The sequence below is a fragment of the Tasmannia lanceolata genome, unplaced genomic scaffold, assembly GCF_043159265.1.
Source record: "Tasmannia lanceolata isolate RefF3 unplaced genomic scaffold, GAP_Taslan_0.1 ptg000019l, whole genome shotgun sequence".
Classification (NCBI taxonomy): domain Eukaryota; kingdom Viridiplantae; phylum Streptophyta; class Magnoliopsida; order Canellales; family Winteraceae; genus Tasmannia; species Tasmannia lanceolata.
Genome location: NW_027518696.1, coordinates 2,585,408 through 2,641,061, shown reverse-complemented (window position 1 = coordinate 2,641,061; position 55,654 = coordinate 2,585,408). Strand labels below are relative to the sequence as shown.

Here is a 55,654-nt window from a genome sequence, read left to right as displayed (position 1 = left end):
CCCAAATAATAATAATAATAATCACTTAATTAGAAAAAATGATTAAAAGAGTAAGTGGTGTCATTATAAAAAAGAATTATACGGGAATGATATGATTTTGGCCAAGTGGAGCCGTTAATCGTAACGGCTAGTGATTCTCTCACGTGCAAACTCCAACCCCTTTGTTAACGTAAACACCCCTTTCTCTTCCACCTGGTTTTTTGTCCTTCTTCTCTCATCAAAACCAATCGTTTTCTCCACGTCATGTACACACATACACCGTTTTATTCTTCATCACCTTCAGCTGTAAAGCGCAAACCACTACGAAGAAAAATACGCCATACAAAATCATTTGCTTTTTCTTCATTAAAACTTCACCAAAACACTCTTCCCATTAAAGTACATATATATTTAGGCCAAAATCGTGACTCAAAGTTGAAAGGCAAAAACTAACTCAAAAGAGAGAAGGATTTGAAAGCAACCCCATATTGAAAATCTTTCCCTTTTTTGTTCATTCTCTTGTTATATAAATTGAGTGAGGGTGGTGTTTGTTCACAAGCTCTTTGTGGTTTCAAAACTTAAAAAGAGCTTCACACCTCCTTTCATCATCAAAACAATGACTATCATTGCCATTCACCATCCATGGACCTTTGCATTTGGCATTCTAGGTATTAATAATTCAACACCCATTTTTGTTTTCTTTCCCTCTTGTTGATTTTCATTTGATTTTGTTGGTTTTCATGCATCTACAGGAAATATTGTGTCTTTCATGGTGTATTTGGCCCCACTGTAAGCATTTATTGAAATTCAGTAAATTTAGAATGTTGAGTTTGATGGTGATCACACTGAGATCTATTGATTTATAATTTTTCTATCTTTGTTTTGTTTTAATTATTATTTTTTCTTTTCTTTTTGTCCTTTCAGTCCAACCTTTCTTAGGGTTTACAGGAGGAAATCAACAGAAGGGTTTCAATCAATACCTTATGTGGTAGCATTGTTCAGTGCCATGTTGTGGTTGTATTATGGGTTCCTCAAGAGTAGTGGCATCTTGCTCATCACAATCAACGTTGCAGGATGTGTTATAGAAACGACATATATAGTTATTTACTTGGTATATGCACCTAGGAGTGCCAAGGTGGTCTCTCTCAATAAAGTTCTCTTTCAGATATGATATTTATATAATATTTTTAGTGCATTTTAATTTGAACATAAAAATCACAAGTTATTAAGGAAGACACCATTTGATATGAAGCCATAAAAAGACTTCTTAGCATTGGGTTGGGATGAAAAGAACTTGTGGCTGTACAAAAAATTCAAGGAAACTTTCTGAATTCTCTAGAAGAGGAATGAAATACTTAAAAAAAAAAAAACCCTACATTTTCATAATATTGTTCACAGGGATTTGAAATTCTCACAGTTAAATTTTTTTAACATGCATCATGAGCACATTGGCCAACTTAATAAGGGCTACCTGACCTAAGGTGAAGAATAAAATTGCCTACAGTGGTCGGTTTCTTCTTATTCTCTTACAGTTATTTAATCTGGCGAAATTAAAGATCACTAGCTTTTGTCTTATATTTTGTTAACAAACTATTCGAAATGATATTAAAAAAAGAAAAACGAAAATTGATTCAATTCGAGTTTGATTTTATGAATTTTTGTCGACAAGTTTATTTATTTTTTCCTTCAAACATCCTTCACTCCCATCATCATCTTCTTCTTCTTCTTCTCATCATCATTATTGTTATGAGAAAAGAGTTTCTACTCTGTAAAGTAGAAACATATCTACTCCATCGGCCTAAAATACAGGGGGAGGGGGGCACATTTTTTGGATGATCCAAACCATTCATTTGATAGGCCCTGACATTGATAAGGTGTGCCTAAAAATCAGCTCCATAGGATCATCCTAGCCCTTTTATTTGTGGAGGTTAAAAAGGGACAGATTTGTGGAGGTTTATACCTGTCCATTTTAACCTCCGCAAATCGAAGGGTTGGAATGATCCTATAGAGCTAATTTTCTGGTCACACCCTCTCTATGTCAAGGGCAATGAAATGAATGGTTGGCATCACCCAAAATATATGGGGCCCCACTATATATATTTGGGGCCGGCGGGGGTAGATAACTTATCTACTTAGACACTCTTTTCTCTATAATTATTATTATTTAGACGTTTGGGTATTTGTCATGATGGCAGTATTGTATTCTATGGTGGTAATTGGATGAAGTACTGGTTTTCTTGCAGATTTTTACGGTGAAGATGGTGTTTTTATTGAATGTGGTGGTGTACGGGTTGATATTGTCATGCACAGTCTTATTTGCAAAGGGACCTAAGCGTGTTGTAATTCTTGGATGGATCTGTTCTGCATTTGCGGTCAGTGTGTTTGCCGCTCCTTTAAGCATCATGGTAAGCTTAGAGCGTGGTTGGGAATAATTTTGATGAAAATTATGGTAATTTTAATGGAAAAATTCCATGTCAACACAGAGATTATTGACTACTATGTTGGTGTACCGCAGAAACTAGTGATAAGGACAAAAAGTGTAGAATTCATGCCTTTCTCGTTGTCCTTCTTCCTCACTCTAACCGCCGTGATGTGGTTCTCTTATGGCCTACTACTGAAAGACTTCTTCATAGCTGTAAGTTGCTAAAATATTAACACTAAATCATTAATCAATTTCCTTCAATCTTTTTTATAACATTGCTGATTATCTCTCTCTAAATCTGTTTTTCCACTGAATTAGATACCAAATGTACTGGGATTCGTGTTTGGAATTGTTCAAATGATCCTGTACATCATTTACAAGGATGTGAAGATGATCATATCAGAAAAACAACCACCTGACCAGGTCCTAGACGTAAACTTGAGCACAATGATGGATTCAGAGATGCAACCCATCGAAAAACAAGCAGATTATGTAGAAAAGGATTTCATGCCGAGTGAAAACAATGTGTAATGTACCAAATCAGGAACCCAACTTATGTCAGCTCCCAGAACAAAGGCTTCATGCACCAGTTCTAGGGCATTTCTCTCCACATAAATAGTTGTATGTTAGAGAACATGTAGCATCTATATATTTATACGTCGAGTATAATTGGTACAAATAAACAGAAGTAAAATTAAATTGCAATGTTTAGGCTTTCTTCCTCGAATCCCATCATTGCATCCAAACTAATATGTTTCTACTCAACCAAGCTCAGTATTGCTTGATTTTGATTTGATAGTTTCAAAAATGAGGTACTAATCTAATGAACATATCAATCCAATATGTGTGTACCTGTGTTTCAGTGCAACTATCAGCATATCCTAGAGTACAAACTTGATATCTTGTTGTTTAGGGAGTAATTTTCCATGTATGGGACTCTTTGAGTAGTTAATTATGTATGTATTGGGCCTACAACCTATTATTTAAAGTTAAAAAGTAAATGTCCTGGGTTCAAAACCCAACAACTCCTTGATCCACACGTTAGAGGGAGTGCTCAAGTATGATTAAATAACACCAACTTTAACCGCTTATGCCCTGTTCTTTTTAGATTTTGACAACCGATTGAGAGTCCAAAACATATTATAGACTCAAAATCATGTTTAGGCCCTGTTCCGTGTTTGCTCAAAATTACATTTAATTTTCAGCAGCCAATAATCAATGGGAGGCTCACAATCGGCTGTCACAATCTGAAATGAACATGGCATTAATTTTGAGTCCAATAATCGGTTTAGGACTTACAATAGGCTGTCAAAATCGAAAACGAATAGGGCCTCAAGCTTTTGGAGTAATTGGTTGTTGCAGAATTGATGAGTTAATTTTTAATCAATATATATTTAATCTATGAAAATACATTTAATTTAGGTATTTTAGTAGAAAAATCAAACTAGAGACTTTTCAAATACCATGTAACTCAGGCAAGTCGACTCATTCTGCTCACTTTCAGACATAGTTGACTTGGCAAGATTTTAAACAATGGCCAAAAGTTTAGCTGAACTCCCAATATTATTAAGCACAAGCTTAAATTGGACATCATCATCTTCTTTATTCTAATTTTAGTACAATTATACAAAGGTGGGCACATTGTTGAACCTCTCTACTAAGAAAAACTAAAAGTACCTACAATCATCGGGCCCAAAATAAATCCTACCGGTGCTACCACCAAGGAGATCATACCCCACAATGTAACTCTGCTGTGCAAAATTTCCCAGAATTGAAATACCCCTATTTCGCACCATCGCAACACAGACAACTCCATCCCCCACCATTAAAAACATACTCGAAGCAGACAATGTTAGCTCTGCCCCACCAGAAAAATGAAATGTAATGGGAGGAATTTGGTTCAAATCCCCCAAAGTTCCTTCATAACACAATTCCACTTGGTGCCGCGGGTCTCTGATCTCTTTCAACTTGATCAACTTCCTCAGTGGTTGAATCACGGCATCGAAAATGGGCGAATCAAGTATAGTCAGAGAAGTACCCGAGTCTATCATTGGCTTAAAGCCTCCTGAAGGGAATGAAAGCATTTGAGAGCCTAGAGTCATGGAATCGACACCGACGTGGTAACGATTTTCCCTTCCCTTTATTTAAATTATCGGGGTCCCTTTTCCCGCCATCGCTGGATACTCACCGAATTGTAGATGGCTTACAATGGTGGTATTCCCTCTACGACCCAAGCAGTAAGAAAACCTTTGTATGTTTAGCTGAGAGATAAATGATAGAGGGCCTTTGCTAAAGCCCACAACTCCTGCTTGATCGCCGACGCCCCCAAAATTGAAATTGTTATCATGGCCACACCCAAACACAAGGTTGATCAAAGATATGTTTCGGCGATCCGCGGTGTCAAATGTAATGGTATCGAATGCGAGGAATCCGCTTGAGTAGGTCCCATCTCTATAGTGTGCTCGGTAATTGCAGGTCCTATCACGGCAGAGAGTAGAATGGTACCTCTCGCAAGGTGGAGCCACGCAGCCTAAGTTATGATGAGTAGAAGATTTGGATGCGTCGAAAATGGGTTTAGTTTGTTGGAAACAATGCTGGCAAGGGAGGCAATGAAACCAAGTGAAGTCTCCACCAGTGTCGAGAATTCCGGTGACGTCAACAGGAGGAGTACCGACAGAAAATTATATCACATACTCACTATCTACTGATGTAAGCCGCGGCGTGATTAGAGTGTTTGGAGAAGCAATGGAGGCTTGGAGGTGGCGGAGGCGAGATTTGGAGCGGGTGATTAGACCCATAGAGCGCTCGTAAGGGGTGAGGTTGGGATCATAGAAGGGAGATTGTGGAGAATCTCGATCGAAGAGTGGGACCCGAAAATTTAATTTAGTTTTTTATTTCTAAGGAAGAAGATCCAATGCATGAAACGTAGATGATGGAGGAGAGGATTAAGGTGATATGGATTAAAAGTGATGATGCCATTGTCAAAATATGTGGAAGGAAGAGGGAATGAGAATGAATTGGAGAAGGGTTTTTTTTTTATTATTATGAGAATAATACAGTTATATAGATATAATTAGCTATAGATTGCCTAGTTAGAAAAAAAAAGGAAGATTTGTTGTAGATTACCTTTCTAACTAGGAAATCCATTCTAAAAAAAGATTACCTAGTTAGAAAGTAAGAAATGAAAATTCGTTGTAGATACTTGAATAGATTCAATTTGGTAACATAATCTCAATAGCATTTTTTTTTATAAACTTAGCTTCCTTTGCTTACAGCTTTCTATTTAGAAACGTAAATGTCGAGAGGGAGATTGCACCTCAACCCATTCTCAATAAAGGTCTCCAAAGATTAGCTCTAGATTACATACTAAAACAACAAGAAAAAAAGATCAGCTATGGATACATGAATGAATTCAAGTTTCCAACTTTGTTCTCAATAAATTATTTTTTCTAAAATTACCTTCTTTGTACAGAGCTTTCTAGTCAAGGCATGTTTGGATCTAGGGAAAAGAAAACTATAGAAGATAAAATTTTCCTAGAAACTTTTTTATTGGGTTTTTATTTTTTGGATTTTTATTCTTCTTGATGAATGGTTCAACTTCATTAATGAGGAAAAAAAAAACCCCATGACCGAGACAGACATGGGAAACAAACTCCACAATACAGAAGAGGGGGAGAGGATAGAAGGACAAAACATTTGGTCCACTTCTGGCCAGAGAGACATCGATAGGACCGTTCACCCCTGCACACTAAGGCTCTGTTCGTTTCAGATTGTGACAGCCGATGGTGAGGGCCCCAACCAATTATTGGCCCAAAATTTGACTGTTCGTTTGAGATTATGACAACTGATGGTGAGCCCTCAAATTACATTGAGTTTGAGTCCAATAATCGGTCTTGGGGCTCACAATCGGTTATTATAATCTGAAACAAACAGGGCCAAAGCAATAAGATCACCAATTATCCTTCCGTATGCATTTAATGGGCCTTGTAGGGCTGCAAATGGGCCAGGTTCCAGCCAAGGCAAGGTTAGTACTTGGAAACAAATTTCTAAATTCTATTAGACCACAAGAGAACAATTCATGACCCGAAACAAATCGGGCCCGCACCCAACCCGTTATATCCAAGAGGAGCATATTGGTCAGTATGAAAATTGGTTTTCAAGTCATAAAAAAATATAAGAGGGTGTCCCAATGAAAAATGATTCACGAACATTTGCTCCTTGAAATGGTAGTTAATTTTCAAATAGACAGCATAAAATAGTGATAAGAATGATTAATTGATGGGGATATTTTGAAGAGAGTTTAGTATACATTCGCATTCTCCGTGAATCACACGCTTGGCAACTGTGAAAAAAAAAAAATTCGGTGGAAGAGCGTCGCCCGAAAATTTGATGGGCTGTTATACAGTTCAGTGACCCAATAAAAAATTTCGCACGGGCCGTGCATTGTAAAATTCATGGTATAAAGATTTCTCAGGCATGGCCCATGATCTAGTTTAGAGATTTTTTTATATATTTTTTTTGAATGGTATGATCCAGTTATCATTGAATGGACCCTTATTTTTAACCCTGAATTTGAATGCAAAGCTGGCGGACCTGACCTCAAAATACTATGGATAAAAGCCTAGACAAACTTGCAAAACGCTCAATCATTCTATATCATTGAATGTGCCCTTGTGTAGTTTTTGGGCCATACCTAATACATTGTGTAGTGAATTTAATTGGATAGAACTCATCCCTAAAAGCTAGCTGTTAGAGGGAGGGTGCCCATTCCCTTATAACCCAGCCCCATCCCCATCACTTTTCCGATGTGGGACTATTTGCTTTTGCGTGGAACCTCAATACATTGCTTGGTGACAGATTTTGTCTATTCACCTAAGAATGTTTTTCTTAGCAATCCATTCTTTAATTCTTCTCATTACCCTTCGTGGGAAAATGATCCCACAAACAAAGGAATTGTAAAGTATGAAATCACATAAAAACAAACAGACTCGTACTAAAAAAGGTGTCGACCTTCCGCTCAAATTGTCCCTTTTGGGCAGGGTGAATTGGGTCGATATTTTGATCGTACTAGACTCATTTGATACAGATACGTATTAGCCAATATTTCCAACTAGGCTTCTTGCTTCTTCTTTTTTATATGTGATCTAGACACTCTTAAACATGACTATTTGCCATGGAAATGTTATATCTATTATCGGATCATAATATATATATATATATTAGTTGTTTCTTTTATTTATTTATTTATTTTTATTTGTACTTTTAGAAAAAGAAGCAAAATAGCAAATTTAGAGTTAATCATAAGGAAACTCCTAAAAATCACCCATAAAAAAAAAACTCCTAAAAATCTCTCTCACTCTAGATGAGATAGCTCTCCCAATATCCTTGCTTATTTGCAAGTTGTGTGGACCGTCCATCTATTCCCATGAGAGTCTCATTCTATTGGGGAGCTCTTTCCCATATGAAATCATTTTCAAGAAAAGAGAAACAAAAAGGGGTGCAAATGGAGACATTTTGTTTTAGAAAGGGCATACAAGTGGGGGTTGAAAAAGCTGAAAAGAGGGTGAAAAAATCATTTCCCTTTGCTCTCTCCCATTTTGTTGCATTTTATTTTTTCTATAGTTGTGTAACATTAAGGGAAGTGATATATCCACCTTTTTTTCACTTTGGGACTGCCCTCTCTAGTGTAAAAGTAATGACCCCCTACCTTGATCCTTCTCTCTCTAACACACACAAAACACAAATGAAAAAGTACAAGAAAGACAAACAACAACAACAATGAAGAAATGAACAAATATAAGCGGAAACGGTCATTCCTCATTACATTTTATTATATCATAATCCTATTTCAATGGTCAGCAAGGAAAGGTTAATGGACAAAAACAGTGCTACTGCTTGTCCACAACCACCATTTACATGTCCAAAAAGTACTTAGGGATACTGGAGTTCTCCGCCAGGCTAACAACAACGAAAGCATAGAAATCCAATGAAGCATGTGCAGCACTTGCCCACATCACATGCTTTACTGCAGTCTGAAAACAACAAATCCAATCGTAAGTCCTCCATATCCTTTCACACAATATACAAAATAAGTATAAAAACCAATACTAAAAATAGAAAATGAAATTGGAATAGGATGTTTACAATCGTTAGGGATAGGTGTGATGCCGTGGAGCTCGTCGACTAATGGATGACGATTAGTTGCTTCAGCAACCTCTTTTGTTGCAGTGGCTGCCACAAGGAGTGCTAGAAAGAAGAATTTCAAAGAACCCATTTCTCCTAAGATTGTGCCTTGCAATGTCTCTGTATGCCATATATATAAGCCTATGAAAAATATTCTTCCTGAAAATTTTGGATATCTATGTCAAGTTTATCCATCTTTTTTTTTCCCATATTTTACACATGAAGTTTGTGATGGCTGTATTTTGTTAAAAAAATCTGCAAGTTTATCTTCTTGCTTCTAAATTAGGGATGGTAATTAATGTTGACCTGATTAGATAAATTTAGAGACATGCATAGAATCTTGCATTTTTTGGAATAGTTTTAATTTGAGGAAATCTATGGAAAGTTAAAAAGGAAAGTTTAAAAATCACTAAAATATCGACCCATAAAATTGGCAAGCTGTCAAGGGACAAGTGGACGTGGCACCCCTTACTATTTGACGTAGGTGGTTCTTGTCCATGCAAGGGTAGGTGGTTCTTGTCCATGCAAGGGCTACTACGACCATATTAGGAACATTCTAACGGATAGTTGCAATTCTCAGCCAAACAACCAGTGCAATGAACCATGTTTTGATTGTAAATAGAAGGTGGCTCCTTTGTTCTGCCCATTAATTTCATTACAATTTCTCTTAATCTCTCTCTCTCTCTCTCTCTTCTCTCTCTCTCTCCTTACGCACACACTAGAGGGTTAACCCGTGCGATGAGCGGGTTGGAACAAGAGAGTAATATAAAAAGAAGGAAAAATTGCCAATGGGGTACATCAAAATACGAGAATTGCCAATAGGGGACACACTTTTGAAAAATTGTTAATTGATGGGGATAATTTGAAGAGAGTTTAGTATACATACTTTCGCATTCTCCATGAATCACATGCTTGGCAACTATGAAGAAAAACAAATCGGTGGAAGAGCGGCACCCAAAAATTTGATGCAGTTGTTGCTTCTGAGGAAGAAGATCCAATGCAAGAAATGTAGATGTAGAACAAGATGAAGGTAATATGGGTTGAAAGTGATAGTGCCATTATCAATATATGCGGAAGGAAGAAGGAACGAGATGTTTGGAGAAGGGTTTTTGGATTGTTATGAGATTACACTGTTTTACTGATAATATTAACTCTAGATTACCTACGAAAAAAGAAAGGAAGATTAGCTGTAGATACTTGAACAAGTTCAATTTGCTAAGATAATGTCAATAATTAGGTTCCTTTGGTAATAGCTTTCTTTTTTAAAACGTAAACGTACATCTAGCCCTCCCCAGACCCCGCAATGGCAGGAACCTCATGCACTGGGCCGCCCTTTTTTTTAAATAGCTTTCTAGTTTAAAATGTAAACGTCCAGAGATACATAAATATGAGCGTGCACCCTAGTAGGGCTCCAAACGGGCCAATCCTGACCCAACTCGGACCTTCAGGATCCAGCCAAACCCAACTGAATCTTATTTCAAAGAGGAGTAATTTGATCAGTATGATGGGCTCTTATACATTTCACTGATCCAATAAAAAACTCCATTTTGCATGGGCCGTGCATTGTAAAATTCACGGTATAAAGATTTCTCGGGCATGGCCCATGATCTAGTTTAGTGATTTTTTTTTATTTTTTTTTTGAATGGTATGATCCAGTTATCATTGAATGGACCCTTATTTTTAACCCGGAATTTGAATGCAAAGCTGGCAGACATGACCTCAAAATACTATGGATAAAAGCCTAGACAAACTTGCAAAACGCTCAATCTATATCATTGAATGTGCCCTTGTGTAGTTTTTGGGCCATACCTAATACATTGCTTGGCGATAGATTTTGTCTAGTCACCAAAGAATGTGTTTCTTATAGTGAACTGGGTCGATTTCTTAATCTTACCAGACTCATTTGATACAGATACGTATTAGCCAATATTTCCAACCAGGCTTCTTGCTTCTTTTATACGTGATCTAGACCCTCTTAAACGTGACATGTTGTCATGGAAATGTTATATCTATTTTTGGGTCATCAGATCTATAGTCCATCTTAACTGTAGCTTTTTGTTTTGATCGGGTCCATTGATCTAGTGGGCCACCAGTAGTTTGGTACATTACATTTGGTTTCATCATGTGATGGTTATAAGCAATTTTTTATAATGAAATTGTTGACCAAAGAGAATGGCTAATATCACCAAAATAATGAATGTAGTCACCACAGAAGTGGCACATTTAAGGTGTGTCAAATTGTGTTTCCCAAGAAATTTATAGCTAGATCTTGTCCATGGAAAATTTTAGCTTAATTCGAAAAGGTCACATTTAATTCAAAGAATGCTGGATTTTTTAAATTATTCATGATATTTTGAAGTTTAGGAAGGGCATTGATTTTTTTTACGTTTTCAATAATTTACCAATGCGCTCCACTTGTTTGTCGTGTAGTATATATATATATATATATATATATATATATATATATATATAGTTCCTACACATATGTGTAGAGAGTTCTCTACACACTAGCTTAAAATACAGTGGGGGCCCACATTGTTTGGGTGATCCAAGCCATCCATTTTAAAGGCCCTCACATAGATAGGGTGTCTACGAAAAATCAGATCCATAGGATCATCCCAACCCTACGATTTGTGGAGGTAAAATGGATGTCTTTAAACCTTCACAAATTAGTCCATTTTTTGCCTCCACAGTTCGAATGGTTAGGATGATCCTATGGATCTGATTTTTTGTGGACACCCTATCTACGTGAGGGCCTTAAAAATGAAAGGTTTGGATCACCCAAATAATGTGGCCCCCACTGTATTTTAAGCTAGTGTGTAGATAACTTATCTACACATATGTGTAGGAACCGTTCTCTCATATATATATATATTTGGAGAACATTTCCTACACACTTGTGTAGGTAAGTTACCTACGCACTATCTTAAAATACAGTGGGGGCTCACATTGTTTGGGTGATCCAAACAATTCATTTAAATGGTCCTCACATAGATAGGGTGTCCACAAAAAATCAGATCCATAGGATCATCCCAACCCTACGATTTGTGGAGGTAAAATGGACGTGTATAAACCTTCACAAATTAGTCCATTTTTTGCCTCCATAGTTTGAATGGTTAGGATGATCCTATGGATCTGATTTTTTGTGGACACCCTATCTATGAGATGACCATTCAAATGAATTGTTTGGATCACCCAAACAATGTGGGCCCCCACTGTATTTTAAGGTAGTGCGTAGGTAACTTACCTACACAAGTGTGTAGGAAATGCTCTCTCTCTCTCTCTCTCTCTCTCTATATATATATATATATATATATATATATATATATATATATATATATATATATATATATATGAGAAAACGGTTCCTACACATATGTGTAGGAACCGTTCTCTACACACTAGCTTAAAATACAGTGGGGGCTCACATTGTTTGGGTGATCCAAGCCATCCATTTTAAAGGCCCTCACATAGATAGGGTGTCTACAAAAAATCAGATCCATAGGATCATCCCAACCCTATGATTTGTGGAGGTAAAATGGATGTCTTTAAACCTTCACAAATTAGTCCATTTTTTGCCTCAACAGTTCGAATGGTTAGGATGATCCTATGAATCTAATTTTTTGTGGACACACTATCTATGAGAGGGCCTTAAAAATGAAGGGTTTGGATCACCCAAATAATGTGGCCCCCACTGTATTTTAAGCTAGTGTGTAGATAACTTATCTACACATGTGTGTAGGAACCATTTTTCTCTCTCTCTCTCTCTCTGTCTCTCTCTCTCTCTCTCTCTATATATATATATATATATATATATATATATATATATATATATATATATATACAAGTAAAGCGGAATCCTCTATGCCGTGGTGCTGCCACGTGTCAGTCCCTCTTCTATCCCGCAATTTTAAAAAGCCCTCTTTATTTGGCAAATCTTCTATTATAGGGAAGAAAGCTATTAAATCTCCTATTATATCTCTTTCTCTCTAACGCAATTGAATCTCCTATAATATCTCTCTCTCTCCTTCTCCTCTTGAATCTATGTGGCGTTTTTTATTTTTTTCACACGTGGAATTTCATAAATTCTAATTTTCTTCCCTATTTCATTCACCAATTGATACAAACCCTTTCAATTTCTGGCAATAAATCTGCACTTTCCATCCCATTAAATAGTACAAAAAGAAATGATGTTTCTTCCTTATTCTTTGTACCAATCAATGCATCCTTTCCATTTCTGGCAATAGCTCTATACTTTCCTTCCCGTTAAATACCAAAAATCAATTTTTCTTCCATATTCCCTTCACCAATCAATACATTCCTTTTCATTTCTGGCAATAAGTACACACTTTACATCCCATTAAATACCAAATTCGTTTAGTTTTCCGGTCCAAATACACCAAATTCATTTCAGGAAACGAAAATACTTCTTTAACCCACCCATTACAAGAAATTCCCACTAGTTACTTTTTGTAAGTTAATGCAAGCATCTTGCCTTAGGCTTTTATGGCAATGGAAGTTCCTTTTCACCTTTCTCAAACCATTGTTTCGTCTCCTCTTTCCTCCAACAAGAGATACTCATCACTTAATTTTTACATGCTGGTTTGAAGGGATGTCATGATATTTTGAAGTTTAGACAGGGCATTGATTTTTTTTACTTTTTCAATAATTTACCAATAATTATGAGAGGGAAATGATATCTGCGCCAAGTGTTTTTGATAAACATGCGCTCCACTTGTTTGTCGTGTAGTATGTAAAGGGATGTAGTATCAATACCATATCTACTATTGTATACTATGTTGGCTTTTCAACATTTTGTAATCCAATTGTAATGTAAGGCTACTTTGACATTTTAAGTAATGAGCACCCTTTGCATTTCATCTAGTTATCTTAGATTTTGTGTACATAGAGAACTCAAATCATCTGTTATTCTGAAACCAAACTGTTTCTTACAACAAAACAGGCCGAGCAATGCTGAAGAAAATAAGAAACAAAAAGAGAGAGAAACTTAGAATGTTGCACAGTCGGCTGGAGCAAAGGAAACCACTTTGTTCTTAAGATCATACCCAACCATGAGATTCTGCTGAGCAAAGTTTCCGAAGATCGAAACGCCACTAGTAGGCACCACAGCAAGGCACCATATACCCTTCTCTGCTTCCAAGTAAGTGCTCAGTTTTGTCAAGACGACATCCACACCGTTGAAATGGAATGTAACATCTGGTGCAGCCGCTAATTCCTGAAAACCAGCCTTGTAACACAAGGAAAATTCGACTCCTGGATCATCAACTCGCTCAAGACCTTTGGTCTGAGTAGCCAATGCTTCCACCAAAGCATCGTGTCCCACCTTCTTAAGGTATGTTGTTATTGTACCAGAATCGATCATGAAGCCTCCTTCCCCATCTTCTGTTGCACGAAAAGTATCTGCCGGTATGGAAAGCATATCCTTTCCAACACTAATTCCATTGAGGCCGAGATAGTACAAATCTTCCTGACCCTTTACATTCAGAATTGGAGTTTTTCCCCCGGAAATTGGAGCATCATAACCCACATACATTTCGCTTCCTGATTTCTCGTCATTCTGAGGGACCAAACAATAAGAAAAAGCCGTTGTATAGAGCTGAGAAACGAGCGATAATGAACCCCGGCTGAGACCCACAACCCCAGCTCCATCCTTGTTGAAAACTCCAGTATTATCTCTTCCACAGCCAAAGTTAATACCCTTTACAGTATAATTTCCGAGATCTGTGTCTCCAAATGTGAAGCTCTCCGAAGAAAGATCACCCAGCGTTTTAGACCCATCCATATACCCCTCTCCGTAACTACATATATTTGTGGTTCTATTGCATCGACTTGTTTTGAATTTTGTGCAGATGGGATTATCACAGTTGATTGTTTTGTAGGTGGAAGATTTTGCGGGTTCAAAAATGGGTTGGGTCTGGGTGTAACAAGTCTGGCAAGGAAGGCACTGGACCCAAACTAGTGTGCTTCCAGTGTCGGCGCTGGCGAAGATGGGTATAGGAGGGGTGCCCATAAAAAAGCCCATGATGTATTCACCTTCAGCTGGGCTTACTGGGGCTTTAATGGCATCTGGAGTGGCCAAAGATTTGAGAGACTGAAAGTAGCGAACACGGGCATGGGCACGACGAAGAGCTGCCTTAGTGCGGTCTAGTTTGGTGGCATTTGGGTTGTAGAAAGGAGAGAGGGGAGAGTCACGGTGGATGAGACGAACGCTGAAACTATGAAGACTGTTGCAATGAGAAATGGAGAAGGAGATGAAGAGTATGATAGTGAGAGTGGTGGCTGCAGCCATGGCCTAAACTGAAATATGAAAATAAAAATAAAAATGCAGGACTAAGGAACATGTCTGAATGCTCTACTTCTATAGGAAGAAGAACATAGATTGTGTATAAAATTTGGAAAGCTTTTATGATGAAATTAAATCAGTTTCTTTTCATAATTAACATGCGGATTTTTGGTATGAATCGGATATTATGTGCAGAATATTTTATAATAAATCTATTGAATGTATGGTAAGTTTGAATTATTGTTCATATTTTCTAACATATCCATTCTAATTCTAATAAATGGATCTTGGTCATCACTAAATCACCTCTCCCTCATTAACTTGAATTATAATCTACCTTTTATTAGGGCTGCAACTCGGGTCGGGCGGGTCGGGTCTGGTTTTTTTTTGGAAAACCCACGATTCCCAAACCCGGCCCTACCCATGATAAATCTCGGGTCGGGTCGGGTCGGGTTGGGTTTTTTCACGTTGACGCAATTTTTTAAGGAAAATTCTTGTTTGGCAAGGCAACTCAAATCATAGAAGCAGAAATTACACTCACATTACACTTGAATCAAAGAATGATGTAATTACACTCACATCACTCTTGAATCAAACAATGTTGTAATTACAATCAAACAATGCTGAATCAAACACTTGAATCAACTCAACTCATAGAAGCAGAAATTACACTCACATACAGTAACAATGGGTGCGTGGGTTTTCACTTTTAACTTTTAACTAATAATAGAAAAAAATGTACATACTATAACTTATGTAACTCGGGTCGGGCCCCTTCAAACCCGGCTCGATCCGAGATTCATGCGGGCTTTTGAATGCTCAACCCGAAACCCATGAAACCTGAACCTAACCCAGGCTATTTTCGGGTCAGGTCGGGTCGATGCGGGTCGGGTAAAACCCGGCTCGAGTTGCAGCCCTACCTTTTATACACTTCAAAAGATAGAAGTTACTTATTTCTTTCTATAAAGACCAAAATTCAAGATGAAAAGAAACATACGAGGCTCTTAGCACTTACTTTGTGACAGGGTGTGATACTTGAATATAATTAGATATAATCAGATCTGTTGATGTGACTGGCAGCCACAAATCTGGACAGTTTTGGTGAGATCACCTTGAGCGGATGATCATAGGCCATTGATCCATGGTTTGGAGTTCCGCCCAAAAGAGCCATAAACCATTGGTTTTGTAGTATTTTATCTTATGATTGGATATATGTTTGGTGTGCGACCAAGATGTTAAGAGTATATCAGATCTAGTAAGGTCGATAGTTGGATTATCAAGGTATTAGATTAGGCAACTAAGCTAGATTTAGTAGTCAGGTTGGATTAGGATTTATATTCTGTCTTAATCACTTGAGTATTCTATATAAACACTCATTAGGGTTTATTAATTAATTTTAAAAGATTACTGGAATATTTTAGTTATCTTACGCAAGAAATGGCAAGAAAAAGTGGCTACTCAGAAGAAACAATTAACTACATCATTTGTAGCACTATTATAACTAATATTTGCAAATAATCATATTCAACATCAAAACTATTTCAGTATAAAATTACATACATATCATTTTTTAAGGGAAGCCTAACAAATGGTCCAAATCCCTCTTGACTAATAATGTTGATCAATTAAGGGCCCGTTTGGATACCTCATATATTGTATTTGGATTTGGAATTGAGTTTTGAATACAAAATGAATAGATCCAGCAGCTCATGTTGAGGGAGAGAGAGGGGGAAGGGGGGTACTTCCTATTGGAAGGGAGAGGTTGAGGAGCAAAGAGGGTGAAGGAAACTGTCAGATCTGTGGATTTTCAATTTCTTATTTGCACAGCTTATTTGGAAATCAAATTTTTTTCACTGTCAGCTGCTGAATTGGAAATCCAAGAATTTGACCGGATCCAAATTACAATGCAAAAAGGGCTGCAAATGTGAGAAATCCAAATCAAAATCTTCTCTGCATCCAAACGGGCCCTAAAAGAAATTTCAAAATCTGGATAATTATTGAAAGTGGATAGCTAGTTGCAAACATGGTTTTTAGATGTGGCCCAAAAACAAAGTGAACCCATTTTGACTAGCACCTCCTCTTATTAAAACCATTGGTAATTACAGTCGTCAACGAATTGGATTCAGATCGAATCGACCTATGTCTTGGCCATGGTCCGGTCAAATCCCTTATCTGTTGGATCTATTTGGAGTATTCTTTGGATCTTAGTTTTAGTGTCAAGATGACCATCCATTTCGAATCTGACCATCGATGGAAGTGTCCTACATAGTTCTGACTTATATTGTACATAATTTATTAGAGAATGAAATCAAATCAAGATCAAATATTCTGAGATTAGAATATTTGATTTGATTAGGCTATATGGGTTGGTTGGGTTAGATTAGGCAAGTGAATTAGATTAGGATAGTGTCTTTCCATAATTACCTTATTCTCTTGCTATATTTATCATTTGAGTGTTCTATCAAAACACTCATTGTGCTTAATGTAAATCATCCAAGATTAATATAATTCTCTCAAATTTTATATTGAGAAAATAAGATTTATAGAAGATTTGGGATGGGATGGTCGAACCAGTATAGGATGATTAAAGAGCAGCAAGCCAGAGAACAAAGTTTGATGAGATAAAACCAAACAAGGACGAAGAACTAACGATTTACTTACTATGGCCAGGTAGAATTGAAGAAGATGATGAAAAGGTTGTGTTTACAATGGCAATCGATTGGGGCCCGGCGGACGGCCGATCTGTGAGGTTGTGATCAGCGCAGGGGCGGATCGACCCGCTCTGATACCATGATAAATTCTAGAGATTTCACTAAACTTGGATGATTACAAAGAGAATCAATCGGTGCTTTATAGAGCACTTACACGATAAACATAGAAGGGAGATCAAGATAATTATAGAAGAAAATAATCCTAAACAAATCTACTTTCCTAATCTCTTTTGGTTGCCTCTTCTAATCCACATGCCTAATTTATCCACACGCCTCATTGAGCTAACTTACCCAATCTACCTCCAAGACGATCCAACGGTGAGATCTTAATCCAATACACCCGTTGGATCTCACATATTCTAACATGCCCCCTCAAACGTATATGGATTGCAAATCGATATACGTTTGACAACAACAAAAATTCCCAATACAATAGAATTCCCCAAATTACAAATGTAATCAAAATCAATCGATTTGATGCACACTTCCAAAAGTCTATGATGAAGATCCTCTGATGAAGACTGATGTTGCCGCCAATGATCATTGATGATGGTTGCGAAGAAGATGCTGCTTATTGATGTGTCACGAAGAGGGCTTAAAAGCCAATAGATCATAGCCTCAATGGGGCTAGATGATACTCAAGCCTCGATGCTCAAGCCTCGATGGGCGAGTAGAAATGGTGTGATTAGGCAAGTGAATTAGATTAGGATAGTGTCTTTCCATAATTACATTATTCTCTTGCTGTATTTATCATTTGAGTGTTCTATAAAAACACTCCTTGTGCTTAATGTAAATCATTCAATTTTAGTAGAAAATCCTAAATTCGTCACTAAAAAAAAAAAAAAAAGGGAGGGGGGGGGGGGGGGGGCATATTAGAGAATGAAATCAAATCAAGATCAATTGATTTGATTTCATTCTCTAATATAATTAGAATTTAAAAAAAAAAAAGGGTTTGTGTCCGTTAGTAATGTTTGTCTAAACAGTTTATTCAGTGAAATCAATACTTTATAAATAATTAAATAAACTGATACTTATAAGCAAATGAATTAATCTAAATTGTGTACAAGCATTTAACCTCTTGGATTAGAGCAATTAATAATTGATTAGGGCTTAAGATTAGAAGAAAAACAGGGAAGGAAGAAACACAGAGAGAGAGAGAGAGAGAGAGAGAGAGAGAGAGAGAGAGATGAGATTTCATTCGAAATGAGGTAATTAACTTCTGTCAATTAAGTTCAGTCCATGATCCATCGGACCTTGCCATGTGGCAATTTGTAGTGATTCTATTATGATCAGATGGGGCCCACTCGATCAGATGATTCTTCTTGATCAATAGCTTATTATCTTTTATTATTCAATTATTTTGTCATTATTTTGTGAAAGAATCGTCTAAGTAACTCGCCTGAGTCAAAATTCTTAGTCCATGATGAGTCGCCGAAGACCTATTTTATGATATCTGCACCCCCTTTGTTTGTCTTTCCCTAAAAATTGCAGTCATTTAAACCCTCTCACTCTTTGTTATCCTATCCTATCCTATCCTATCCTATCCCCCACCTTCTCTAGATTTTGTATCGATAGAGCAGCTCACCACCACCACAAAAGAAAATTAAAACAAAATGAAAATCGCACTGATAAATTCGCACCCATCCAAAGGATAATTCACACCCACTTTAACGTGAATTATCCTCCAGCGGTGCGAATTATCCTCCAGCGGGTGCGAATTTATCATTACCAAATAAAAAAAACCTCTTTCTAATACCTTCCCCTATCCCCTCATTTTGAATGCATAAAACACACGCCACACTGAAAAAATGGTATTCTGTTGCACCCACATCACATTCTCTCCCCTTCACTATCCAAACCCACAATCTCTACTCCCTCCAAATCCTAACATTCTCCCTCTAAATCTCCCTTTTCCCCTAATTTTATACAAACCCTCTAAATTTAGAACAAAAAGGTCTATATTTTGCTCTATTAAATCTCCCACTATACAAAACACTCCATCAAGCTCCTTCCGAACCAAAAAATCCTCAGACATAAACATTCTCGTAGTGGGTTCAACAGGCTACATAGGAAAATTCGTTGTAAAAGAATTACTAAAAAGGGGTTTCAATGTAATTGCAACTGCAAGAGAAAAAAGTGGAATCAGAGGCAAAAACAGCAAGGAAGAAACCCTAGAAACCCTAAAAGGATCAACCGTATGTTTCTCAGATGTAACCGATTTAGAGACTCTTGAGAAATCATTGGACGGTCTAGATTATCCGATCGATGTTGTTGTATCCTGTCTTGCTAGTCGTACTGGTGGGGTTAAGGATTCTTGGAAAATCGATTATGAGGCGACTAAGAACAGTCTTGTAGCTGGTAGGAAATTTGGGGCTCAGCATTTTGTCTTATTATCGGCTATTTGTGTTCAGAAGCCTCTGCTTGAATTTCAGAGGGCTAAGCTGAAATTTGAAGATGAGCTGATTAAGGAAGCTGAAGGAGGGGATTTTAGTTATAGTATTGTTCGTCCAACTGCATTTTTCAAGAGCTTGGGTGGACAGGTATAAATCATTAGAATATATAAGATTGGAAGAAAGAGTTAGTTTCTAGTTATGTGTTTTTGAATTTTAAATTTGGGTTTTGCATTTTGCTAGACTTAAGGGCACTCGTTAAGCGTCATTTTAAATGTGGGTTTTGCATTTTGACAGGTGTATATCATTAGAATATATCAGATGGAAGAAACAATTATATTTTAGTTATTTGTTTTTGAATTTTAAATGTGGGTTTTGCATTTTGCAGGGCTTAAGGGCACTCGTTAAGTGTCATTTTAAATGTGGGTTTTGCATTTGGACAGGTGTATATCATTAGAATATATCAGATTGGAAGAAACAGTTAGATTTTAGTTATTTGTTTTTGAATTTTAAATGTGGGTTTTGCATTTTGCTAGGCTTAAGGGCACTCGTTAAGCATCATTTTAAATGTGGGTTTTGCATTTTGATAGGTATGTATCATTAGAATATATCAGAAACTGTTAGTTTTTAGTTATGTGTTTTTGAATTTTAAATGTGGGTTTTGTATTTTGCTAGCCCTAGGGGCACTTGTTAAGCATCATTTTAAATGTGGGTTTTGCATTTTGACAGGTATATATCATTAGAATATATCAGATTGGAAGAAATAGTTAGATTTTAGTTACGTATTTTTTAATTTTAAATGTGGGTTTTGCATGTTGCTAGCCCTAAGGGCACTCGTTAAGCATCATTTTAAATGTGGGTTTTGCATTTTGACAGGTATTTATCATTAGAATATATCAGATTGGAAGAAACAGTTAGTTTTCAGTTATTTGTTTTTGAATTTTATATGTGGGTTTTGCTAGCTCTAAGGGCACTCCTTAAGCCTCATTTGATTGTTCTTGGGAACATGAATTTACACATACTTTTAGAGGCCGTTTGGATACAACGATTTAATAATCAAGGATGGATTTTACAAGCTAAAACCTGGATTTTATAAGCTAAAACTTGAATTTTATAAGCTAAAACCTGGATTGTACATTCTTAGGATTGCAAAATCTTTTAGCTTATAAAATTCGTGTTTTAACTTATAAAATCCAGGTTTTAGCTTGTAAAATCCAGGATTTTACAATCCTCGATTATAAAATCCTTGTATCCAATAGAATTTTACACATGTTTTGAGATGTTCCGCAAAGTATGTGTAAATTCATGATCCCAAGGTCAATTAAGTAATGCTTAACGAGTGGCACCCATTAGCAAAACCCTATATAAGTAGCTTAGGTAGTTAAGAACATGTTTTTCATGTGTTTGTAAACTACCTGTAATGGTCTCTATAGCAAGACACCCAAGATATTATTGGGGTTTTCTCTGATTTTTTTCTCCATATTTTTTTCATAATCTTTCGAGGTCGAGCTCGTGAAAGAAGGGAAGCCTTATGTAATGTTTGGGGATGGGAAATTGTGCGCATGTAAGCCGATCAGCGAGGAGGATTTGGCGTCGTTCATCGCAGATTGTGTGTTGAGTGAAGATAAGGTTTGCAAAATTCTGCCATTGGGAGGACCCGGTAAGGCACTGACACCATTGGAACAAGGAGAGATTCTGTTTAGATTACTTGGGCGGGAACCCAAATTCTTGAAGGTGCCAATTGGTATAATGGACTTTGCTATTGGTGTTCTTGATTTTCTGGTCAAGATCTTTCCTTCAATGGAGGATGCGGCGGAGTTTGGGAAAATTGGAAGGTATTATGCAGTGGAGAGTATGTTGGCTTTGGACCCGGAGACGGGGGAGTATAGCGCAGAGAAAACTCCAAGTTACGGGAATGATACATTGGAAGAATTCTTTGAAAAGGGAATCAGGGAAGGTATGGCTGGTCAAGAGTTAGGGGAGCAGACCTTTATCTAGATTCAGGAAGATTTTTCTAAGGTTCATATGGGATGGTTGGTTTGGGGCATATGGGATGGTTGGTTTGGGCATTCCTTCTCTCAGAGGCTGGTTGGTTTCGATTAAAATGGCCCAAGATGCTTAATTGGATCAAAAGTTTTGTAGCATGATTTGCTTTGTGGTATGTGGTCCTTCTCTCTCAGAATTGATTGCTATATGGTGATATTTTCAATCTGATGCCTTGTAAAAGTTCAGTCTGTATATTGTTAGTCAAGTTCTGTGCTAACTGAGAGCTTACTCGTTATCAGTTTCTTCTCCATTCTTTATTGATAGAATTCGAATGCAATTTTGTATTTGCATTTGTTCTGGTAGATCATCTTTATGAACCATTAAAATGTAATGTGTTTGCTTCAATGTGTATATTGTGAGTGAAAATTGTTTTGATATATTGTCGTAGTTACAAAATCAGGTTGGAGTTAATGGATGCCATGTTTCTGAAGGTGGCCATAACGTTGGTTCCCTTATCTTAAGTTACTTTCTCAGCTTGTGAGTCTTCCTTGAGCTGCCAGAGTTCTGTGTTTTGTAAAGTTGTTGCAATCGAGTGAAAGGGATGAGTCTATATGAATTCTCACTTTCTTTGCTAGTCCATAGTTAATCTTGTGTAGTAGGATTATATCTCCATTCTCAAGAGAGCACCACGATTTTTTCATCCTTTTTTCTGTTCTTTTTATTGGCTGTGATTCTATGAAAACCATAAATTCTCTCGTAATGCATGGTTTTTATTTATTTTGAATTGATTGAGAAAATCTGATTCCCTGCTTTGTAGGTATTTTACATTTTCAGTATTCTAGCCATTTGGTTTATGTTTTATAATTTAGATTCCCAGCGCTGCTCCTTCAAGCTTAACTTTGATAGTGGTAGGACAGAAATCTGTTCCTTAATGATTTTCGTTTTTAGTTTTCTTAGAATGGCCTGTGACTGATTTCTTTCCTTTCATGGATCACATCAGTATTTCTTGAACAAGAGCAGAACCTGAGTCTCTTAGAGACCATAGTATCTCAATCTAGTTCTCTATTCTGTTCTTTGCGGGTGGGCCTTGACTTCAGTAGTTAGTTTCCTTGTGAGACACAAAGCCATGTAAACTGGTTCAAATATCAACTAGTTGTTTTATATTATATAGGTATTACTTCTGCTAGGTTTTTCCATATCTTCCAGTGAGCTAATCATAGAGCTGGTAATTAGGTGGTTGGTTGGTCTTTAATATGGGTATGGACGGCTTTCAGCCTTCCAATCTCTGGCTGGGAAGTGTTCTTTGCTGTCTAGTAAGTTTTTTCTTCTTTGCCACATCCGAAAAGAGAATAATTAAGAGGACATTGTGTTATTTTCGGGAACTACTGAAAAAGTAAGTCGGGCATAAAAGTTATTCATCTCTACAGTTCACATGTCTTTGCAGTATTTCCTTTGTAGATGAGAATGGTTGAGCTTCAGGTCTTTCTAAACTAGTTCTGATTTGAGCAATGCAACTCTCAGATGGGGGCAACATTCTTCAAGAATCAAACACAAGTGTTAGAATCGTAGCTGTTTCATAGCAGAATTCTGCTATTAGGTTTCCTGAGAACTGTAATCTTTAAGGTCTGTTGTTAAAATTCAAAGAACACAGGGATCTTTGGAAAATTTGATTCCAAAGTGATATGAAAATGAAACTTCAGCATCAGGTTTAGAGTATTCTGAACCTGAACTCTGGATTAATCGGTTGTAGAGGAAAGACAATCCATTCATAACTTCACAAGTTCTCCAACCATCCAGCAGCTCTTGCTCGAACCAGTTATTGGACACAAAATCAGCTTCAAAACCTTGAGAGTTTCTCAAGGAAATTAGTAGAACTTCACAAGGAGATGCGAAGCTTCAATTTCTGTGATGAAAACCTTGATCTTCGAGACAAGAAAAGATAAGATTCCAGGTGAGAAGCTAGATCCACAAGCTCTATTCTCCCCTTGGATGAAAATACACAAGCAAAACCTCTTTGCAAGAAAAAGGGGAAAACTCCCTCCATATTCTCTAATTTCTGAGCTCGCTTAGTTTCAAATTACAATTCAAAGTTCTGAGAATGAAAAAGAGATGTAAGTTGGCTTTTATAGCCATTTACAAGGAAAAATATTTCCTAAACTACCCCAGGATATTAGTGCAGGACTAATAAGGACAAAAGAGCAAAAATAACACTAATGCCATTTACACTAAACTGACACCCCTCAGTCGCTCATGACACTACTTCATCCCCTCTCGTCTTGACTGCTCCTACTTAATCTGTAATAGGAGTTTGTACTTTGTATTGATGCCAATGGCATCTTGCTATCATAGATGTGCACTCCATGGGAACTTATGTAGATGTTTTAGACCTTTAAATCCACTGGGCTCATACATTCACATCCAAAAACTTTCACAACTGAAGAAAATATTCTCCTTTACTAGTATGAGAAGATAACATTATGTTTTACACACACCTGCTTAATAGTAGGACAGTTTTTTCAGACAAGAGAAAACATGGAAACTGGTAGAACATTAGAGATCACATGAAGTACAAAAGCAGTATAAAAGTCAACAGAGACAGCCAGTGAGGGAAGGAAACTAAAACTAAGGTATAAACTTGCCACTGTACTTCTTTGCAGCTTCTTTGGCATCTATGACTCCTGATGCAACCTCCTTCTTGGGCGCTGAGACGCCACCATACCTCCTTGCAGCCTCTCTGCTGTCTATCACTTCAATGTTCTCTTTCTCTTTCACTGGCAATGTAGGAACTGATGCGAAGAACCGGACCTGCTGTGGGCCCGGAGGCCTTATTGATTCCTTCACAAATTCGACAGCAGAACCTATGTCATTTGTTGGTTTGCTAATCGGGTTTTCATAGCTGGGTTGTGCAGCCCAACCAAAGCGGCTGGGCCTACTCCACCCATCAGTGGTAGGCATTGTTGTTGTGCGTTTCCCATCGGGTGCTGATTCATTTTGTCCAAAAGTGCCCTCATAGTTCGGCTGTCGTATGTTAGTGCCACTCGGCCTATTCCATCCATTGGTGCCAATATCATTTCTACCACCACCTGGCTTACTCCATCCTTCCCCGCCGAAGTCGCTACCGCCATCAGTTGGCTTACTCCATCTGGTGGTTCCAATGTCATTAGTACCACCAGTTGGCCTACTCCATCCATCGGTGCCAATATCATTCCTACCACCACCTGGCTTACTCCATCCTTCTCCAAAGTCACTACTGCCATCAGTTGGCGTACTCCATCTAGTGGTGCCAACGTCATTGGTACGAGCAGTTGGCCTACTCCATCCATTGGTGCCAATGTCACCACTCGGCCTACTCCCTCCAGTGGTGCCAATGTCACCACTTGGCCTAGTCCATGCGTTGGTGCCACTATTGTTGGTGCCATCGTAGCCAGTAACGTCAGGTTTCCAATGCTGAAACATGCCACCCCGGAAACCAGACCCACGCATTCCACTCGCTGCTGTTTGGGTGCTGCTGATGAATTCGTTGATTGTGGATGATTGATCAGAAAACTGGGTCTTGGGCTTACCCCATCCACTGTCCCCAACCGTGTATTCCTTCGTGGCTTCCACCCTGGTAGTAGAACCATTTCCGTATGCAGTTACTGGAGCTGCATACACACGTTCCACTACGGTTTCGATCTTTCTAACAAATCCTTCTTCTTTTTCGTGGGCAGGCAATATGACAACGGCAGGCCTAGTTCTACCATCGGCATCAACGATAACAGGCCTACATACATGGTCTTTTGTAACAAAGCCTGGTGTACTCCATTCCTCTTCGACTACGCTTTGGGTGGTATCCCATCCCTGGTTCCCAATGCCTTGCCTGAGCTTCCCATTGGTAATGCTCCCTCTGTTCATGTAACCGTAGTCGGCCATTAATTGATTTGGCTTTGAACTCCAAAGAAAGATCTCTCAAACTTCTGGCCGATACAGCAAAGATGATCTTTGCGTCTTCTTATATAGAAGACCTTTGTATCTATCAATATTCTATCAAGTGCCCCCACAAGAAATGGTTAAGGATCAGATTCTGCTCCACCAAGGGTGTTGCTAATTGTGGGGAACAGCCATGTATATGCCATATTCTGCATAACTAACGTCAATTTAGTTTTTTTTGGAACCTATTCTATTGAAGATTGCAAAGAATTTACATGGCCCTGCCCAAGAGAATAAAGAGAAAAGTAAATGGGAATTTCTTTTGCGTCTCAAATAGTCACAGAATGTTCTGGAAAGATTCTTACATACAGTGACCCTTGCCCAGCCAAAAATTTCCTGTGATTTGATCGAAACTATGATATTTTGTAGATTACAAATGAGAAATTGTAATCATATATTTACCTTTCAAAAAAAATTGTCGTCATATTCAATCTCATTGGGATGCCTCTGGCTCTGATGTCTCTTTGGAGTGGAAGAAGGTGAGCATGAATGTTGGGATCACTGTCATGTTTCAGGCAAGTCTGACTTGTTTCCTAATGGGATTTGGAGAGAGAAAATGCCATGGAAAAACTTAATCTATATAAGGTGCTACGTCTTATGAAATGTGGTCTTGGGAGTAAGAATGATCTCTTATAGGAGTAACAAGGGAGTAAGAGGGTTTAGAGAGATCATTGATCTTGTTTTATATCACATAAAAACTATGATTTGTGGACACGAACACGAGTGTCGCGTGTCGACACGGACACGGAGTGATGGACACGGCAAACCCCCAAACTTTAGAAACGGGGACACGGCTAAAATAGAAAGTATATGTAATCATGATTTGTGGATATTGATTCGTGTGTCCAGTTTCGACATGGATATGAGTTGTCTAAATGTGAGTTTAGAGAGATCATTGATCTTGTTTTATATCACAGAAAAACTATGATTTGTGGACACGAACACGGAGTGTCGGACACGGCAAACTGCCAAACTTTAGAAACGGGGACACGGCTAAAATAGAAAGTATATGTAATCATGATTTGTGGATATGGATTTGTGTGTCCAGTTTCGACATGGATACGAGTTGTCTAAATGAGGTAAACACAATATTCAATAAAAAGAACAAAATGTTACACTTGACACGGAACAAAAACATGTCCACACACCCACATTAAGTCTAACACTTCCAGCAACACAAGTGTCCAAAGGAGTGTCGACACGTGTGGACACGCGTGTCGTGTCGGACACGTGAGTCGGCAATAAATTCGAAGTGTCGGCGAAATCATAGCAGAAAAACCATTGTAATGTTTTGTTCTTGCTTAGTGAATTTGACATCGGCTCGTCCATAAACATACTATCACCCAATCACGTAAAACACTCGTTTTATCTTGTGGCTTGTTATTTTCTTGTTTCTTTTACGCATGATCGGACCAGATTAGGCCCGTCAATTTTTACTAAGTGTTATCAGAGCCCAAGGTTAGTGAGTTGGGCTTGTTAATTTCTTGTTTCTCATCAACTTGACTGCGGTGGGTGTAGGCATTAAACGCTATTATCTTGTGGCTTGTTGCTTTCTTGTTTCTTTTTCCCTGTCAAATTTTCTAACCATTCCAAGAACCATTTTACCTTCAGATCCCTTTCTTTGCTGCCTTCCACCTTATGATATTTTCCAAGGCAAGCTACCTTAAAATCCTTTCAAGCTTCAAAGCCTGATATGCTTCTTAGTCTCATGACACTTTATTCTTCATAGCAGGGATGCTTTTCTTCATTACCCAAAAGACTTCTACTCTAGCCAATGCAACACAACAATTTTTATAAATATAAGAAAGAACCACAACTTTTTCTTATTATCCGATTCCATAAGGTTCAAGATCAAAAGGGAGTAACTTTGTTCCCGGCATTTATTCTTGGAAAGTGGCATTGGTCCTTCATCAAAGATAACCCTGATTGTGGAGATCTTCACATCTCCACTGTACACGTGGCACATGTATATAGTTTGTTAGTGATTTTGCATTTTCAAAATCATGTATTTTACATGTTTTAGTGTTTTGGAAAATGTTTTATCAAAAGCGTTTGGGAAAAAGAAAATGTTTTCTTGGAAATATTTGCTTTTACAAAAGGATGTAGAAGTGTAGTTGAAAAGATAGTTCCACATCGGATGAGAGAAAAGAAAGAGAAGGGCTTATAAAGCACTACCTTTTCTAACTCTTGTTGATTGCACATTGGGTTGAACCCATGGTTGGACCCGCGGGACGGTGCAACGCACTGTTCGCACACGCGCGCGCGCGCGGCGTGGGCAATGGGCTATAGGGTGCATAGTGGCGCTTTATTGGCGCTTTTTTAGGCGCACTTTGCACTTCGCACGTACGCAACGTCGCGAGGAGCGATTGGAGCCTTTAATTTTTCCAGATTTGATCTGCACCGTTGAATCAAGATGAAGGTGGACCGGTCGGATGGGTGGGTCAAATGGTTCGCAGGCCCATCAAGCCGAATGGTTCAGTTGGGTTGCGTTTCGGTTCGGGCCTAACGGTCGGCCCAACGGGCCCATGACTCCAACGGTCAAAGGGTGTGATCAAATGGGTTGTGTCCCTTTCCCCAACGGTCATGTGCCAAGGGGGTGCGATCCACACCATAGATGGTTGATCTAACGATGACTGGGTTGGAGAGAGGTTTTACTCAAGCCAACAGTCACATCTAGGATCGATCAGGACCGTTCAATATCAATGGGTGCGATCTAACGGTCAGATTTCAAACATTCTGGAAAGGTGCCCTGTAGAGGTGTTTTTCACACTGAAAAGACACCAGATGGTCTATAAAAAAAAAAAAATGTGCAAACTTCAATCATTTTCAGATAGAAATCGAATTGGCAATTCTGACTGACTTTACACTCTCTTCTACACTCCTACAAAAATCCCCAAGTATTTCTACATACTGTTTTTCTTTTATTTACTGTTCTAGATACTGTTTTTCTGCAGAAACAGAATCTAGAGATTTCTCTAAGGCTTGAAATTTCGGAAGGGCATTTCGGGTTTGATTCCGCTAGTGCTACGCGTCATCAAACATTAGTAGGGCTTCCCTACTAGGCTTCATTGTATCTTGGAGGCAATTCGCGGATCCCCTTTGCACACTACTAGTGGGGGCGAATCTTGTCTTAAGGAAAGTGATATCACGCCTTGAAGCAACAAGTTTCTGTTTTCTATCATCAACAGTACCCTCAACATATTTTCTAACAATCTTAAGACAAGATCTTTCTACTGTTGTTTCAATGGCACTATATTCAGTTCGTCAAATGACCCAAGACTTTGTCAAACTCGAACGTTTCGACAAAGGAAATTTCAAGCGCTGGCAGAAGAAGTTGCACTTCATTTTGACATCACTCAAAGTGGTCCATGTTCTCACTACTCTAAAGCCGTCAGCAAATGAAAATGAAACTTTGGCGGAGGCTCGTGCAAGGATGAAGTGGGAACAGGATGACTACATTTGCAAAGGGCACATCCTAAATGCTATGTCAGATACACTATTTGACATATATCAAGGCATGGGATCAGCAAGTGAAATCTGGAATGCACTTGAAGCCAAATACTTGGCGGAAGATGCCAGTAGCAAGAAATTCACTGTGAGTCAATTTTTAAATTTTAAAATGGTAGATGATAAGTCTGTTATTGATCAATTACATGAAATACAACATGTAATTAATCAAATTCATTTGCAAGGCATCCTTCTTGATGATTCCTTCATTGTCCCGTCAATTATTGACAAACTTCCACCAAATTGGAAAGACTTTAGAAAAAGTCTAAAACACAAGAAAGAGGAAATGTCTATTGAAGACTTGGCTCAATGCCTCAGGATTGAGGAAGAGTCAAGAATCAGAGACAAGAAAGAAAATGAAACTGTATCCTCTAAGATCCATTTGGTGGAAAATGTCAAGAATTCGAACCAACAAAGAAAAGGCAATTGGAAGAGAAACAAACACCCTGAAAAGAATACTAATAAGAATAAGAAAAGAAAGGGTGCTTGTTTCAACTGTGGCAAACCAGGCCATTACAAGAGTGAGTGCCGACTTCTTAAGGATAAGAAGTCGGGTGCACCAACAGACAAAGAAAAGTTTGTCGCCATGATTTCAGAGGCAAATATGCTTGAAGATGGCAATGATTGGTGGATTGACTCTGGTGCGACGATGCATGTCTGTAAAGACAGGAACCTGTTTTCAACTTATGAAACAGTTGAAGATGGAAGCGTGTTATACATGGGAAATTCGTCGACAGCAGAAGTCAAAGGGAAGGGCAAGGTGGAACTTGAGTTCACATCCGGCAAGCGACTCACTCTAACCGGTGTCTACCATGTACCAGAAGTTAGAAAGAACTTAGTGTCTGGAAGCATTCTCAATAAGAATGGCTTCAAACTTGTATTTGAATCTGACAAGTTCATTCTTTCTAAGGGGGGTACTTTTGTTGGGAAGGGATATATGTATGAAGGGATGTTCAAACTTAATATCAATAAAGTGAATGTCTTTGCTTATGTTTTGGATTCTTCTTTATCTTTATGGCATAATCGTTTAGGACATGTAAATACTAGGAAAATGAATGATATGGTTAAGTTAACCTTAATTCCTAAATATGAAAATGACTTAGTAGATAGATGTAAAACATGCATGCAAACCAAGATAATCACTAAGTTATTTCCTAAAGTAGATAGAACTTCTAACTTGTTAGATTTAATTCATAGTGATGTATGTGACATACATAGTGTTCCCACAAAGGGAGGTAAAAAGTATTTTGTTACATTTATTGATGATTATTCTAAGTACTGTTATGTTTATCTACTTAGTCATAAAGATGAGGTTTTAGAAAAATTTAAGATTTATAAAACTGAAGTAGAAAACCAATGTATAACAAGCATTAAATGTCTCAGATCAGATAGAGGTGGTGAATATCACTTTCCTCATTTCTATGAATCAGTAGGCATAGTCCATGAAACTTCTGCCCCTTATACACCACAACAAAATGGTGTAGCAGAAAGGAAGAATAGGACACTTACTGAAATGATTAATGCTATGCTTGTTAATTCTGGTTTAAATAAAAGTTTTTGGGGTGAAGCCTTACTTACAGCTTGTCACATTTTGAATAGGGTACCAAGTAAGAAATCTAATATAACCCCTTATGAATTGTGGAAGAAAAGGAAACCAAACTTAAGTTACCTTAAAGTTTGGGGTTGTAGATCTATAGTTAAAGTCCCTAAACCTAAGTTAAGGAAATTAGGTGAAAAGGGTATTGAGTGTATTTTTTTGGGATATGCTAGTCACAGTAAGGCCTATAGGTTCTTAGTTATAGAACCCAATGATTTTATAGATGTCAATACCATAATTGAATCTAGAGATGCATTTTTCTATGAAAATAGGTTCACTTCAATTCCTAAAGAAATTGAACCTACAACTTCTGTAGATCATCCTTTAGAATCACAAACAGAAGTTGGTGAACCTAGTGTACAACCTAGTAAAATAAGAAGAAGTTCAAGAGATAGAAGGGATAGGAGTTTTGGCCCTGACTTTGTAACCTACCTGGTAGAAGGGACAAGGGAAAAACTCCAAGGTTCTGTCTTGTTAAACTTTAGCATAGAAAGTGACCCTCAAACCTATGGAGAAGCCATAAAGTCACAAGATGCTGCTTTTTGGAAAGAAGCAATTAATGACGAAATGGATTCTATCATGGGTAATAAAACTTGGATTTTGGTTGATCTTCCACCTGGGTCTAAACCTATAGGATGTAAATGGATCTTCAAGAAGAAGATCAAAGTAGATGGGACCATAGAAAAGTTTAAGGCAAGGTTAGTTGCCAAAGGGTTTACTCAAAAACCCGGTATTGATTACTTTGATACATATGCACCTGTTGCTAGGATTTCTACCATTAGAGTGTTGATTGCCCTTGCTTCCATATACAAACTTCACATTCACCAGATGGATGTTAAAACCGCATTCTTAAATGGTGAACTTGATGAAGAAGTGTATATGGAACAACCTGAGGGATTTATTCTGCCAGGCCAAGAGCATAAAGTATGTAAGCTTATCAAATCTTTGTATGGGCTTAAGCAAGCCCCTAAACAATGGCATGAAAGATTTGATAAAGTCTTAGTGTCAAATGGTTATAAGATACATGAGTCAGATAAATGTATATACAGTAAATTCAAGGGTGGCAAAGGTGTTGTTATTTGTTTATATGTTGATGACATGTTAATTTTTGGTACTGATATTGCAAGCATTCAAAGTACTAAATCATATCTTTCTCAAAACTTTGATATGAAAGATATGGATGAAGCTGATGTGATTTTGGGTATTAGAATCATAAGACAGGACTATGGTCTTATTCTAACACAATCACATTATATTGAGAAAGTTCTCAAAAAGTTTAACCATTTTGAATGTTCACCCATTTCAACACCTTTTGACCCAAATATAAAATTGTATCTTAATACTGGTAGGACTATCTCTCAACTAGGGTATGCTAGTGTAATTGGTAGTCTTATGTATGCTATGACTTGTACTAGGCCAGACATAGCATATGCTGTAGGTAAACTTAGTAGGTTTACCAGTAATCCTAGTTTTTCTCATTGGAATGCAGTCTATAGAGTTTTAAAATATTTAAAGAAAATTATAGACTATGGTTTATGTTATAGTGGGTATCCAACTGTAATAGAAGGATACTCTGATGCTAGTTGGATAACTGAGCGTATATACCATTTATCAACCAGTGGGTGGATTTTCACCCTTGGTGGGGGAGCAGTCTCCTGGGCCTCTAAGAAACAGACATGCATAACAACTTCAACTATGGAAGCAGAGTTTATAGCTCTGGCAGCATGCTGTAAAGAGGCGGAATGGCTTCGAAATTTGTTATTGGAAATTCCGTTATGGTCTAAACCAATGCCATCGATTTATGTCCATTGTGATAGTCAGGCCACACTATCAAGGGCATATAATCATGTTTATAATGGTAAGTCCAGACATATAGGACTTAGACATAGTGCTATAAGAGAGTTACTTACTAATGGAGTAGTAACTATTGATTTTGTGAGATCGAGCCAAAACTTGGCCGATCCATTCACTAAAGCTCTTTCAAGATATCTGGTGTGTAAAACATCATTAGGGATGGGGTTAAAGCCATTAACCAATAGTCACCAATGATGGAACATCAACTCAACACTTGAATAAACATCAAGTCTTGAGTTCAATGAGTCCAAGTACATCATATGGAGTGATTGCAAGCACTATAATCTGTATTATTTGCCATCCCAAGGTAAAGTGCTTGGTACCTGTAATGTTTAAAAGGAGAAGGCTGAGTATTTAAACTCTTAATAGGCTTATAACATAGTGTTGGAGTGTTTTAGTTACAGGGACACTCTTGATAAGCCTACCTATGTGAGTGTGGAAGTGGTGCCGCTTCCTATGAGACCTGGCTAGTCTCTAGAGCGCTCATGAAACCAAGATATAGACACAAGGCCAGTACATGTGTCGGTTTTAGAAATTGCCCAAAGAGGTGAAATCTTGTGTGTGAGACGTATCCGGTTAACCAAATAGAATAGCTAGTTCAAAGATACGTCTACTATGCAATTCTGGTTAACTTTGATATGTCCTCACTAAGTGAAGGTTCAAATCGAGAGATACCTTCATCTATGCATAAGATTTCCAAGCCTGATGAGAAAATTTTCTTTGATTTTGAAAATGGTGGGGGATTGTTAGTGATTTTGCATTTTCAAAATCATGTATTTTACATGTTTTAGTGTTTTGGAAAATATTTTATCAAAAGCGTTTGGGAAAAAGAAAATGTTTTCTTGAAAATATTTGCTTTTACAAAAGGATGTAGAAGTGTAGTTGAAAAGATAGTTCCACATCGGATGAGAGAAAAGAAAGAGAAGGGCTTATAAAGCACTACCTTTTCTAACTCTTGTTGATTGCACATTGGGTTGAACCCATGGTTGGACCCGCGGGACGGTGCAACGCACCGTTCGCACACGCGCGCGCGCGGCGTGGGCAATGGGCTATAGGGCGCTTTATTGGCGCTTTTTTAGGCGCACTTTGCACTTCGCACGTACGCAACGTCGCGAGGAGCGATTGGAGCCTTTAATTTTTCCAGATTTGATCAGCACCGTTGGATCAAGATGAAGGTGGACCGGTCGGATGGGTGGGTCAAATGGTTCGCAGGCCCATCAAGCTGAATGGTTCAGTTGGGTTGCGTTTCGGTTCGGGCCTAACGGTCGGCCCAACGGGCCCATGACTCCAACGGTCAAAGGGTGTGATCAAATGGGTTGTGTCCCTTTCCCCAACGGTCATGTGCCAAGGGGGTGCGATCCACACCATAGATGGTTGATCTAACGATGACTGGGTTGGAGAGAGGTTTTACTCAAGCCAACAGTCACATCTAGGATCGATCAGGACTGTTCAATATCAATGGGTGCGATCTAACGGTCAGATTTCAAACATTCTGGAAAGGTGCCCTGTAGAGGTGTTTTTCACACTGAAAAGACACCAGATGGTCTATAAAAAAAAAATGTGCAAACTTCAATCATTTTCAGATAGAAATCGAATTGGCAATTCTGACTGACTTTACACTCTCTTCTACACTCCTACAAAAATCCCCAAGTATTTCTACATACTGTTTTTCTTTTATTTACTGTTCTAGATACTGTTTTTCTGCAGAAACAGAATCTAGAGATTTCTCTAAGGCTTGAAATTTCGGAAGGGCATTTCGGATTTGATTCCGCTAGTGCTACGCGTCATCAAACATTAGTAGGGCTTCCCTACTAGGCTTCATTGTATCTTGGAGGCAATTCGCGGATCCCCTTTGCACACTACTAGTGGGGGCGAATCTTGTCTTAAGGAAAGTGATATCACGCCTTGAAGCAACAAGTTTCTGTTTTCTATCATCAACAGTACCCTCAACATATTTTCCAACAGTCGGCACCGTCAATCTGCAAATAACCAACAGGTTGTACAGTGGGTCCCAAATGGAAACCCCAATTGTTCAATCAAGCCCTGCAAATATCAACGGTCCAAGGCCCACATGTTTTCATATTTTTAAAGACTGGGCAAAATAACGGTCAAACAATCAGGCCTGTAGCTGCGCGTATTTTTTTCATTGTATAACAACTCCAGTATTTATATGTCCTCTATGTGTATTTAAAACAATACACTGGGGCCATCCAAACCATTAATTTGTTGGGACCCAAATGAAAATAGGTGGCATAGAGGGACCATTTAGGAACCTCTACTAATTAGAGGGTTGGGATCATCCTATATTGTTAAGGCCCAACAAATGAGGACCCACTAAAAAATTAGAAACCAATTAATATTTAATCTAAGAAAATTAATCCAAATTGGCTATAGCTTGTTAATAATATACGGCTTTTGATTAGGTAATTCCAGTAAGTTTGTAAAATTTGCCGATTCATACTATTTTTTCCGATTTAAGCTGATTTTTTATCGATTTAACCCTGTTCGTTTGAGATTTTGAGTCCAAAACTGATTATTTGAGTCAAAGTTAAATGCAGTTTTGACGCGAATAATCAGTTGTGGTCTGAAAATAGGGTTTTATGAAGTGAAGGTGAAGAACTGATTTTTGTAGGTAGGGGTGTAAACGAGCCGAGCCGAGCCGAGCTTGGCCAGGCTCGGCTCGGCTCGTTAAGCTCACAAGTGAGGCTTGGGCTCGGGCTCGAACCAGGCTCGGCTCTATCAGGCTCGGCCAGGCTCGCGAGCCTTACCGAGCTCGGGTTATATTATGTTCACACCCCTCATCTTCCCTGGACAGCCCTACCAGTGTAATTTGACCACTTTTTTTACACTATTGGGGGTGGTCTAGTAACAAATGGGATTCCAAAAATGAAGTGACATATTTTGCCCCCACCCCTTTCACTCCATGGACAACCCTTTTAATGTATATATTAATATAATATATATACATATGAGAAACCGGTTCCTACACATATGTGTAGAGAGTTCTCTACACACTAGCTTAAAATACAGTGGGGGCCCACATTGTTTGGGTGATCCAAGCCATCAATTTTAAGGGCCCTCACATAGATAGGGTGTCTACAAAAAATCAGATCCATAGGATTATCCCAACCCTACGATTTGTGGAGGTAAAATGGATGTCTTTAAACCTTCACAAATTAGTCCATTTTTTGCCTCCACAGTTCGAATGGTTAGGATGATCCTACGGATCTGATTTTTTGTGGACACCCTATCTATGTGAGGGCCTTAAAAATGAATGGTTTGGATCACCCAAATAATATGGCCCCTACTGTATTTTAAGCTAGTGTGTAGATAACTTATCTACACATGTGTGTAGGAACCGTTTTCTCTCTCTCTCTCTCTCTCTCTCTCTCTCTCTCTCTCTCTCTCTCTATATATATATATATATATATATATATATATATATATATATATATATATATAGGGGAAAGTGATTGTGAGCGGCCCCTCATATAAGCTTATATGAGGTGACCGCTAAAAACATGATGGGCCCACATTTTTGGGGTGATCCGAACCGGTCATTTGATAGGCCCTGGTATAGATACGAAGTGCCCAAAAAATCAGCTCCATAGGATCATCCCAACCCTTCGTACTGTGGAGGTGAAAGAGGGGAAAATAGACGGATAAGTGGGCAAATTTATACCCGCGCATTTTCCCCTCTTTCACCTCCACAGTTTGAAGGGTTGGGATGATCCTATGGAGCTGATTTTTTGGGCACCCCCTATCTATGTCAGGGCCTATCAAATGACCGGTTCGGATCACCCAAAAAATGTGGGCCCACCATGTTTTTAGCGGTCACCTCATATAAGCTTATATGAGGGGCCGCTCACAATCACTTTCCCCATATATATAGCCGCTCACAATCACTTTCCCCATATATATATATATATATATATATATATTAAATTCTTAACGAGCTTTAACGAGCCGAGCCGAGCCGAGCCTGGCCTAACTTGGACTCGGCTCGGCTCGTTAAGGATTAGAGCCGAGCTTTTTTCGAGCCGAGCTGGAGCGAACTTCTGAGCCCGAGCCAAAATTGACACCCTTATTTGTAGGCCTTAATCTTACTTATCAAAGACGACTACGAGTAGGCACACAATAAGCATTGGGGACATGTATGTGTAATCAAGACCATTGATCTCGTATAACATTATGAGTGAGCATTCATAGCCTTAATAGTTAATCCCATGCTGAACAGACATGCGGGCTTATGACAAAAGAATATAGTGGCAAAAGACCCTAAACAAGGTATTCTCAATCTCAATGACCGTTTTTATATGAATTCCCCCAAAAAAAGTCCTGTATATCTTTAAACCATAGGATGATCCAAACCGTCCATCTGATTGGCCACCCAAAAATCATTTACATTTCATAGGATGATCCCAACTCTCTCATTCACAGAGGTTTTGATAATATGCAGTTCCTCTAGTGCGTGGCCCATCAATGAGCATCTACGGAGGTTTCCATAAAAAGAATGAAAGGCTGATCTCGAACAGGGAGAGTGTCTCGCCCATGAATCAGCCTTTCACTGTTCTGCAAAGGGCTGAGATTAATCTCACTAAAAATCATGCTTTTTAATATCCGCACTCTAATATGCAAATTAGCTGTTATAATATTCATGAAAAAGAAAAAGATTTCCAAAGGGGAAATGTTATCAGCACTACTGTATTTTGATGAGGGCAATCCTCACTTTATTAAAAGTAAGGCATTGCCCGCACCATATGATGATCCAAACCGTCCATTGACCTAAAAATTATTTCCATAGGTTGATAATACCTTACTTTTAATAAAGTGAGGAGTGTCCTCATCAAAATATAGTAGTGCTGATAATATCATAACCTACCATTTGCAGATAAGGGTTGACTAACCCCTTTTTCTTCGTGCTCCCTCTCCTTCTTGAACCATCTTTTTCTTTGTGCTCCCTCTCCTTCTTCTCCTCTCCTTCTTCAATCATCCTACCGTTCTTGATAATGGCAGGAGAACTTGTTTCGATGTTGCTGGGAAATTTGAGCTCAATGTTGCAGCAAGAGGTAGGCTTGTTGTTAGGCGTCAAGGATGAAATCAAGAAGGTTTTCAGCATGTTCAGAGCCATTCGAGCTGTGCTTCATGATGCAGAGAATCGTCAAATAAAAGAAGAGTTCATCAGAGAATGGTTAGAAAAGCTCAGAAATGTAGCTTACGATATGGATGATGTACTAGATGAGTGGCATGCTGAAACTCTTAGATCACAAATTGAAGGAAGAAGCTTTGATAACGAAAATCATATTAGCAAGAAGGTACGCACCCAATTCTCCTCATCTCTTTCTTGTTTTAAGGAAGTTGGGTTTCGTGACAGAATAGCACATAGGATAAAGGAGATTAGGGAAAATTTAGAAGAGATTAAAGATGAGAAGGATACTTTCTATTTTAAAGAAGACGAGGGAAGAAGGGATGGAGGAAAAGAGATGAGCACAAGTTCGTTGATAGATGAATCAAAGATTTTTGGTAGGATTCCAGATAAAGAGAGAATAATAAGGTGGTTACTCACTCGTAGTTCGGCGAATGATTTAACTGTCATTTCCATAGTTGGAATGGCAGGAATTGGAAAGACGGCTCTTGCTCAGCTAGTCTACAATGATTCTAGAGTGAAGATACGCTTCCAAAAATCAATTTGGGTGAGTGTGTCTCCTACATTTGATGCAGGGGGAATTTGTAAGGCAATCATTGAAAGTAATGAGGGATATCCATATACTGATTTCAAAGAATTACATTCATGGAATTTCTTACATACACTTGCCAAGAAAACACTAGAAGGAAAGCGTTTTCTAATTGTGTTGGATGATGTGTGGAACGAAGATGAATCAAAGTGGGAGAAAATAAAGCTGGCTCTAAACGGCGGTCTGCGAGGAAGTAGGATTATTGTCACTACTCGTAACGAGAATGTTGCGAAAATAATGTCCTCAGCTCATATTCTGACTCATATTCATAATTTGGAGAGATTACCTGAAGATCACGGTTGGTCTTTGTTTAATTCAAGAGCTTTCTTAGAAATGAGACCGAGGGACGATCAATTGTATTTGGAGACAATCGGTAAAGAAATTGTAAGAAAATGTCAAGGGGTGCCTCTTGCCATAGAGGTTATAGGAAGAGCAATGCGTTCCAAGACTACAGAATCGGAATGGAAGCTTGTTGTGGAAAGTGAAATATGGGACTTACCTGAATTTGCAAATAGCATCTCACCCGCTCTTGTATTGAGCTATTACAATATGCCTTCACATTTGAAGCAATGCTTTGCATTTTGCTCTGTATTCCCCAAGAATCATCTAATTGAGAAAGATACATTAATCAAGTTATGGATGGCTCAAGGCTTCCTTCTTTTTGAAGGTAAAGAAGGGATTGAGAAGGTAGGGGAGAGATATTTTGATGATTTAGTGGGGAGATCGTTGTTTGATGATATTGTAACAGATGTTAATGGATTTGTAACCCATTGTCAAATGCGTGGAATTTTCCATGACTTGTGCCAATCTGTTGCAAGAGAGTGTTATACTGAACAGTGTCTGCCATTTGTTGGGAATTTGCAGAACTCAAGCGTTTGTGTCCGTCATTGTTCAATGAAAGAAACAATTCCCTTTCAATTACTAGAGGCCAAGAATTTGCGCACTCTCCTATATCTTGGATGGTCATTGGGTAATCAAGTTCCTGATGTTTTTTTCCACAATTTGAGTTGCCTAAGAGCATTAGATTTGAGTGGAAATGAAATCGAAAGATTACCAGATTCTTTGGGAAGTTTAAAGCATCTAAGATATCTCAACTTGTCTGCAACTGCATTACATGAGCTACCTGAAACCGTAAGTAATTTATGTCTTTTACAGACATTGAAACTTAACGAGTGTCATAGACTAGAAAAACTTCCACAAGGAATTGGGAAAATGATTAGTGTAAGACATCTTGAGATTGAAGGCACTATTAATCTGCACTTTTTACCACATGGAATAGGAAAACTAAGTTCTCTTAGAACAATCTCCAAGTTTATTGTGGGAAATGAAAGTGGCTGTAAGATTGAAGAACTAAAGGACCTTAACCTCATCCAGGGAAAGCTAAACATAACAAACTTGAGAAGCGTATTGAGTGCGGACGAGTCGAGTAAGGCAGAACTTGAAAAGAAGCAACACCTTCATGTTTTGATTTTAAATTGTATAGATGATAGGCGTAGGAATCTTGTGATGGGAAGAGATGAGATGGGGAGGATGGAGAGCGTGTTTGAAGCCCTTCGACCTCCACATACAAATTTAAAAGAATTGCAAATACTCGATTTCCCTGGCTCCAAGTTTCCGGTTTGGATAGGGGATCCTGTGTTCTCCAATCTAGTTGAGGTGGTCCTATTTCATTTCAAAGAGTGTTTACAAGTGCCATCACTTGGGAAACTACCATCACTCAAAATCCTCACTGTAGGCTATATGCAAGAGGTGAAATCCATAGATTGTGGTGGTGTGAATGGAGCATTCCCAAAGTTGGAAAAGCTCAGATTTCAGAGCATGACTGAATGGGCAGAGTGGAAGTTGAATGTGGAAGAGGGAGAGATGGCATGTCTATTAGACTTGAAGATTATTTTTTGTCCAGTACTGAAGGTGCTTCCTTACCCCCTGCCCTATACACTTAGGAAGCTGGAAATAGATTTTTGTGCTCAATTGATCTGTCCACCGTATCTTCCCCCACATCTTGAGGAGCTGAACGCATCTCACAGTATCAACTTCTTCATAGAATTATCACCAAACCTCTCCAATGTCAAGCATTTGAAGATTCAAGATTTTCCCAATGGGTTGGGACAACTCAAAGAACTGAAGACTCTGGAAATCTTATCCCATTGTGATCTGACTAGTTCGTTTGACGGGTTTCAGCACCTCACCAAGCTTCTAGAATTGAGGATCCATTCATCATCAGATTTTAAAGCGAGGTTGGTAAAATATACCTTACAAGATTGGCACAAGATAGCACACATCCCCAATATCTATATCAACAACGAGAAGATACAGTGAGAGCTACAAGCCCAGATATGTTGGACAGGCGTGCAGGTATATATATATATAAAGAGAGAGAGAGAGAGAGAGAGAGAGAGAGAGAGAGAGAGAAGGATTGCTGCGCTCAAGCACAGAAACAGGGGCGTGGGGCCATTGGGGGGGTGGGTGTCCATTTGTGGGGCCAAAAATGGACAGATACTGTTTGTCCACAAATCTGTCCATTTTTGGCCCCACAAATGGACACCCTAAGGTGATCCAATGGAGCTGATTTTTGGTGGACACCCTACCTAGGGCTGCAACTCGAGCCGGGTTTTACCCGACCCGCATCGACCCGACCCGAAAATAGCCTGGGTTGGGTTCAGGTTTCATGGGTTTCGGGTCGAGCCGGGTTCAGCATTCAAAAGCCCGCATGAATCTCGGGTCGAGCCGGGTTTGAAGGAGACCGACCCGACCCGACCCGACCCGAGTTACATAAGTTATAGTATGTACATTTTTTTCTATTGTTAGTTAAAAGTTAAAAGTGAAAACCCACGCACCCACTGTTATTGTATGTGAGTGTAATTTCTGCTTCTATGAGTTGAGTTGATTCAAGTGTTTGATTTAGCATTGTTTGATTGTAATTACAACATTGTTTGATTACAGCATTGTTTGATTCAAGTGTAATGTGAGTGTAATTACATCATTGTTTGATTCAAGTGTAATGTGAGTGTAATTTCTGCTTCTATGAGTTGAGTTGCCTTGCCAAACAAGAATTTTCCTTAAAAAATTGCGTCAACGTGAAAAAACCCGACCCGACCCGAACCGACCCGAGATTTATCATGGGTAGGGCCGGGTTTGGGAATTGTGGGTTTTCCGAAAAAAAACTCGACCCGACCCGACCCGAGATATTTCTCGGGTAGGGTTGGGTTCTCCAAAACCCGACCCGCCCGACCCGAGTTGCAGCCCTAACCCTACCCATGAAAGGGCCCATCAAATGAATGCTTTGGATCCCACCCAAAATGTGGCCCCACCTTGTTTCTGTGCTCGAGCGCAGCTAAGCTTAGCTGCACTCGAGTGCATCAAATGCATGCTCATATATATATATATATATATATATATATATATATATATATATATATATATAGTTTTTATATGGTGCCCGACGGTCGAGTACTATCAAAATAGTACCACCCTTGATATTTGATCCAACAGCAGCCCACTTTTTAAGAGGCTGCTATCATTGCTTAGAAGACAGCTTTAACTTTTTGTTGATTATGACCACAAATCCACACACTATTTTGTTCTATTTGTTTACTTCTATTTTCCCAAAAAAAATTTAAAGGGACAAAGGTGGTAAAACAAAATTTTATGCCCAAAGAAACACCTTCCGTATTTGGATGGGGCATAAATATTTGTTCTGAGTGGGCTTTGATGTTAAGAATACTATTTAGTATTTACCAATCTTGTTTGCAGAGCCCTCTGTTTTTCACTAGAGAATTACTGAAAAAATCTTCCATGAGGTGGGGAATTATTGTTTAGCTATTGGATGATATCTATTTTGCTCTTTAATCATACGATATTAACCCAAGAACTAAAAAAGAAAAACGGTCAGTTGAGGAAGCAGAGTGAAAGCTTCCCAAGTGACTGCGAATGTGCATACCTTTCTCCCCATAATCAAAGCTTATAAAATTGGCACTAGCTTTCCTTGTTTACATATTTATAATTTTTGCCATCATTTATTGTTTTCTCAGTCTGTATTACCTCCATATACTTCTTGAGAAATTCAGTTTCAAAACTCCTTCAAATTATGTGACAGGAGGATGGCAATGAAATTGGAAAAAATGGTCCAAATATGAAGAAGAATATTTTTCAGTCTTGAGGGAAGAGTACGAGAAGAGGCATGAGGAAGAAACAATGGTGAGAGAGAGAGAGAGAGGAAGAAGAAGAAGAAGAAGAAGAATCGATCGGTCAGCCTGTCATGAAATATTGAACTGAGCATCTTCTATAAAGTATTTAAGGTTGTATCTATTAGATGTCATGCATGCAGTTTCGTTTACTGTAAGAACTAAGAACACATTGCTTTACTCATTTTAATTACTGATATGTTTTCTTTTTCTACCAACTGTTGAGCTTTTCTTTTATTATTCTCGGTTTGCCTACAGTGATAAAAATCCAAAAATTTTAAAATGAAAAATGAAAGTGAGGTATGAGATGATTCAGGGGGCGTTTGGATGTGCTGCTTTTGTTTTCAATAGAAGTTTCAAATTTACTGAAGCTTTAAAACATTGAGAAGTTTTCTTTTGAATAAGGTTTTACATTGTTGGGATGAAATTCTACATTTTCTAAGGATGCATATTTACCCCGATTGGATGACATCCCATATTTTCTAGGAAATAGAATTTGCAATGTTTGGCTTATGATTTCATGAACATTATCACTTTCCTTGCAACTATGCATCTTAGATTGCCTATGAGAACCATGAAAACTGTGATAATAACAATATGATCAATGGATGTTCCAAATAAGACTAGTTAGCCTCTTTGGATGCCACCAAAATCAGCCCTTATTTGCATATAAGGTAGGGTGACGGCACACCATTTAGGAACCTCTACAAATTGGAGGGTTGGGTTGAGCTTTTGCCCAAAAAAATGAATAGGAATCAACCCGACCCGATTTTAAGGTAAAAGCTCAACCCAAATTCCTAAAATCGACCCGAATTGCACCGCTAGTTAAATTTTCAATTATTACTGATGGGCCATCTTAGATCCAAAATCTACTTAGGCCACAACCGATTATTGGACTCAAAATTAATGTGATTTTGAGTCCAATAATCGGTTTGGAGGCTCAGTCATCATAATCTCAAACTAACAGTGCCTTAGATACTAGATTAGTTTCTCCTCACAGCTGCCAGACCATCTTTGGGCTGTTAGACTCTCCTCGGACACGCTGTATTAGCTAGGCTCGCATCTAAACGTTGGTAAAGACATTACTTGTGATGCTGTGTGTGTAATAATTTGACCCTTGAATAAAGGTGTTGTTGTCCTTTTCACGGAAACAGGATCCCATTAAGCTCTGTTTCATTTGACATAAAATGGGCACAAAACAAGGTTTAGGAGCATTTCTCAACTTAAAAATGAGGGTTAAAATCGTTCTACACCCATTTTAACATTGAAAGTAACGAACTCGATATAAAAAAATCTAACAACTCACTGAACTAATACAGGGCTTTTGATCAGGTAATTATACTGTGAGTCGGTAAAATGATATGATAATGGCAATTTCAAACAATATGTACTTATTAGTGGTTCCGGTCGGTTCAAAGACAAAATTTCTCTTATTCTATCTCCAACTCTATATTTTTCTCCTATGCCTTTTGCAATCATGGCATTCGATGATTGTCATCGCTATCATAGATGAGCACTCTATGGGAACTTATTTAGGTGCATATGTTTTAGACCTTTGGATCCACTGGGCTATAAGTTCATGTTCAAAAGCCAACACAAGTGCAGAAAATATTCTTCTTTACTAGTATGAGAAGATAAAATTATGTCTTACACAAACCTAATTAATAGTATAACAGTTTTTCAGACAAAAAGAAAACATGGAAACTAGTAGAACACGAGAGATCTCATGAAGCACACAAGCCGTATAGAAGTCGACATATATACGCAAGGGAGGGAAGGAAACTGAGATATAAACTTAGGTCTTGTTGGGGGCCCATGGTATCAGACATAGGCCTTGTTGCTTCCTTCACAAATTCAACAACAGCACCTATGTCATATGTTGGTTTGGTAGCTGGGTGGTGCAGCCCAACCAAAGCGGTTGGGCCTAATCCGCCCATCAGTGGTAGGCATTGTAGCTGAGCGTCTCCCATCTGGTGCAAATTCATTTTGTCCAAGGGTACCCTCAAAGTTGGGTTGCCTTATGTAAGTACCACTTGGCCTATTCCATCCATTGGTGCCAATATCATTCCTACCACCCCCTGGCCTATTCCATCCTTCTCCTCCGTAGTCGCTCCTACCATCAGCTGGGTTACTCCATCTGGTGTTGCCAAAATCATTGGTACCACCACTTGGCCTATTCCATCCATTGGTACCAATATCATTCCTACCACCCCCTGGCCTACTCCATCCTTCTCCGCCGAAGTTGCTACTACCATCAGTTGGGTTACTCCATCTGGTGTTGCCAATATCATTGGCACCACCAGTTGGCCTATTCCATCCATTGGTGCCAATATCATTCCTACCAATACCTGGCTTACTCCATCCTTCTCTGCCAAAGTTGCTACTACCATCAGTTGGGTTACTCCATCTGGTAGTGCCAATATCATTGGTACCACCATCTGGCCTACTCCATCCATTGGCGCCACCATTGTTGTTGCCCTCATAGACATTGAAGTCGGATTTCTGACGCTGAAACATGCCGCCTGGGAAACCAGACCCACGCATTCCACTCGGGACTGTTTGGGCGCCACTAATGACTTCCTTGATTGTGGATGATTGATCAGAAAACTGTGTTTTGGGCTTACCCTTTCCACTGTCCCCAACCATGTATTCCTTCATGGCTGCAACCCCGTATTCCTTCATTGCTGTGACCCCGTAATCCTTCATGGTGTCTACCATGGTAGTAGAACCAGTTCCATGTTGAGTTACTGGAGCTGCTTGCATAAGTTCCACTACCGTTTCGATCTTTGTAATGAGTCCGTCTTCCTTTTCGCCTTTCCTGCTCTTCCCATTGGTAATATTGCTCCCTCTGTTCATGTAATTGTAGTCGGCCATTAATCAATTTGGCTTTAAAGTCTAAAGGAAGATCTCAAACTTCTGGCCGATATAAATAAAGATAATCCTTGAGTCTTCTTATATAGAAGAGCTTGTATCTATCAATATTCTGTTGAGTGCCTTCACAAGATCAGATTCTGCTCCACTAAGGGTGTTGATAATAGTGTGGGACAGCCCTGTATATGCCATATTCTGCTTTAACTATGGGCAATTTGGTTTTTATTGGAATCTAGTCTATTGAAGATTGCAATGAACTTACATGAGCCTCCCCGTGAAAATAAAGTGAAAAGTAATGGGAATTTCTTTTTCAGTGATTTGATCGAAATTATGATATTTTGTAGATTCGAAACTATGATATTTTGGAGTGAAAGAAGGTGAGCATGAATGTTGGGATTGCTGTCATATTTCAGGCAAGTGGGACTCTTGTTTCCTAATGTGATTAGGAGAGAGAAAGAGTGTCTCATAGAATGTTACGAACCTAGATCGGTTCGCAACGAATTGATCTTCTCAAAGGGAAGATCAGCCTCTTGACCCGCTTCGAGGGAAGGGTCGGTCCTCCTTTGTGCACAAATACACACTTTTCTTGGATAAAGATTCTACTACTGTTATATTTTTCATTCATTAAGTTAAATACAAATTACATAAATCGTTCAACACCACAAAAGTAGGACAAGTCTCTCATCTAATATAGAATCCTATGTTATAAAGACTCCACAGACCAATGAAATAAAAGACAAATAAAATTGATCATTTTAATCTAACTAATAGATAGAAAGATAATCCTAATCATAATCCTACCAATGGCTAAAATCTAGATAATTTATTCCGGCCAAGTGAAACCCATGTACCCACGTAACATCCCTCCCCCCCTTGAAATCAACCTTGTCCCTAAGGTTGGATTAATTGGAAAAAATAATGTATTCCACCGGGATCCTAAATCGTATTGGACATGATTTTGTTGAGCCACATAAGTAACGTTGGACGAACGATCATGGCATCCCACCGTAGAGATATTAGCTTATTGTCTCGGCAAAGTGGGATGCCATGATCCTGTGACCGATTGAGGAAGCTCTTCATCCATGGCTCCATCGAAGCTTTATTAGAATTTTGAAGCACGGATGGTCATGAATGATGATCTTTTCGGTGGCATTGGATATGTTGAGACGAACGATGGATTTTCCGACGACGACCCTGTCGGAATTGACAACGCTGATAAATGCCTTTCCTTCGTGACTTTTTCTCTTTTTCTTTTTGAGCTTGGGAATATAAGAATTCATTGAACCAAAAACACCTTTCACATAAAGGCCATATGCTCTACCTCCATCATTGCGGTTCTGGTTGTTGGAGCTTTCCTCCTGGTCGCGCATACGTGTAGCCGCCATCTCATCAAACCGAGCATTCATAGAAGAAAACACCACCTCCATCTCCTTGATCATTCTCTCTTGTCCCACCACAAGAAAATGCACCACAGCTTCCAACCATCTGATCCTTGGATCATCCATAACCTAGCTTTGATACCACTTTGTTACGAACCTAGATCGGTTCGCAACGGATTGATCTTCTCAGTGGGAAAATCAGCCTCTTGACCCGCTTCGAGGGAAGGGTCGGTCCTCCTTTGTGCGCAAATACACACTTTTCTTGAATAAAGTTTCTACTACTGTTAACTTTTTCATCCATTACGTTAAATACAAATTACATAAATCGTGCAACACCACAAAAGTAGGACAAGTCTCTCATCGATCCAATATAGAATCATATGCTATAAAGACTCCACAGACCAATGAAATAAAAGACAAATAAAATTGATAATTCTAATCTAACTAATAGATAGAAAGATAATCCTAATCATAATCCTACCAATGGCAAAAATCTAGATAATTTATTCCGGCCAAGTGAAACCCATGTGCGCACGTAACATAGAAACACTTATTCTTATGAAATGTGGGGTCTTGGGAGTAAGACTGATCTCTTATAGTTATAGCTTATAGAAATGACAAGGGGCTAAGAGGGTTTGGAGAGATTATTGATCTAGTTTATATCACAGAAACCATCATCAACTTGACTGTGGGAGTAGGCATTAAACACTGTTACCTTTTGACTTGTTGTTTTCTTGTTTCCTTTGCCTTGTCAAATTTTCTAACCATTCCAAGTACCATTTTAGCTTCAGATCCCTTTCTTTAGTGCCTCCCACCTTAGGATATTTTCCGAAGGCATGCTACTTTAAAATCCTTTCAATCGTCAAAGCATGATGCTTTGACACTTTATTCTTCATAACAGGGATGCTTTTATTCATACCCATCTTTTTTCTTAATTTCCAATTCCGGAAAGTTCAAGATCAAAAGGCGGTAATCTTTGTTCCCGGCAATTATTATTGACAAGTGGCTGTGGTCCTTCCTCAAAGTGAACCCTCATCTGCTTTTATGGTTGAGGAGATCTTCACTTCCCAATTGTACATGTGGCACAAGAATATAGGGGTCGGCATTGTTAATCTGCAAATCTACGTCACAAATATCTCCGAGATTTTCAAAATAAAGCGATTTTATCACGACATTTTGATAAAAGAACGAAATCCCGAACCTGAGAGCTTAAAAAATATAGCGATATTTTCATTTAGGAAAATTTGTTATGAAAATACAAAGTTATAGTTATATTGTTAAGTAAGGGTAGAGTTGCCGAATTTGTAAAAGAGGGGTTGTCAGATTTTTAAAAGACTGAAATACCCCTCTTTAGTTTTACTTTTACTGACCCATTATTTTTACTTTTTAAAAGTCAGGTTTGAGAGGAATTTGCTAGTCACCTTCGCCGATTCCACTTGCTCGGCCTGTGGCCCGTCCTGATGCAAAGATTTGAAGAAGTAAATCGGTGAAAAGGTCGCTAGCAAAAGTAGAAAAAACTATAGTAATCATTACGGTTTATTAGACCTGCTATAGGAGTGGTAAGTTTTAAATGAAAAATTACCGAAAAATGGTAATAAAGAAGGAAAATTACAAACAAAATATGACAATTACCAAAAAAACTAATCATGAAAAGTTATAAACTTATGACAATTACAGAAAAATTAAAACACTACTGTATTTGTGTTTTGATGGGGGCACTCTCGCTTTATGAAAAGTACGGTATGTCCCGCGGATGATCCAAACTGTCCATTAGATGGGCTACAGCCTAAATAGGTTGTGCCCCAAAAATTCATTTCCATAGGTTGATCCTAACCCTCTGATCTGAATGCTAAAGGGTTGATCCTAACCCTCTATAGATCGGAGGGTTAGGATCAACCTATATAAATAACTTTTGGGGTATAATCCATTTAGGCTGTGGTCCATCTAATGGACGGTTTGGATCATCCTACGACGTGGGCCACACCGTACTTTTAATAAAGTGAGAGTGCCCTCATCAAAATACAGTAGTGCTGATAACATTTCCCAAATTAAATTTGCCGAGAATTTCTCCCCTTTTTCCTTCAAATTGGAGAAATTTCTCTGGCGAGTTTTGAGGCTGCCACGTCACCGACAAGCGACAAAAATCCACGGCGGTCAAACACCCCATTTTGTTTAAATATCCTACCAAACACACTCGGGCGAATTACTAGAATTACATTCGCTGCTATTTCTCTCAGAATAAGAGAACCAAACAGAGCATTAGGGAACCACATTTTTCACCCCGCAACTACTAGGGAATCACATATTATAAGCCGAAACCACTACGGAACCACATTTTCTATGGCGGAACCATTACGGAACCACATTTTATACCTCGAAACCATTAGGGAACCACATTTTTCAACCCGGAACCACTAGGGAACCACATTTTTCACAACGGAACCAGTAGGGAACCACATTTTATAAGCCGAAACCACTACGGAACCACATTTTCTACGTCGGAACCATTACAGAACCACATTTTTCACCCCGAAACCATTAGGGAACCACAGTTTTCACCCCGGAACCACTTGGGAACCACATTTTATAAGCCGTAACCACTACGGAACCACATTTTCTACGTCGGAACCATTACGGAACCACATTTTTCACCCCGAAATCATTACTGAACCACCTTTTTCACCCCGGAACCCCGAAGGATGCCTATTTTATAAGCCGAAACCACTACGGAACCACATTTTCTACGTCGGAACCATTACGGAACCACATTTTTCACCCCGAAACCATTACTAAACCACTTTTTTCACCCCGGAACCCCGAAGGATGCCTATTTTATAAGCCGAAACCACTACGGAACCACATTTTCTACGTCGGAACCATTACGGAAACACATTTTTCACCTCGAAACCATTAGGGAACCACATTTTTCACCCCGCAACCACTAGGGAAGCACATTTTATAAGCCGAAACCACTAGGGAACCACATTTTCTATGGCGGAACCATTACGGAACCACATTTTATACCTCGAAACCATTAGGGAACCACATTTTTCAACCCGGAACCAGTAGGGATGCCCATTTTATAAGTCGAAACCACTACGGAACCACATTTTCTAAGTCGGAACCATCACGGAACCACATTTTTCACCCCGAAACCATTAGGGAACCACATTTTTCACAACGGAACCGGTAGGTAAGCACATTTTATAAGCCGAAACCACTAGGGAACCACATTTTCTATGGCGGAACCATTACGGAACCACAGTTTATACCTCGAAACCATTAGAGAACCACATTTTTCAACCCGGAACCAGTAGGGATGCCCATTTTATAAGCCGAAACCACTACGGAACCACATTTTCTAACTCGGAACCATTACGGAAACACATTTTTCACCCCGAAACCATTACGGAACCACATTTTTCACCCCGCAACCATTAGGGAAGCACATTTTATAAGCCGAAACCACTACGGAACCACATTTTCTATGGCGAAACCATTACGGAACCACATTTTATACCTCGAAACCATTAGGGAACCACATTTTTCAACCCGAGACCACTAGGGAACCACATTTTTCACCCCGAAACCATTAGGGAACCACATGTTTCACAACGGAACCAGTAGGGAACCACATTTTGTAAGCCGAAACCAATACGAAACCACATTTTCTATGTCGGAACCATTACATTACTACATTTTTCCCCCGAAACCATTAGGGAACCACATTTTCACCCCGGAACCACTAGGGAACCACATTTTATAAGCCGAAACCAGTACGGAACCACATATTGTACGTCGGAACCATTACAGAACTACATTTTTCACCCGAAACCATTAGGGAACCACAGTTTTCACCTTGGAACCACTAGGGAACCACATTTTATAAGCCGAAACCAGTACGGAACCACATTTTCTACGTCGGAACCATTACAAAACTACATTTTTCACCCCGAAACCATTAGGGAACCACAGTTTTCACCCCATTAGGGAACCACATTTTATACCTCGAACCCATTAGGGAACCACATTTTTCAGCCCGGAACCAATAGGGAACCACATTTTATAAGCCCAAACCACTACGGAAGCACATTTTCTAAGGCGGAACCATTACGGAACCACATTTTTCACCCCGAAACCATTACGGAACCACATTATTCACAACGGAACCAGTAGGGAACCACATTTTATAAGCCGAAACCACTACGGAACCACATTTTCTATGGCGGAACCATTACGGAACCACATTTTATATGGCGGAACCATTACGGAACCAAGGCCTAAGTAATAGTTCCAATAAGTTTTAAACACAAATGATAGGTCTATGATGACTTTTAAAACCACTAAAATACTGTAATAATATATCAAACACTAGTTCGACTATTGGAACTACAATTTTCAGTCTTGGAACCACTATGTAACCTCTCGAAACCACTAAATTGTGGTTCCAAGGCCTATGTAATGGTTCCAATATGTTCCAAACACTAATGATACAGTCATGATCCCTTTCACAACTAATAAAGTACTCATACAATATACCAACCACTTGGGAACCATAATTTACAGTAATGAAACCACTATTTAACGTCCGAGAAACCACTAAATTGTGGTTCCGAAGCCTAACTATTGGTTCCAAGAGTCCAACTATACATACGAATCCAATCAGGCTTCTCTCTACACACAGAGAGAGAGAGAGAGAGTTATAGAGAGAGAGAGAGAGTTACAGAGAGAGAGAGAGAGAGAGAGAGAGAGAGAGAGAGAGAGATAAACATGGTAATATCCAAACAAATAAGCTGCTAGACCATGAGAATATGAAAAAACCTCACAAATAACATGAAAAAAATGAAAACCCAAGAAATCATGAAAACATGAAAACAAAAGAATATGTAAACCCTTTTCAACTAGAGGAGAATGGCCATACTTGGAGTTTGATTATCAACCAAGAAGAAATAATGGTGTTTTCTTCCCAAACGACTGTCTGTTATTCACGTTGGACGAGCTACCAAGGTTTCCAACAATGGTGGTATTTCACGTTGGAACTTCATTTGGGAAGAAGAAAGAAAAAGAGAAGGTGGTAGGTGAAATAGCATAGGGAAAATGGTGTTTTCTTCCCAAATGACTTTCTGTTATTCACGTTCTCAACCTACCAAGGTATCCAACAATGGTGGTATTTCACGTTGGAACTCCATTTGGGAAGAAGAAAGAAAAAGAGAAGGTGGTAGGTGAAATAGCATAGGGAAAAGAGCTTCTCAAAAGGGTGGGAAAAACCAAGGGGTATATATGTCCTAAAGACAAAATTTCGTACCCTGACAGCCCCTTTCCTATAATTTTGAAAACTCTACCCTTACTTCACAATATTTTGAAATCTTTGCATTTTCGTCAGAAATTTTCCTTTCATTTATCAAAATAATATCTTAATAACTTTACGATATCTTTCTTCTTCTTTTTTCATAATTTATATATTTTATATAATTTTATTTTTATCGTTTTTTCCCAATATAAACCCAAAAAATAAAATAAATTTAATATATCCCGAGATTTTCCCTTGCCGAGAAATTCCCGAGAACAATATTTGTGATTTAGCTGTAAATCACTACCAGGTTGTACAGTGGGTCCTTGTCCAACCCCAAATGGAGATCCCAATCGTTCAAATCAACTACTGCAAATATCCACGGTCCAAGGCGCACATGGTTTTAGATTTTTTAAGACTTGAAAAAATAACAGTCGAACACCCAGGCATATCTCTCCTGTATTTTTTCATTGTATGAGGAATTATATGTCCTCTGTGGGTATTGAAACAATACACTGGAGCCCACCTTGTTCGAAGATCCAAACCATACATTCGTTAGGACCCGATGAAAATAGGTTGTACCCAGAAAATCATTCCCATAGGATGATCCTAACCCTCTAGAGGGACCGCGCCATTTTGAAACCTCTACAAATTGGAGGGTTGGGATCATCCTATGCATATGTTAAGTCCGACAAAGGAAGAGTTTGGCTATTTAAACAAGGTATATTTCTAAGAGAAAGAGCTTCTGGCCAAACGGGAATCCATTGTGTTTAAAAAAATCTTAAAAAAACAAGAAAAGGCAAGAGCATATGAATGGTTCACATATTCAAAAAGACAAGAAAGAGCCCTCAATTCAATCGATCTTGCAATAAATTAAATGACAAAAAAACTCCTAGTGTAGATTTGTCACTCCCCAATTCAAATTTTCAATTATTACTGATGGTATTCCTAGTGTTCTTGTTTCTTTCGATGTAATATGGGCATAAAACAAGCTTTAGGAGAAACATGTGAGCAAACACGAGGAACAGGGAGGAGCCCTCATGCTCTATTTATTCGAAACCCTAATCTTATATGGCTATTATTATGCTAAATCACCCTGCTTCCTTCGTCCAAACCCTAACTCCCAAACCCCATTTACTGATTCGTCTGCACAGTAGTTCTGTCTTGTCTTGTTCCCTTCAATAGGTTCTCCAATCTCACAACCACTCTCATTTCCCATAATAAACTTGGAGATGGTTCTAAGGGAACTTAGTTTTCCCTAATCCATTTGGGAAAGATATGTTCATTACTACCTTCTATCTCTAGGTGTCTTAGACTGATCATTTTCCTAACTCCTTGTGCAAGTTTTTCTAATCTATGACACTCATTGTTTGAGTTTCAATGTCTGTTCAGACAATCTGAGATATCTCAGATGTCAAATAATTGAGTAGAGAAATTTCTAAAGGACTTGGAAAAAAGATTAGTCTAAGACTTGAGATGGAAGGCAGTTTTTTAACCACACACTTTCTCAAGTGAAATAAGGAAATTAAGTTACAATAGAACAATCATCTCCATGTTTATTGTATGAAATGAGAGTGATTGTAAATCGTTCAAGCAAAGAAGGAGGAGAGACAAAGTGCTGAAGCGTGCCAAAAAGGTTTTGAGAGAGAAGTTGTTCAAGAAGACTATCAGGTCAGCCTCTCATAAATTATTGAGTTGAGCATCTTGTAGAAAGTATTTATGGTCGTATCAATTCTATATCATATATATAGGAATGCATTTCTTTAGTTATTTTAATTACTGATATGTTTTCATTTTCTACCTTCTGTTGAGCTTCCCTTTTGTTAATTTCTGTTTGCCTACGGTGATTAAAATCCAAAAAAAATAAAATGAAATGTGAAAGCGAGGTATGAAATAATTCGGGGGGAGTTTGGATGTGCTGATTTTGTTTTCAATAGAATATTAAAATTTACTAAAACTTTTAAGGCATTGAAAAGTTTTCTTTTGAATAAGGTTTTACTTTGTTTGGATGACATCCTGTTTGTTCCAAGGATGCATATTTATGCTTTTTGGGTGGCACGCCATATTTTTAGGAAATTGAGTTTGCAATGTTTCGCTTATAATTTCATGAAAATTATCACTTATTCTTACAAGTATGCCTCTTAGATTGCCCGCGAGAACCATTAATTCTAATTATAATCATTGTTCGTGATTATATTGCCAATTGGTTTCACTCCACTGCCTTTCACAATTGAAAACCCACCAACACCCTTCTCTCAACAGTCTAAACGCTTGCAAAACAGCCTTTACCTTGCTCAATTGAATAGATGAAAAGGAATTGAGAGGCATTGGAGAGTTCTAAGACTTCAAGCACCTACTCAACGATTGAACATCTCTATGTTGCATTTTTGGGAAGTTAGAATATGTGTGAAAATTAATCCTGGTAGCTTCTCTGCCACATGTAGGAGCTTATCTCAATACTGAGAAAGAGTAAAGACCATCAATTTCTGTTATTGCTCAATGTCAGTTTCTTGTCCTGATCCCTGTAAATTTGCTAGGAAAGGATTGACAGGCAAGACCTTCCTTGCAGACATGGAAGGGTCAAAGAAGACTCCACATTGGGCACTAGTGGACTACCATTTAAATCTTCTCACATTCAAATAAAAGCAAATTTGATTATGAAAATTCATTAGTATTGCCACCTTTAGGAGTTTATTCAAAAATCATTTGAACTTGGGGTTGCTTTCTCTCATGCCTCTGAAAAACTGATCCAAAATCTACTTATATCTTAGATAAGGTTCTCGGCAGCAGTTGGACCATCTTTGGCCTGTTAGACTCTCCTTCGATGCCATATTGGCCGGGCATAGAGCCTGGAAAGTATTTTTTGCATCCGAATGATGGTAACGACATTACTAGTGATGTCGTTTGTGTGAAAATTTGACCCATGGATAAAGGTATTCCTGTCATTGTCACCAAAACAAAATCCCATCTTGGAAGTGTTTTAACAAAAAATATATTCAGCTACCTTAAAACACATTCAGCTACATGGAGGCACAATATAAAAACTCTTTAGGGTCTGTTCCAGTGAGGGTAAATACGAGGGAGTAATCTATTTTAGGGTAAACCATTTCATAGTAATCTACTTACCCTGTATTGGTTTACCCTCAATTTAATTTCCGGTGTTCCAATGTACAGGCTAAACTGAGGAGGTATTTGATTTTTAGTGTTCCGGGACTGCATATTGTTGGCGGTAAATGAATAACTTTATTGAACCATTCATTTATTTGATCTTCGTGTCTTATTTTGCATCATGA

The 55,654-nt window shown here is 38.5% G+C and overlaps 4 protein-coding genes and 1 pseudogene across 6 annotated transcripts; 3 read left to right on the top strand and 2 right to left on the bottom strand.

The window, feature by feature from the left end:
• The first annotated feature begins 497 nt into the window (after positions 1–497).
• On the top strand, positions 498–3,119 carry LOC143853484 (bidirectional sugar transporter SWEET14-like). The gene is made up of 6 exons (XM_077363273.1): positions 498–647; positions 732–768; positions 904–1,114; positions 2,223–2,384; positions 2,495–2,614; positions 2,720–3,119. The coding sequence occupies exons 1-6, from the start codon at positions 596–598 to the stop codon at positions 2,930–2,932; spliced, it is 795 nt and encodes a 264-aa protein (XP_077219388.1). The 5' UTR covers positions 498–595; the 3' UTR covers positions 2,933–3,119.
• A 949-nt stretch (positions 3,120–4,068) lies between these two features.
• Positions 4,069–4,503, bottom strand: LOC143853202 (aspartic proteinase CDR1-like). The gene has a single exon (XM_077362943.1). The coding sequence runs from the start codon at positions 4,501–4,503 to the stop codon at positions 4,069–4,071; it is 435 nt and encodes a 144-aa protein (XP_077219058.1).
• Positions 4,504–13,592: 9,089 nt separating this feature from the next.
• On the bottom strand, positions 13,593–14,894 carry LOC143853201 (aspartic proteinase CDR1 pseudogene; annotated as a pseudogene).
• Positions 14,895–19,300: 4,406 nt separating this feature from the next.
• PCB2 (NAD(P)-binding Rossmann-fold superfamily protein) lies at positions 19,301–26,378 on the top strand. 2 transcript variants are annotated; one of them, XR_013236797.1, is made up of 3 exons: positions 19,301–20,139; positions 21,493–22,147; positions 25,686–26,378. XR_013236797.1 is itself a non-coding variant. In XM_077362018.1 (2 exons), exons 1-2 carry the CDS (start codon positions 19,408–19,410, stop codon positions 21,985–21,987), a joined length of 1,227 nt encoding a protein of 408 aa, XP_077218133.1. In that variant the 5' UTR covers positions 19,301–19,407; the 3' UTR covers positions 21,988–26,378. The 2 variants fall into 2 exon arrangements, 1 of the variants encoding a protein (XP_077218133.1); XM_077362018.1 differs by having other exon boundaries at positions 21,493–26,378.
• An 11,405-nt stretch (positions 26,379–37,783) lies between these two features.
• LOC143852575 (disease resistance protein RGA2-like) lies at positions 37,784–43,035 on the top strand. Of its 2 annotated transcripts, none has more exons than XM_077362017.1 (2): positions 37,784–40,874; positions 42,734–43,035. In XM_077362017.1, the coding sequence occupies exons 1-2, from the start codon at positions 37,912–37,914 to the stop codon at positions 42,771–42,773; spliced, it is 3,003 nt and encodes a 1,000-aa protein (XP_077218132.1). In that variant the 5' UTR covers positions 37,784–37,911; the 3' UTR covers positions 42,774–43,035. The 2 variants fall into 2 exon arrangements, with proteins under 2 accessions (XP_077218132.1, XP_077218131.1); XM_077362016.1 differs by having other exon boundaries at positions 37,784–40,992.
• Positions 43,036–55,654: the final 12,619 nt, after the last annotated feature.

Coding starts and splice junctions, on each gene's coding strand:
- LOC143853484 (XM_077363273.1), top strand. CDS start 596: ATGACTATCATTGCCATTCACCATCCATGGACCTTTGCATTTGGCATT. Junction 769..903: donor ATGGTGTATTTGGCCCCACT/GTAAGCATTTAT, acceptor TTGTCCTTTCAG/TCCAACCTTTCTTAGGGTTT. Junction 2,615..2,719: donor TGAAAGACTTCTTCATAGCT/GTAAGTTGCTAA, acceptor CCACTGAATTAG/ATACCAAATGTACTGGGATT.
- LOC143853202 (XM_077362943.1), bottom strand. CDS start 4,503: ATGACTCTAGGCTCTCAAATGCTTTCATTCCCTTCAGGAGGCTTTAAG.
- PCB2 (XM_077362018.1), top strand. CDS start 19,408: ATGGTATTCTGTTGCACCCACATCACATTCTCTCCCCTTCACTATCCA. Junction 20,140..21,492: donor TCAAGAGCTTGGGTGGACAG/GTATAAATCATT, acceptor TAATCTTTCGAG/GTCGAGCTCGTGAAAGAAGG.
- LOC143852575 (XM_077362016.1), top strand. CDS start 37,912: ATGGCAGGAGAACTTGTTTCGATGTTGCTGGGAAATTTGAGCTCAATG.